Below are 70,984 nucleotides of genomic sequence, written 5' to 3' on the forward strand. Positions count from 1 at the left end.
TCTTCACGGGTCCCACCTCTTCACTTGGCCTCGATTTGCACTTTCAGGTTTCTTGGACTGTTCCCTGTGAAACGTTTGTTAATGTGTGTGAATGGCTCAAGCTTCACCTCACCCGAGAATGCACGTGAACAGGCTGTGTTCCGACATCCAGCCACATTTTGGAATTTACATCACCGTAGTATGGAGCTGGAATAAGACATCCACCTAAAAACACTAGAAAATTAAATGAACACTTCTGATAAGCATTCCTCCCTCTGCCCACCACCCACACCGGCTGCCTGTGGAAGGAGGAACACGCTGGGGAGGCTGCCCCGGCACTGGGGCGGCTCCCAACCACCACCCTGCAGGACAGACCGACCCTAACCTGTAACTTTATTACTGTTTCCTGAAACTTGGCAATAATTAAGGAAATGGAGATTAGCACTGAATCTACAGCAAGTTCATCTCAAGGACTCAGTTATCTTCCAAATAAAAAAATGGCACAAAACCATGTAAATGGCTTTAATCCTCACGGTGCTTATGGCGGAATAACATGGCATTGACAGCATTTTATGTGTGGTTCCAAATATTTTGGGTTTTACTCTTTGCTTTTTATTCTACAAAGTTGCTGATCTCTGGAAGCAAGGGAAATTGCCCAAGATCTTATAGTTTCTTATAATTTCTGATGTATCAAAATCTAGTGTCAGCATCCACTTATCCGCAAGATATGTACTGTGCTACAGCTGTGCCTAAATTGGGTAAGAATCATTACTGCAGGATCTCAAGAGCTGTTTTTGTGCAAACAATGAAGAAAAAGATCATCTCTCTGCACCTAGGATTTGCAGATTGACTTTCCCCCTGAAATACCAGTTTTCACTAAACCATTTCGACTAATTCAAGCTATTAAAGACTTTTGGAGGCTGGCGTGTGACAGCACTGCTGAGAGATGCAAGATCTGCCCAGGTTAACTAATAGCAGCTGACATGACACTGCTGCTGTAGGATGTCACAGGAAGGCCGAATACTTGGATACTTGGGAGCCTTACAAAAGCCCCACCAGCTGCTAGAGGATACAGGGGATTGATTTTTCCTACTTCATTTCTTAGTCTGACTTACACTCGTGATGTGACACACCAGGAAACTGATTTAGCATTTCTTTACCAACCACTACCTGAGCATCTGAAAGTATTTTATCCGGTATCTCTTTGCTGCATCACTGGAATAGCCACTAAACCCTAGGCAACAGCATTTCATTGTGCCTATGTCAGATTGTTACCGCTTGGGCTATTTTAGAAATGGGAAAACTAAAGCAATTGAACCTTAAGCCCAGGTTCTCAAGTGGCAGCTGTACATGGGTTATTCTCAAGCGATGCTTGTGAGAAAGAAGTGAATCCTTACCTGTCAGCTGACATCAACAGATTGTAGTCCAGTCTCCCAACTTCATTCCACAGTATTAATGGTGCAAATACCCACAGAACTCACACAAGAAACTCTTCTGCTTCTGGCCTCTTCCAACTTCCTGCATTGCTTGTGGGTTAATATGAATGCTATCCTAACTTCTTGGAGAGCAGGTTTCACACTGCATTGAAGGACAGTATGCTAATGAAAGGATTCCCAGTATGAAGATAGTATCAGTGCATTATGAGATTACCAGTACTAGAAAGTAGTATTTCTAATAGTAATTTCCGTTCTTAATGAATTTGGTCAACTATTATCTAGACCTAAGTTAAAGATCAGATGTTGCTACTAATTTGGACGCTTTTGTAATAGTTCAAGATTTCTTTACCAAACAGAAAAGATGGAGTAAACCACAATGTACTTTAAACAATTTTGGTACAGAAAGAGCTAGAAGACCACCTTCATATAGAGGTGCTAGGTGTAGAAAGGAACCTTTGACTAAAAATTGTTAAGCCAGTAGGTGAAAGAAGAAGTGGAAAGCTCCTGTTGCTCTCTGAGAAACTCCAGGAACTAATCAATTAAATTAACTGGGCTGAAGTTTCAAATGCAAGTATGTAAATAGAAGGTAATACAACATTCCCTTAGGTTAGAGATGAAAACTAACTAAATGAAAACTACTTGAAATTTGAATCTCAAGGAAGAAAAAAAGTGCTTTGAATAAGCTCAAAATGTCACTGCATAAATAATCATAGGAAAAGAGATGACAAGAAACTGATACACAAATAAACTACATCCTAAAGACTAGAACCACAGAATCATTAAGGTTGGAAAAGAACCGTTAGATCATCAAGTCAAACCTTTACCCAGCACTGCTGGGTTAACACACACTGCTGAGGGTGTGCTCACCACTAAACCAAATCCACACGCCTTTTGAACACTTCCAGGGATAGTGATTCCACAACTTCCATGGGTAGCCTATTCCAGTGCCTGACCACCCTTTCAGAGAAGAAATTTTTCCTATTATCTAGTCTAAACTTCTCCGGGCACAACTTGAGGCCATTTGGTCCTGTCACATGTTATCCAGGAGAAGAGATCGACCCCCACCTCACTACAACCTCCTTACTGGACCTGAAAGAATAAATAAAACCCCATGAAATTTTTGAGTTTTGACACATAACCAAAGCAGAGTAACTAGTTACAGTTTGCCAGCTCTTGCATTTCATTAACAATATCCATGGAGTTTGGTCTGCTTCTGTCAAAAGATACATTACTTCAAAGTACCTTACATGGAGCATCTAACAGAGAACAACTTGCTCCTTTGCATCAAACTTCTCTGTTCAACCCCTCTTCACATTCACCTCTACAGCCATTTAAAACATGGTGAACAAGGAAAGAAATGACACTTTTACATGTGAAAGCTGAATGCAAGGTTAGAGGCAATCAAGGACATGGCTCTAATGCTAAACAAACAGATATCCACTTTTAAAAAATAAGTATGATGCAAATGGCACAGTTGTACTGACAAGAGCAGAGCTTTGTAGCAATGCAATAAGGATTTTCAGTTTCAAAACCTACTGAAGCAAGAGTTGAGTGTGAATAAATAGCAACAGCTTAGCAAAAATGAGAAAATCAGGGGGATTAACTTCTTCAAGCCAAGGCTTGTAGCATATCCATACAGGCTTCACCTGTACCAGGCTGCAAGAGTAAACAGACAAATTATACATTCTTTGGCCCGGGGAATAGAAACTACAAATAGACAGCAGTGAACAATATAATCACATGATGAATATGATGTGTTCCAATTATGGACACAGCATAGAACATTTCAATGAATTGAGTAAGAAATTGGAACATGAAGTAGCACCATACAGTCAAACATTTAGGAACAGCTTAAGGAAGGCTGCTACTAACAATGTACCTGAGGAAGCGATCAGAGGAAGCCGAGAACACTATCCCATCGCAGAAAGGGCAATAACGCCCAGTAGCCCAAAGTAGTACAGGTGTGAAAAGACTAATAACAGCTATGAAAAACCATCTAAAAACTGTTTTCTAATTGACAAATTAACTACCTAGGAAGGTAAATAGTAGGGAAGGAGGACTAGTAAAAAACCAACCAAGCTAAACCCTCCAGTACTGGCAAGATGCAGTGAAAGGGTTGTGTACACTAATGGGAAACATCTCTACTTTTCTTTCCTGTCCCCTCCTTCTTTTCCCCTCCTCTGTTAAGACCTGTTCCTTAAGCTTCTCCACGCGAGACAACAGTTGTCAATAATTTCAGGACGTAACATCAGAAAGCTTTCAAATATCAGAAACATTTTTAATGGTCTCCAAGAAAAAAAGGTAGGCATAAGAAGGTGCTTCTTCTGAAATGCAACTTGATATTCTTCTGATTAATAAACAGTGGCAGAAAACAAGATACAATTATCTTGGTTGGGGTTTTTTTTTGCTACAGTTATTCTGAAAGTATTACTCTACCTGCCTACCAATAAACACATGAAGGACCACCTTCCTCTAAGCCCTCCAAAGGCCATTAGAGAGAGGTTTTATAGTTTTATTTTAAAAAATTTCCACCATTAGATATTACAGTTTATTTGAACAGATTCTATTTTTTGTGAGGGAATAAATAGGGACAGGAAATCATTGTTAGGATTTGGCAACTATATTGATAAAACTCAAGATTTAAAAGTTTACGTGATAAACAACAGGACAGAGCGTAACCAATGTTCTCTCAAAAAATTTAATATCAATCTGAAGGAAGACAATTTTCTTCAAAATAAAATGTGACATAATCTTACAGCATGTAAATTTAAAAGAAACTTATCTTCAACTGCTGCATTAATAAATCCATATGAATATAAATAATCTGATTTAATCACATTTGTAATTTCCAGTTACAGTTTAGCAATTACAAACAAATATAAGTTACTAAGCTAGAGTCATTTTTTGTCCTGGTCTGAATGTTGAGCCAACTTGTCCTTTCCTCTTCTTGGGATTCTGAAAATTATCATACCTGGAATGAGAAAAAGATATCAGAAAATTCTTCTGAAATGCATATGCCTCTTCAGATGCACATTAATGCAACACAAAACTACAGATGTTTAAGCATATTTTTATGGAAATGAAGAGTCTTGTCAGACCCAGGGACCTGGAGGACTTTTCACCCACAAATTTAACTCAGAGAGCCCTCTGCCTTGCTTCCTTTTTCCCCCAGCTTTTTCACTTCAGTCACTTTCAGGTCTAAGGAGACACATTCTCCTTTTCAGTATGTTTATAGTTCTACAAATTATTGCCTTTTTCCAGACATGGAAGCAATTTGAAAATATGAGGGGCTCCTACTAAGTGGGAGCAGGAAGGACCTAGCTCTAAGTCTTAGAGAATTGGTGCCTCTTTGTACTGGTATGGCTCTAATTATAAGGGTTTTCTCAGCTGTCCTACATTAATAAAAAACAATAAAAAACAATTCACTGATGAAATATTTTCCTTTTCTCAGTATGTCATTTAATATTTCTGAAAAAATTGCTGCAAGAAGTTATTCAACGCTGCTGTAATTCCCTATGTTTATTTAAAACTACTGTGTTCCTGATGTATAAGGAACATGAAAAAACCAAATCTTAACTAAATTCACAATTACAAAAGAATACTTACAGTTCAGTAAAATTCTTCCAGTCGTCTTGACTAATGGATGGTCTCATGCCCTGAAGCGCAGTCATTAGATGGGACTGGGTAATAATTAAAGTGGTCTTGGCGAACCCTGACTGATTATGGGTGCTGTCCTCCTTGAAAATAGAGCCATGAACAAACAAGGAAGAATTACCACAGAAACACAGTGCCATCAATATCAGTAACTCTGGAACTTCCTCGTTACATGTACAGACAAATGTACAATAAACACAGTCACAACCTCCCCCTCGCCCCCATATTAATAACACAGAAATAACTGCTTAGTTTCATGAACGCTAACTTCTGCCTTATTTTCCTCAAACTAAGCATCACTTTGCTATTTTTGTTACATTAGATTTAATATTATTGCAGGAATTATTTACTGAATTACCAAGAAGCATGGGAAAACAATAGGGAAGTGTTAAGACTAAGTAATTAAAAAAAAAAAAAAAAAGCCATACTCCGTTCTTGCTTCTGTTGTTGGCTTTGGTAGCACTGACTTCTGTCCTCAGGTGCTCTATTTGCTGCTCCTGGTTGTTCTCCAGGGAGCCTTCTTGAGAAGCTGCTCTGAGCATTGAAGGTTGTAAGGATGCCACATCTCTCTGAGTCAGGCTGCTAAAGTCGTAAGTGATGGAGTTTGGTCCGGACAAACACAAAGAGCTCTAAATTGACCACAAGGAGAAATACATTAACTCGTTATGGAACCAAAAGAGCTACTCCATCATTAAGGATTAGCCTACAATTCAGTATAAGCTTGCCTCAGTAACAAAGAGTACTTTCTCTTTGAAATATATATCAAATACATAATTTTTTAACAGGGAGATTTAGGTTAATTTGCTCAGGTGTTTGGGCAATGAAAATGAAGTGTTTCATGCTTGGAAAAAATGTAAATATTTTCACAATGGCCCATCTCAAAAAGAATAAAAGTCTGCTAAATCCATTGTTTTATTTACTTACAAAAATCGGTGGTTCTGAAATCTGGGCATATTTATAGAGTTATGCTTTAGAATTACTTTGGAATTTAAATATTCATCACTTCCATATTCTTTGTGTATTTGGTAAAACATGCACCTTTCAAATTCAACAATTTTAGGAGATCAAAGTACTTGTAGCCTTGCTGAAGAATTTTCACAGTCAAACTGAAGTCTCTAAAGATACACTCATCAAACACTGTCATCTACAATGTGAGACAGAACATACCAAAGCACCTTAGCAGTCGGTAGTTAGTTCTCCAATGTCAAGATAAGTTATTTTTGGGCTTAAAGAATCAATGCAAGGCAGTTTTGAAAACAAGAACCTAAGAACTTTGATAACTACCTGTAATAGCCCTACAACAGATTTTGAAAATTAATGTACCATGGATTACACACAAACTCTGAAATCATCTGTTCACCATAAGGAGCTCAGAGGCAGCATATCCTGTTGTGCTGACCTGTCAGCCAAGCGAGACCAGCTGGCAGTTGATCACTGTGCAGGTGCTGGGCAGTCAACCTGCACATTCCTGCCTGCAAGCTGCCAGGGAATGCTGCTTTCCGTGCAACATGACACTACCACATCAGGAATTCTGCTTTGTAATAACAGTGACAGAACCTAAGGTTTAGCTCTGCTCTTCACACAATTCCATGGTCAGATTATTCTGTTAACATGTTTCACTGGAAACTGAAAAAAGTTTGTTGATTCTTAAGATTATAACTTAATTCTTGAAAGCTGGACAGTCATTTTTTAACAAATAAGCTGAAGAAAAACAACCAAACCAACCACCAAAAAGTCAAAAACTGTTTTAGTAATAAACTCTGGAAGGGAACAAGCCATTTGACCAGCCAGTAAAATCCAGTATGAATGTAGTTTGCTTTGTTATGAAGTATTAAGCAGTATTTGGGTATTTTGATTTTAAAGTCCTGCAAAGTAGCAGAAAAGTCCCTATCATATTTTGTCAGATCACATGCTTCCATCGTATTCCCCACTGCTGACTGCAAGGTATAGACTGAAGACAGTTTGAAGGTCAAAGCAGACATAATGTATTTATAAAACCCTGCCATACTTAGTTCAGTTTTTCTGCTTCACAACTAATAATATTCAGAAAATTCAAAATATTAAGTGAGTAATTTACCAGCTCTGAAGGACTTCCATTTCCCATCTCTGATTCATAAGAGCTTCCAAAATAAATACGATACATGTTGGACCTTGGGTCTTCAGGAAGCAAGTCAGACATGTCTAAAGAAACAAGAGATTGCTCTAGCCCTGCTTCTCCATCTATTGCAGAATCATCTGAGCCACTGCTGTGGTTTAGAAAAACCATGGAAGAGAGACTGAAGTCACTATCAGAACTAGATCCAAAATCCTGTAACAAAGAACAGAACATCAGAAGAGTAAATTCCTAAGTGCAATGTGAAATACAGGAAAAATTTCATATACAATACATATGAAAGTATTTACATTTTATTCTAGTAATCTTTCTCTAGGAGAGTATTTCCAAATATTTTGCTACGAAAATCCAATGCTTTTATGCATTTCTGTCTTCATACTAGAAAAATAATTTGAGGAGATAAGGTTTTATTAGTTTCAACTATCTCACTCAGCGAGTAACAGCAGGTGTTGGGAAACTTCATGTGTCTTCTTTTGTAGATCTATATCACTTCTGTCTCAACCTTTCCCTCCAGCCAATTTAATATCCGGTGTTAAGTGCTCTAGGATATTGAAGTGAGCCTAACTGCTGCGCTCATTTTTATTCATATCCAACACATTTTAAGTGCTGACATGGAAATCACAGTTGTTGCTTTAGACTGGTGTCTGCAAAACCTTTTTGATTGTACACCTCTATCAGAGGTGTACAGAAAAAAAAATTCTGAGCACACTCCATCAAGTTTATGCATAACTTATATACATGTACTATTGAAGTTCTTTTCTTCCTGCACCTCGATGGACTCTCCTGTGCACACACCACTCCGGAGACCTCTGCTTCAGACAACAGACTACTCCTGTGATGGATAATCATGAGGTACCAACTACTTACTTACTGATGCTACAAGAGAAGGGAGGGTTAGGGAAGATCCTTCCCAATACTAAGAGTTGCAACCTCAGAGTCCCCATTCCTTGGTAACAGCTGGGGCAAAAAGAACTCAAGAGGTCTCCTTGATTTTGCACCCTGGACCCAACCCTTCCCTTTGGCCTCCAAGTAGCGGAAGCCATGCCTGTCCCTTTCCAGCTAGAACCAGAACATAGGCATTAAAAATGTGAAAAGAGGTGGCTGAAAAGAGGCTAAAAGAGGAAAGGACCTGTCAGTCAGATAAGGGGTGCACTTTGAAAGTGCAGGTACTAGCTTGTACTGAGTGAATGAAGGTGTTTAAGAGGTATTTAAACTAATTTGTTACATTATTCTTTATTTTTCTGTAAACGTATTAAAATTTTAATCTCCTATATAAAAGAAAACTAAATCATATTCAACATAATTTGCTAAAAACATGGATAATACAAACCATTTCAAACATATCAACATAAAGAGGTGAGGCTTCTTTTATATCAGTTTTATGTACCTGTGTTAAACCTAAATTTAAGTTGGTATGGATTGCCTCTAATTGGGCATTGTATAATAAAGCTTTTAGGTCAGCCCCTGTGAACTGTTCTGTTTTTGCTGCCAAATCCTGAAAGTCCACATCATTTGCCAAGGACAGGGAATGACTGAGAGCTTTTAAGATTTCATAGCGTGATTTCTGTAAAAAAAAAAAAAAAACAAACAAAAAACATGTCAGTAAAGCAACCTGTTATTTTTACTTGTCCTGATTGCAAGATGGTGCTTTGGCCCTGTTACAAGCAACTTCCTCTCTGAGGGAGAAAAGTGCTTTTTTAAAGAACATACTACCCTAATACTAGAAAGATACTACCCCTAACAAAATGCAGCATACAGGGAAATATATTTCTCTAAATATCCAGTTAATATCTGGGATTTTCATACATGAAATACTTAAAAATATGAAGGTGAAGTCTGCTACTCATATGTCCTTTTGTAAAGACAAGGATGACAGAAGTGAAAAATTTGTTTACCTGAATGATCTTATTCTAAACCAGAAGTTTGAAACAAACAAAAAAAAAAGGAAAAAAAAGGAGAGAATATCTATGTTCTTAAGTCACAGGATTAACTTCTTCATGTGTATGTCAGAATGGAATTATGTCGTACTTGTTAAGTATGTGAACTACTCTGAAAATGAACAGCATTAGTTTTTTCTCATAAAATGCGAATCAAATGCACATATTGTACAGACTCAAAGGAATGGCTACGGTTCAAGCAAATCGCATATTTACTGGACTCATAATTTAAAGAAAGATGCAGAATATTACAAACACTGCACTGCATCCAATTTCTTTCTGCAGATTAATTTCCTGTTTTAATTTTTTAAATTTGCCATATCCAGAGGATATGACTTGATCTTGAAGATTGTGGTAGACAGCCTTTTCTTTCCCCAGTTTTATGTGAACACACTGACACTGAAGTAAGAATTTAAACTGCTGTATAACTGGAGCTGGACAATCAATTCCACTTAGTCCAGATTTGAAATGCCACTAAATATAAAGAAAAGGAGAGCAAAGACCATTAGTTTGATTTTTTTTCTTCTCATTTATGTGAAATTATTTGTTTCCTCACCTGATCAGGAGGTGGACAGTACAGGCACTTATCCAGTCGACCTGGCCTTAGCAAAGCAGGGTCGATCAAATCCGGGCGACTCGTAGCAGCCAGCACATAAACCCCTTAGGAGAGTGCAGAAAAATGCCATTAGCATCAGTCAAACCTTTGCTTAAAAAGGAGCACACAGATGAATTGCTACCTTGCAAGCCTTCCACACCATCTAACTGAGTCAACAGCTGGTTAACCACTCGGTCAGTAACTCCTGTGTTGTCATGACCTCGGCGTGGAGCAATAGAATCAAACTCATCGAAGAAAACGATACAGGGCTTAGCTGCCTGAGCTCTAAAAGGGGAAAAAAAAAAAAAAGGGCAATACTTACAGTCTGTTTAAGTTTCAGTCACAGGTAAAATTGCTTAGAAATATTAACATTATTAGTTTTGCTTTAGAGAACAGTTTTCTTTAATGAGAGAACAGAAAATCTGTTTTCTGTAGAATTTAAGAGGTTCTGAAGAACTGCACTGCAATGGAATCATTGCTCATTTTTATGACATACCTTGCACTTGCTTTATCATTTCAGAAGTGCTCAACTGTCATTTTAATATACATGAAAGTTCTAAAATCCAGTCGCTGCCAATGAGATCTTGGCTTATGCACATTTAACAAAAAGACTGCCCACAAAATAAATTACATGAGAAGCAAAGGCTATGTAGGATATGTTTACATTACTGAGCACTGAGTGTCAGTAAGGGCATACTTGTAAAAAGAAAACCTACTGGCACTGAAGAACTCAAAACCAAGTCTAATATGATCCTATGTATTCAGTGTGCATTACTAGTTGGAGCACACTTGGCTGTCTTCTGGAATCATCTGAAAGGAATTCAGCATGTGTTTTCCAAGGCAGTTCTGTGATGTGAACCAGTGTGCTGTAAAATGGAGAGAACTGGGAGTTCAGCTTCAGGAGTGCACTCCTGATCGAAGCCAAACACGCAGTTCCTGAATAATGATGGTCAAGCTGAACCTGCCGAGACACACATCTGGTTCAGAACAACTGATTATTTTGGGTGATTTTGTGATCTGATGCCATGTCTCTCCTCAGACAACAAAATTACATCTTGGTGCTTCAACCAATAAAATTAATTGATAACATCACAAACATTGACAAAACGAACCTGTTAAAGACATCTCGAACTGCTTGTTCACTTGCTCCAATGTATTTGCTGAGCAGTTCTGGTCCCTAAAAAATTAATCAGAAAAGAACACTCATGACATGTTTCTTAGTTTTAATGTGTAATCAAACATCAGCATAAATTTTGTGTACTAGAGTGAATTTTCTTGTAACCAAGACAGTGGCATCTTTGAACAGAAGAGCCAAGGGGTCTAGAGAAGCCAAAACAATGTTTTAAGCACTCCAACTTATTTTAAAGTAGTAATTTCTGTCTTTCTACTGTAACAGAACATGTATTACAGTATCACAAGGCAAAGGTTTACACTGTATTTTAAAAATATGTTTTAAATATACTGCTCCACTTGACTGTCCAGTGGAAACAAAATCCAAGGTCTTTAAAAAATGAGAACCTAAGAACATCTAACTAAATTTTATAATTCTGCGTAATGAATAAGTATACAAAAAAAAAATCTCAGTAATAAAATTGTGAAGCTCCAGAAATCAGATAGTGGGATATCCAGAGACATGCAAAATTTTGAATATGAGTTTCTTACTTTGGTATTTTGCCCTCACAAGCACATTATATTAGGTATTATGTTAAGCTATTTCATTCAGTCAATAAAAGGAATCAATCTTAAACTCTTGCTACCTTGATGCTGATGAAATTCATTCCACTCTCTCTTGCAACTACTCCTGCTAACAGTGTTTTTCCTGTTCCAGGTGCTCCATACAGCAAGACTCCTGATCTCTGTCGTATGGGCAAGTTTGCAAATAATTCTGGATACTGGAAAAGAGTTTCAATGTGATATACTCTAAAATACATAATGTACTGTAACATCGCTGACTACTGTCGACTTTTGTCTAAACAGAATGAGTCTCATTTATTTTATGCACATTATTATCCCAACAGCTCATCTGGACTGTTGTTTGTTTACCTAGGCCTGTAGTAGGTTCCGAGGTTTAGTAGATACTTAAAATACAAGCGAGTAGGCTTTTCTACCAAGATGAAACAGGACAGAATAGGGATGGACTAAAGCTTTATAATGTCCACACTGCTACTTCTAAATTCCTATTTTAACACTGAATGTTATGATCAAATATACTGTTCGGTCATTTCTCTGAAGACTGAAATGGATGGCTCATCTCAATGCTCAAGTTTAATGCAAGGCAGAAAGGCCAAAGTAAAATCAAGGGGGATTGATGGATTGGCATTCATCCAAAAGAAAATACTCCTCTAGCAAAAGCTCTGCAGAACAGTTGGAAATGTTACCTTTACAGAGCTTAATCACAACCCCTGCAGCTATATTCCCATATTCTAGAGCAACACTTGATCTGTAGTAAAGATCAAGCCTTTTGTATTTGGAAGAGGGAAGGAGAAGAAGAAAGAGTTTTTCAGTAGCTGAAGAAAGTTAATAATGGAAAGCTACAAAAGTAGCTTAAAATCATGCCTCTTTTCTTTCTATCAAACAGTGTGTCACACCTTAAAAATAATTATTTCCTTACTAACATTATGCACAAAATTCAAAGAACTAATTTAAAAGAACTTGGTACCTTTGCAGGTAACATGATGGTATCCATGAGTATTTGCTTCACATCTTTTAAGCCTCCAATCCTGTCCCAGCCAAGGTCTTTAGGTTTATGAAGGTTGACATTTCTCAGAGCTACTGGAGTAAAATCTTTCAGAACTTTCTGAAAATCCACAGTTGACAGGTTCAATTCTCCTTAAAAATGAAAGAAAAAAAATCCTGAACAAAAAAAAAAAGAACACAACGACTACAAGTAACAAATTCCTCACAATATGTAGCAATTGGACTAATTTTAAACATAAAAACTGGCTTTTTAATTCTGTATTAATCCACCACTTCTGGATAACAGAAGTGATACCATGACAAAAGATATTTTGTTTTCAACATACCACCATTATCCAATGCATTCTGGTTAGAAACACAGGTATGAATGGCACGATCAACCAGCATAGTAAAGTCTCTGGCAACAAAACCTTCTGTTTCCTTTGCAATACACTGGAGGTCAAGATCAGAGAAGTTCTTTGGATCAGAATTCAGTTTCTTCTTTACTATGGAATACAGCATTTCACATCTTTGCTTCTGAAAAACAGAATTGTGCAGCAAGTGTATATTGGGTTAACTACATATATGGAGTTCAGGCATTCAAAGAGTAAATACATACAAGTTACTAAAATTTCCTTAAATATTTGCATGTCACCAAACCTTCAAATAACAAAACCTGGGCAAGTGTGAATATGAGTAAATGTTAGTTCTTAAGGTGCTTTTCATTAAATTCATCAGTTTTATAACTTTAAGTATTTACCTCACCATAGCTACCTTAAATCCAACAATAATAATGAAACAACCCTCCACCCCTATATTCTACTGTTTTAAACCCATTTTTTTCTGTTTCACAGGAAAAGGAACCTCTTTCATCTTGTCAGTATGAGTAGAAAATACATTTAAGATGAAATACATTGCATTAGATAAAAATACTTGGGATAATTTGCTATCTTTTGAGATCTTGACTTTTCCAGTGATGTCTCATCCTTATTTCTGTATTAGTATTAAAAATAATAAAAGCAGACTTGCAGGAGTTGGGAGAAACTACACTGCATCTAACATAGAATCCCCTCCTCAGTGGCTTTTAATAGCTGGCCTGTGATGGAAGACACACCAACAGGAACAACTCATATTAATTACATTCGCGATTCTGCTTTCTCCTGCTAGGAAGTTAATACTGTTTATTCTTCTCTCTATCCACTTTTGTTCTTAAAATGGACTACATTCAAAAATAGAGGGATATAGTTAATATAGAAAACCAAAAACCTTCCCTAAAATTAACATTTAGTTTTAATAACACTTAAAATACACTTTCTAGGGACATACTTATTTCTCTAAGCTGTGAAAAAACACACCTAGGTTTAATTTCATTTATCTACCTGTGGTGACTTAAATGTTTTTACAACTTTATCCTGACAGATGTAAGTTTTGAGGTATTTAAGCATCACGAAAGAATTTTTAAGATTTCCAGATTTTTTTTTCTCATCTTTGGGTGTAATCTACTATTCTTGCAGCTGCTCCAACATCATATTTGAGGCTGATGGAAAGGCAAATTACATTTTAACCATTCTACTTGAATTTACCTGATCTGGAGATCGGATACAATTGAAGCACTGGAATATGTGTGTTCCTTGTGCTGAAACCAGGGAAGGATGAAGGGAATGTTCAGACTCACTTGTGGCAATTAATGCAATCAAACTCCCCATGGAAATTACTTCTTTGATTAGATCTTTCAAAACTAAACACAGAAGACAACGCTCCATGAATTACAAAATAACAAAAGATTCTGCATTTCAGAACAGACATTTTTACAGTACTGGAGAGCACCATCAGGGTACACAAAACATAACAGCTTCTAACATATTATTTTTATTCCCATGTTTATAGTTGTTTTTTTTTTTTTAAATTAGAAAGAAAAAAAGATGTACAGTAATTTTCTCTAGGAGAGTACATTCCATTAATAAAATGAGATCAGAAGTTCTCTTGAAAATCTAATTTTGTAACATCACTGATGTTGTCTACCACAGGATATTAAACATGGATTTTTTGTGTGTGCTATTATTCCCTCCATGCAAACAAAAAGGGAAAAGTTATAAGAATAAAAATAGATGTTGAGTCTAGAAAATAAGTACTCTAGGAAAAAAAGTAATACATGAAAGTAAGAGAAATTAAGGGTAAAGGTAGACCTTCGAGGAATAATCTTTAAAACTCTAAAGCTCTGTTGTATGTATTATACCTTCAAATAAAGTAGTAATAAACCCAAACAATTCTGCATGTAACTTAAAAGTACATTTTAAAAAAACCAAATTATAGTAAGATTTTCTGAACTTCAAAAGTAATTCAGTAAAAATTACACTAACCCCCTCAAAGTGAGCTAAGAAATGGGAGATATTTTTGCCATGGTTTTATTAATCCTGATCATTTAAATTTAATTTACAACTTATCCCTGCCTAGATTTTTGGGAATAAAAAGGAACTGTATATATAGGATATCAAACTACAATTGACTGTCTTATTTTTAACATCTGTGGATTGTTACACTGTAAAACAAATTAGAAGTTCTACAAAGTGTATCAATTACAACCACAAAGAAGTTGGTACTCACCCACAAAAATTTGGTTCTAAACATTCGTAAGTACCAAATGTAAGTATCGCCGTAATTGTAAATAATTATGAGAAACACACAATCAATTATCAGTAGTTGTCACTTAAAGACTCATCTGCAGTTTGTAATCAATTGCAATGTATTTGAGTGCATGAACAATAAAAAAAGAAAGAAAGGAGATGCCTTTACCACTGGCAGTGGTACTGACAACAGGCATCACCATCAGCAGCAGTGGTGGAACCACCATTGGCAAGCACCACTCCAAGTTCCAGACTGAACTATTTTGATTCAGCTACTGGTCCACAAGTGGCCTACATACCAAAATTTGTGCATCTCTGCCTGAATATCACACGGTCCAGAGGCAATAATGATACAGACAGAATTGTTCAGGTAGGAGAGGACAATTCGAGTGCAAGAAATTCTAAGTTACATAGTATTTGTATGCAGACACAGGTAGCACAGTATTACCATAAGCAAGTCTATTGCTTTGCACGGTTTCAGGGCTGTTCTCATGCTCTGGTGTAGAAGGTACTCCAACAATGTGATCAAGATCATCCATCAAAAGAATGGATGGTTGTCTCCACGCTGCCTCTAAAAAAGTTTCTTCCACATTTTTCCTTATGTTCACTAATCTTTTTCCTAAAACAAAATACTATTATAATGACAGAACATATCGGGAAAAAAAAAAAAGACTGACTACATCTTGCTCACATAATACTACAATGTTCTGATTTATCTAGCTTAACTTTAAACCTATATATCCAGGTACCAAGATTAAACCAGAGTCAACAATAAGTAAAGAAAAGAGTCTGTATTTTCTATAAAAAAAGTACTAGAAGGATCCACATGTCCTAAAAAGAGATTAATCATCTTTCACTCACTGCTATAGAAGCCTACAGGTTTAATATCCAGACAGTTAAAACCAGAGCAATATCAGCAGCACTCTGAAATAGCTACTGAAGAGTCCTGCAAATGGAAGAATTTTCCAGAGCAAAGGACCAAGCTTTTCATCAGTCCTTCCCTTTTCCTCTGGAGCAAGAAGCTTAGTAGGGTCTTAAGCAAAAAGATTACATACATGCAACATAAGGGCTCTGTAAGAAAACAGTTCTGCCCTGTAACGGCAAGACTAATTAGAAAACCCAGCAAATGAAAGAGTGAAAAAAAATCATTTTTTGTCCCGTTCTATCTCTGCACAAAATACTTATTTTGAAGTCACAAAACGTAAGGATTCATCTCATAATCATGAGGGCTAGATGACTACTACCAAGTATACTAGGTTAGTAAACATGCCATCATAATCAGCATTCAGTTGGTCTTTTGATCCTTCTTTGGTGCCTGTGTCACCCTTTTACGGAGTAATACAGGTATCCTTTAATATTTATGGTTTGTTAACACTTGCTTCAGCTATCACAGCTGAAAAAACAGACAGTCCATCTTGCCGCTTCTTCCTATTTTGTAACAATTGGAAATATGCATGGCAAGTAAGGTTTGAATTTGGTGGTAGTATGTGGAACAGAAACTGATAAAAGTGTGACAAGCTTACAGGGGCTGTATTTTCATGAGACTGTTGAAGACAATAATTGTGAGGCATCAAATATCCTTGCAAAATCAGCAATAATACTAAATAATTATTAAGACTAAATATACTAACTTCATAACTGTGCCTCTTTATCATACAGCAAACATTTGAGATTTAAAAAAATATCATCATACCTCTTAAAGCTTTACAATCAATTACTTCTACATGAGCATCCAGTCTTTCGAAAGCTTCTCTGCAGATGGCCTTTGCCAGTGTTGACTTTCCACTTCCCTACAAAAGTAAATGTGAGCTGGTGTAAATTGACAGAATGAGATCCTTCTGTTTCTGTGGTTTTGTCACAGCGTACACCAATAAACAAGCTTGGAAAGCTATACACATGCAGGGTTTATTCCTCACTAAAAGTATATACGGCATTCTGGTTTTGTATCACTTGACAAACACCAAAGCCCAAGAGTGAAACAAGTATAAACAAATTTAGAGTGGATACATCTACTACAAATAGTGTTCTGATTCCACTGAGTTCAGTCCTAAGACATGTGACAGTTTCAGTGGAATATAATATTAAATGGATCACTGTAAGAGGCAACAGGAAAACAACAGTTTCAACTTCAATGCCATTTTATGTTGGAACACAGGAGAAAATATTTTATCTTATTTTCATTCAATATTTCAGAGACAAGAGGTGTTTATTATACTATAAACACAAAGTAGATTATTCCCTATGGGAACAAACTGAAATTGCATTGGTAGCAGTCTTTAAAACTTACATTTTTTTTATATATACACATGAAATATGAAGATATCCTGAAGAAGTGTGCATATAATCTGTATACCTATCTATAAGATGATGTTTTGCTGAATCACCCCTGTTCAGTTAACTGCTGCTTTTTCAGCTTGTTCTTTATCCTTTAGAATTTGTGTGGTAACAAAGAAAACTAATGAAAACCATTTTATAACTATGGAAAACAATCTGGAAGGGTTTGGAAAGTGGAAGCAGTGAAGTATGTACCTTTCCTCCTGTGAGAAGCACCCCTCCACTTCGAAGTCCCACAGCAACAGCAGCCAGCTTTTGAGATAGAGGACGCCCCAGAAGACTGTGGTTTATGTGTTCAAATAAAGACGTTCCTAATTTGTCCACTCCTCTGTAGGGTAAAGGAAACATTAAATGGCCTAGGGTAGCATCAGTACCCACAAAACAGCAATAGCCTGCACTATGGGGAAGTTACAAGGCTAAGAGATTGTGATGTACTTCACCCCTTCAAGAAAAAAATAAAGACAATTCAATCTGAAGAGACAGCACTTCTGTTCTGCAGTGGTAACACAGGGGACACAGACAGACACCACAGAATATGCCCACAAAGGAAGGCCTAGCTGTTATTGTACACCACACCACACTAGCATAAGGTAGGTCTCAGAAGGTAGGAGTTAACCATCTTTTGGGGGTTCATCTACTTGAGTATCTGAGTAACAACCTACTAAGGAATGCAATGAACTGGTAAAACATGGAGCATGGCTGGGTCAGAAAACTCAGCCTTTTCAAAAATGAAACAACCCACAGTTCATTTGAAGACATCTTTATCCTTCACTCATTCTCAGTCTTTGTGACTTTCAACAAATAGTGTTCCTGTCAGGTCCACAAACAACAAAGCTACTAGTTTAGTATTTCAACTTTAAACAGGAAGTGTTGTTCCATGAGAAACAGAATGAGCAAATGAATCCTAGTTTCTAACATCCCTGCCCTACCACATCCCATCACTACCAAACTGCCCTCGTATCAATTCTCCTTCCCTCTTCAATAGTGGTATGCTCAGCCGCTTTTCACAATGTCTCAGTAATGTCTTCACAATGTCTTCACAACACTGACAGCACGCTATCACAACACTCCAATCCTCCCAAGTCTCCTCTGTCCCATCCCTACTTCAAGTTTGCTACACAGTGTCACTTTTTTCCCTTGTACTAAGGACCACAGCACTCTGCATTCCTCTCCTCAGCTGACAATTCTGGTAAAATTTTTAGGAACCAAAATTATTTCATACTATTAAATGTAGTTAAACAAGTAAACAGGTTGAAATTATTGTGGGACAAGGACTGACGGATAGACTACAACTTGTCATCCATTTTGCTTTGTTTGGAAACCTCAGAAGACATAGAAGTCTGTTTATACTGCTTAGAACAACAGCAGGAGCTGCTGAACTATCAGTATTTCTTCTAAAACTCTGCAGTTCAGAGTTCCAGTTCTGATGTGGTTTCAGTTCTGAGACTTCCCATTCTACTGAAGCACAACCATTCAAGCACAAAATTAACCATCTACATGAATTACGATAAGGTCTGAACCTGATCTACCAAAAGATACAGTTTTGTTTAAATCTAGCTTAGTTTTCAAAAACTCTGAATTTCCACCAATAGTATTTTTTTCTAATTCTCATTCCCATTCCCTCCCATATTTTTTTCTATGAAAATATCTCACCCTAAATTGTTTAGTTTGTGGTATGGAAGGCTCTTGTCTGTATCACGCATAGGTGGCTGGCTGTCACCGTCAGCTTTTCTAGTTACAGGATGTAAAAGAACCTAAAAGGAAAGAGTTAGGACTTCAGATTAGATGTAACTATAGAAGAAGGATATAGAAGTGACTAGCCATTTTTGGAATTGTGTAAAGAAAATGTTGCATGTATGCTTTGCTGAAGCTTATTGTGCTTGAAAGATGCATGCAATGATGAAATGGAATAGATACAATCATTTCCAAAATACAATCCAGTGCTGACAGTGATGTAATAACCTAGGATTAGATGCTGGGCCAATTGCTGTTTGTAGCAGACTATGCAGCCCACCATCTCTTTTCCTACCTGTAACTTGTTCCTTCTCCTGTGCCCTCACCTGTTGTGCTCGCAGGAGTACTAATGAGGCAGAACAGTGAAACAGATCAGGAATCTGATCTGGGTGACAAGGAATTTTGTCAAAACACCTGGCGGGAATTTTTCAGTCTTGTTCACCAGGGAATTAGTATGGAAGGCTGATCGGGTAAACAGGGTTAACAGAGGTTCACAGGTAAGAACAGGCTGGGAGGAGATGCTGACACTGCTAGTAAGAAATGCGTTTTGACCTTTCATCTTAGTACCAGTCACTACAACAATTTGTAGAAGCCTTACTGTACGTTACTACTAGTAAAAATAAAGCTCTCATTTTACTTTTTTTTTAACAGGAATCCTACATTTTGGAGAAAAATTCTATTCTAAACAGCCAAAAAGACACCATAATTCTCCACTAAAATTTCCTGTATAAGTTTAGAGATGAAAATTGTTATCCTATAACCACAATCCTGGAGTAATGGGCACTGGTTCAACCAGAACTATTAATGGATTATTCTCTCAAGAAAGGAAACATGAAGGAAACAAAAGGCACAGAGACTATATCAGAGAGAAGGCAGGGTGAGCGTGGTAGGTTTGAATGGGGAATATGTCTCATCTTGGGCAGAACAAGTTACTGTTCCTGCCAGTTACACTGTGAAGTGGTTTAGTTAGCAGGGGAAAAAACAACTAAGATGTTCAAACTTAGACAGTACTGACTTTCCTCTGTTCTAACTGATTTTTCTGACAGTTTGATATAGACTATGAAACTCAGTGATAAGCACTGCATGCCTGGAATCTCAAGCTACAAAATAACAAGAATGCAGATACAATATAATGAATAGACTAACAGTATTTATTTTAAAAGGGAAACCAAAATACACAATATACAAAATGCAATATTTTTGAAACAAGTATAACAATTTAAATTACTTGATACCTGACTATGTGATATTTACTTGTATATTAGTCTTTTGCAGCAAACTGGGACTCAATATAAAAATATTCTCAGACTTATTTTCTTCAGTGTGCACAGGATGCACTACACTAAGGACAAACTCCTCCATTCCTGTAAAAACCCAAGGAACAATTATTAAAATTCCAAATAAATTCAGTTTTCATTCTTCATAAGGTAAACCAGATTAGAGTATTATTATGATATAATCCAAAATGAAAGAATAAAATCAATAATCATTATTAAAGCATACTTCAAGCTTACACTTTCCATGTAAAGAGGTATCAGTTATGTTAAATGGTGTATACAGAAATTAAATGGTATACTGGCTAACTAAATTCCGTAGTGGACAGTTAAGACAGCTACAGCACAGGGCAGTATTATACTTACCTTCTTTTAAAGACAGATGTATACAGTCTCTGCTTGTCATCATCCGTGGGTGATCATCAGTACTTGACTCCTGCAGCCAAGAACTGAAAGCACATTTAACATCATCTTCATGTATATCTTTATGCTAAATAGGAAAAAGGAGAGATGTAAATAAAACAAAACCAGGTGTAAGTAAAAATGTCTTCCTCCTCTGCATGAGGCATTTGTTTCTTTTATGGTAGCAGAGAGACTGAAGAAGATATAGAAGTTTCATTAATTTAGAAAAGAGCATTTTGCCAACAAGCACCATTTCTACCACCTGCTCTATGGAAAGCACCTGTCTCGCCCTTGCTATGGCCACAGTTGAATCTCTAAAGATTCAACTTTAGAGTTGAACTAGAGGGCAACAAAAAGCTTTTATTTTTGCTTTATTTATCTGTCTTGCCAGTCCCAAGGGCACTGTTCAGCTCCTGGGTTTGAAGGTATGCACCAATATTGACCTGAGACTTATTTCAGGTGCTTGATACAACCCTCCCTTCCCTGCATATTTCCTATATAAAGAACCCTGGGCTCATCCAATTCAGGGGCACCACCAACAAACTTCAACACGTAGGCAAAGTGACCAAGTGACTTATCCCAGATCACCTAGATAAATGGAATAGGAGAAGAAATTGAGTCTAGATCGCTCCTAATGAGAGAAGCAAAACTCCTACCTAGAAAAGGGGGAATCAATGAAGATCTTAGAAGTAGTGTTCAGAAAGAAAAACTAAAGTCACTGCCATAATTGTTTCTGCATTTGTCTGGTTTTTTCCAAGAACTAAGAAAACTTCAACTGAATTAAAAACACAGAAATCTGTATTCAAAACATACAAAAGCACGCATAACTACTTTTTTTTTTAACAATTTTAGCAGATTACTGCCAGAATATCACAGAATCTTCTGACTTGAAAGGGACTCACAAGGATAATCAAGTCCAACTAATACTTCTTTTATCTCCAACAAGAAAAAAAAATGCAGTTCAACCATTCTTCTGTAGGTAAGAAACCAAATTAGAATATTGGGGATAAAGAACAAACCTGCATAAGCCTTGTTATGATGGCAAGTGCCGTACTTAAAGCTTTGAGGGGCAGCTAACACGGGAAATAATCGGGCCAGTGTTACATAGTAACAAGAACACAGTACTTTATAGAGAAATACATCATTCCAGAGCTACATCTATGGACCGTGAGAACTGGTACTAACTGATACTGGTTCTTTCTGTCACAGATGCTCACTCAGATTGTTTCCCACTAACAGGAAAACAGAGGGATTCAATGATATAACTCTAGAAAATTAAATCTTTAGCACAAGGAAAAGAAAGTAAATAAATAAACAGCACATAAAAATTATGATAATTTCACTGCAACTGTTTTTCTTAGAAAATCCACTGGGCATTGCAATGTTTGCAGAATATAAGGATGTCTTCTCCCAGAAGACTTCAAGTGGATATTTACTCTTTAACTGTATGATTCTTTTTTGTGTTTGTTTTATAGGTTCAAATGTATATACTTCAAATTTGCTAGGTTTGAACCCGTATTAATGTACTTCAAATAAGGGTCTGATGCAAAATTATTATCGGTTATTATTGCTATTTTGACAGTGAGTGTTTATGTTTGAGACCTAATTTAACAGAAAATTTATCTTTTCCCTACCAATGCCATTTCTCCTTCATGTCAACATCCTTTTTAATATGAAATACATCAGAAATCCTCAAAATTTGAGAAAAATGGAACACCATACGATTTAAAAGGTGCTATACGGCATTCCTCTAACAGCTTCAGGAAACAAGAAGTCAAAATTTAAAAGTCCTGTGTCCTCCACCCTCTGTGACCTCAACCAGTTCCTTTAAATAGAAAATTTTTACAATTAGCATGCTAAATTAAACTATTTGAAATGTCTACCAAGTCCAAACCAAAATTATACAAAATACTAGATAAACTCTGTTTAAGTAGATCATAGCAACCTATTAATTTTAACATACACAGTCAAAAGAAAAAGCTGGGAATTATACAAAAGAAGAAACTCCTCTGGAATTGGAATTATGTCATACACAATAGGCAACTTCCAAACCATCATCTAAAAAATTAAAACAAATAAACATACCCCCCTCCCAACTTGACCAGAGCAACATTACCAGTTTTCCAATACATGAACAAATACGAGACCAAGAATATCAACTCACTAAGTTCTGTCTGGGTTGCAGCATAAGAGATACAGGAATTTTAGGAACAGATTCAACTGACTGAATTCGGACTGCTGAGTGTATTTCAATACTTAGCTTTTTTCTCAGACCATCTGGAATCTGCAATATTTTAAATAAAAGCAAGTATTAGAAAGTAATATAGTTAAAAACATTGCATATATCATACAAAGAATTTCTTCATCACTAATAAAACCTCTACATTTGATCACTGATCTGTTTGTAATCTCCAAGAGAATTAAGAAGGAAACCATAAACTGATGGTGGTATCAGGCTCTTATGCTTTCATGCATGCTTCTAATTACCTTTTATCCTATTTGTTGAAGTGCTCATTACAACTGATCTGATCTTCTACTAACTTCTTTATATAAAACCCAAAAGCTTGAAAAAAAAAATTAGGAGAAATTCTTAGAATGTTGTAAGAATGCTTTTAGTATTGGAGAAAAACGGCAATGCTATTTTCATCTGCTGATTAAAATTAATTTTACATGGGCAGGTAAATATACATAGGCCATTAGAGAGACCAGAACTAAGCACGGCTACAGCACAGAAAGAGAAAATCCAGTCCCCCTAAATCCTACTAGTCAGTTTACCCTTTAAAAAATAAAACTCCTTTTCAATAATTCTGTGTTATTTCAAACTTATATTCAAATTGAAAACATTTCATAATTATTTATTAAGTCTGAGAGACTTTATGATTGGTGGCATTTGGAAAATTGTTATGTCTCTCAAAAGATTTCATGGCAAATACCACTGCAGGCTCTTGCTTGCATTCTTAACAGAGCAGTAAGTGAATGGTGAGAAGTGTATTATGTCAAAATAGTCAAATGGTGATTTGGAGCACATCTTATTTGTTTTTGTTGATCCCACATGTGCTTCTAGGAAAGAAGGAACATAATCAGGCAGTAATTCTATCAGAACAACCTGAAATATCACTATCTCCACACCAGGACTTGTGCAACCTTGCCAAATGGCATATAAAAACTAAAACAGTTTAAATTACATAAAAACTAGTTATTTTATATTAATTTTAAGATGTATTTTGAAGAGTATATACAAGGACTTACAAACATCATGTAGCACTAGGATACGTGATCCCATTACTTTACAGTTTAATGACCCCTAGAGCGCAAGGCACATTTCAAAGTGTTAAGTAATGGTAAGAGCCTCATTATGCAGTACTGAACATGTGTAAGTAGATACTTTCACTTTCTCATGAATAGCTACCTACAGATTTTGAAACAAGTGTGCATTCCCTCCAGACACGCTGAAGCACTTTCCTCATTTGGTGAGAAAAGGCTAAGGATGCAGAAACCCAGAGCACACTGTACATCTTGGAATATAATGGTAAGTAATGTAATCCAGAATGACTGCAAAGCACAGCTCTAGTAAACAGTACTTGATTCTAGTAGGCTCTACTTTACAGCTTAACACAAAGTCTATAACCCAAAACTGCACATTAAGTAGCCAGTTCCACAATTATCCAATAGAAAATACTATCAAATAAAAGGCCCCAAAAGATATCGTGCTCAAACTGACCCAAACTCTTCCAACATGTAGGGCTTCCCCATTGCGGCCATACTCTATGACACTCTTTAGGTCTTCAAATCCATTCCAAACGATTTGAACAACAGACCCCTCACTGGATGCTTGACTGCTATTAGAATCAGAATGACTTTTGTCTTGTGTACTAGTCAAAGGTTTTTGCTTTTCAAGTGGCAGATTTTGCTTTGCTTCTTGATGACGCTGTCTTGGGGAAAGCAGCTCATTAATCTTCCCATAAGATACTACAGGATTTGGATCCAAATCAATAAATTCCAAATTCCAAGGAAAAACATGAACAGCATTGCATTTCAGAAATGCATGAGTGGCAGATGCATTCTGTACGCTGGGAGGCTGGGACTGACATACTCTAAAAATGGAATCCATGTGAATTAAGTTCAGCAGCTTGTCTTTGAAGGTGCTCATTTCATCTTTATCACACAAAGTCTTTTGTTTCTGCAAAGATGCATGAGAGAAAATGTTCCCTATAAAATTCCATATATTTGGGAGAATGTTTGAGCCAAATGTCATGTTTGCATCAGCCTTACTCTGTTCAAGGATTCCAGGCTTTAAGTAAGGTTGTTTGGCAAAAGGATCCTTTATTGTTTCTTCTTGCTCCATGTTATTTTTCACAAAATTTCTGAGTAAGATGTCACTTTCTGTGGAAGGTGTGCTGGTGACATTCTCCTCTGGTCCATGTGTTTTGGGACATACCAGAAGCTCCGTGCACGGTTCTAACCTCCCATAAGGGGCTGCCGGTGTAAGTGTACCTAAGTAGGAACAAAACATGCCAATGAATGTATCCACTCCAGCAAAACACCTTCCTGGAGGTGCCATGAGAGCCTTCAGCTCTGCTTACCGATTCTGATGTAAACATGAGTGTGCTGTTCAATCCATATAGGAAAGATGGCTCTGGGAAACACTACTCGAATCTGGTCCAGAAGATGTTTTTCAAGAGAGGAAGCATGCAGCTCCTGGGGAAATGTGATATCATTATAAATTAAATACTGCATACATTTTTAACATTTGTTTGAAGATAAAAACTGTACACTTCTTTTAAATCAACCATTTGAAATATAAAATAGAACTAAACCCCACATTTAGTATTTCCTTAGGGGCTGAAAAAAATGGGGCATTGTGCAAAAACCTGCTTGTGTCAGAATCTCTGTCATCTGTAACACAAAGACGTGAAAACTGGAAAGGGTTTTATTACCAGAATTTCCCAATCATCTGCTGTGAGTGGTTCCACTTCTACTTGCTGACAGGAGGAGATATGGGAACAGGGTTCAAGAAATACCTGACAAAAGTAACACCAAAATATTTAACTTCTTATTTTTAAGCACGTAAAAGCTCCATCTTTTATTTCAAGTAGAAAATTGATCTCTCCTTCATTATGTGTTTTCAGTACTTGGAACATACATCATCTTAATAACACCAGGTAATTCATAAGCAGATTAATGATCAATGGATTGGAAATGGATTGCATTGGGCACACTTGGGGACTTCAACAAACCATGAATGTGAAAAGCATCAAGAGCTTGATCAGCTGATAAAAAACAATCAATTTTTAATATACCTTGATCACATAATCATCTTTCCATTGTTTATTCTTTACTTTTAAATGTACAGGACTTTAGAAAACTGAAAAATTCATTGAGTTGTGCACAAGTTTAGACAAGGCAACACCAGCTGAAAACTGAGGAAAAAGTACAAGCCCAGCTCCTTTATGAATGTTTTCATAGGATGCAGCCCCACCTCCACAGAACAGTTTTAATGTCCTGTGTATCAGGAACAATGATAAAAGCTATTGTGGCTTAGGTTTTTCAAAATGCATTAAACACGTATTTCAAAAGTAATTTTTTACAAAAGGTTTCATTTGACAAAATATAATAACTTTCTAACAACATCATGTCACTAATTTTTAAACAAACTTCATTATTTTTTTCTTGAGGTAAAACTAGTCACCCGTACTGTCAGAGACAGTTATATCAGGTCACCTTTTATAAAAGTAGCAATCAATTCTAAATTCCTTTAGGTCCTCAGTTTGAAGTAAAAATTGAGAGGAATCTTTTCTCCAACATGGCAAATATTAGATCTTATTGTTATGAAACAGTAAACACGCAATTCCTGAATCCAAAATAATGGCAGAACTACCTAATTATTCATGTATTCATTTGATTGTACAGATGATTATTTCCAGGCAACAGCAAAATATTCCCATTACCAAATGGTTCAATTGCCTATGTATTTTCCCAAAATTAATGGCACTGAATACAGCTGCTCCATCCCTGCCAAGACCTACCTACAAGCATATCCTAACATTATTTAGGCAATAGTTAATGATTTAATGAGAAAAGTTTTTCATGTTTGAGACATTTCAAGACAGTTAACATTTCTCACGAGCAGATTTAAGTGCAGTAACTGCCTAAATACATCAAACAAGAAGGTCATAGCTAACTCATAAAGTACTACTTTTCAGGTATATTCTTTATTTAAATAAGAACAAAAAAAATTGTATTTCAAACCTGTTCTCCATCTGTGATGCCGAGTTTCTCTGCTAAATGTCTGTTAATCTCTACAACATTTTCACCTCGGTGACCTCGATGCCTGATCTCCATCCAGCTCAAAAATATTGGCTGATGACCACAGGATACTTTCACAGCTTGGCCCTATGAGTTCCAAAAAAATAAAATAAATTAACATAAAACTAGTTAAATAGATCTATAAGACAACCTAAACTGTATTTAATTCAAGAGATCAAAAGAATTAAAAATATTTTCTGGACTTTACATTTTTTTTGCACAACTCTTAACATAGAAGTCATGTTGGTTTAAACTCGTCAAAGAGCATTTTATTTTTATGGACTATTTTAAAGTAAGAAAAGTAAGTCTTCCTTCTGTGTATTAAAAAATATCTTACAGAAAAATATAACTACACAATTGCATTTCCAAAATGAGGGAAAAAAAAAAAAGCCTAAATTTCATAGGAATTATAACATTTGCATGGTCTCCAAGAGTGCTTTCATGACACATTTAAAATAAGTCACAAATCATATTAAGTCAGACCAAAATGATCTTATCAATCTGTTTCATAACCGTTCAGGTATTTTGCTTCCAAACTGAATAATCTCTATATGTTCAGTCAGTTTCCAAATAGAGAGACTGCATCTTACATTGTATCATTCCACTGGGATTGTCGGTAATTTTTTCAAAAGTTATTATTTTTATTATTATTACTTATTATTATTTTTGTGAAAATTTAGTGACCAAGAGACAATGTACACTGTGAACATACCACAGATTTACTTGTTAACATAGCGATGTATTGTGTTCTGTTCTCAACCGTATTCTGATAATTTCCAATATTATTTGACTTTTTTTGTAAACTCTGAAAACATTTTCAGAGAAGATATACAATCGTTCCAAGATCTTTTTACCTAAACTTGATATTTAATTCCCTGTAATTCACACAGATAAAACTTATCCCTAATCTTTACACAGCATTGAGATTTTTTATGCCATTTTGTCACTCACTTATCTGATCCCTTCTGCAATGAAATTTAGCTTTTGATTCCAGTTGAGTCTATTGTTTACTCTGTGCAATCTATTAACGTAACTATCCCCTTTTTAACAGTTTTATTAACAAGATGTTTTTAATATGCAATCTCTAACAACTTTTCAGAGATCATACCTTTTTATTTTACGGCTCAGGTTAAGTAAAAGCAGGAGCCCACCATAACTACCAGTGGACAGAATGACCCTACAAGACCTCAAAGCAACTGCACTTCCTTCTCCTCTATCCTGCCAGCAAATCCATAAAACATTCAGAAACTGCAGCTGAAATTAAGCTAACATTTATACTGCATTTCTCGCAACTCTACCAACCTCCTTCTACCACCCCAAAGACTAAAGAGCAGGTTTTTACACGTCTGGACTGTTCTGCTGTTGCGAAATGCCCTTTTCGGCCTTGGGAAATCCGGAGGTTATCCAGCCGGGGGAGGGAGCCTGGGGCTGTGCCAGAGCTCCTGAGCTCTGCTCCCGTTTCCTCCCCCTCACCCGGCTCATTCCTGCCATTTTCCACCCTGTTCTGCTGGCAGACCCGTAGTTCTGTGCTCATGGCCCAAGGGACAAGAGCAGGCTCAGCTCCCGTTTTCACGCGTGAAATGTTATTTCCGAGCTGAGGTGCGCTCCCCGCAGCGGACCCGCGTCCTCAGCTCTGCGAGACGGGAGACCCTTCTATAGCGAAACTCTTAATTTATGTACACTAACAACGAGGATTCTCCGTGGACTGACCACCTCACCTCGATGATAAATTCACACCTTATTAATGCACAGTTAATGCTGGCGAGTTACCGTGAAAACTAGTATGAAACAGAGTACTGAGAGACACGCAGATGCTCACGGTACCCTCCACGTTGGAGGACATAAATTCCAATCTTTCCCGCGTTTTATCAGGAATGGATGACAAGGCTGGGCTGCGCAAGGGGCGAGGGAAAGGGGGGTCTCCAGTGCCTCCCGGCGAGGGGTCCCGGCCGCGGGGAGGGCAAGAGGGCGCAACGTCGCCATGGTAGCGGGATGCGGGGAGGGCGGGGGGGATGCTGCGCTCCCGCAATCCTAGTCTCCTGCCGGGCGCGCCCCTTCGCCCGGGCCCCGAGCGGCGCCGCCGCGGTACCTGCTGCAGGCGGAGCAGCGCGGCGAGCGCAGGCGGCAGGTGCAGGAAGCAGTCGCGGGTCCTGCTCAGCACGACGGTGGCGGCGGCGGCTCCGCCGGGGTCGCCACAGCCCCACATGGCCACGGCCCCGGCCCTGCTGCCCGCTGCGCCCGGCACGGACCCGCCCACCGGGGGGCATCCCCCGCCGCTCCCGGGCGGTGGTACAGCCCACCGCCGGCCAATGAGAGCGCGGCACACTCCGCTGCCCGCCTGTGATTGGCTCTTCCCCTCAGCCCTGAGGACGCCGGCGATGCCGGTGCCGGCGGCAGCCAATGAAGGCCGTGAGTGCGCGGGGCGCGGGGGTTGATGGGAAGATGGCGGCAGGTGGCGACGGCCCGGGCGCTCCGTGCCGGCACCACGCGCAGCTGGGCGCGTGCGAGTCGCGCGCCAAGTACCGCGAGGGGCGGCGGCCGCGCGCCGTGAAGGTGCCGGGGGAGGGGCGGGGGAGGCACGGTCGGGACGGGACGGAACGGGACGGGAGGAGAGGGGAAGGGAAGGGAGGCGAGGCTGTGGGCCTCGCCTGCTGCACCGCAGGAGCTCCTCGTTACCGCGGCAGAACTGCCGGGTTTGCGGCTCACGCGTGCAGTCGGCGCACAGCGAGATGTGGCGGCACCTCCTGGGGCTGCCGTGAGGAAGGACGATAGATAGCATCGCTAAGGTTAGAAAAGACCTGTCAGATCGTCAGGTCTGGTGCCCACCTGGCTAACATCCTCCTGTCAGGGAGTTGTAAAGAGCACTAAAGTCAATCCTGAGCCTCCTTTTCTGCAGGCTAAACACCCCCAGTGTCAATATCCTTCTTGGAGTGAGGGGCCCTGAATGAGAAAACAAGGTTTGAGATGCGGCCTCATCAGTGCCAAAACAATGGTTACTGCCTGCGCACGCATATAAGGCACGTCTTTTTCTCAAACACGGCCCTCCTGGAAGCTTTCAAACCCTCCATGTTTCAGGAAATCTCAGAGCCATTCCTTTACTCTTCCAAGAATATGCCATTGGCCGAGGACACAAACCCTTGGGTATCCACACAAGGACAAAGGCCACCATAGGCATCCAGCGATCTCTGGGCACTGGAGGATACACATTGGAGAAACAGTATGGACGTCCTAGGTGTGAAAAAAACCTTACTCAAATCTCCTCTCCCTAGACATGAGATCAATCATATTTCAATCTATTTGTTCTCAGAATGCAGGTAGGGAGTATGCTGCTGTCACAAGAACAACTTAGGCAGCTTGTCTGTGGAGACTGGTTTTTATGGTGGCAATTTGAGAGCTGATTTCCCAAGCGACAAAAACGCCTGTCTTTTGCAACACAGCAAGAATGTGAATGTTTTTGAATGCTCTTTGATTCTGTTTTTTTTTTTCAGGTTTACACTATCAACTTGGAATCTCGCTATTTACTGATACAAGGAGTTCCTGCATTAGGTGTTATGAAGGAATTAGTTGAACAATTTGCATTATATGGTGCCATTGAGGAGTATCATGCTCTAGACGAATATCCAGCAGAGCAATTTACTGAAGTGTATCTTTTAAAATTCCAAAAACTGCACTGTGCAAGGTATTGGATGGGGCAATATCTGCCTCTTGCTGCCTTACTCTTTTATACCTTCTGTAGTTACAATGTGTTAAAATTCTACAGAGTTGAAGTAAAATCCTCAGTTTTGCCAATACAATTTAATTCCTTTCAGGGTGGCCAAGAAAAAAATGGATGAACGAAGTTTCTTTGGTAGTTTACTGCACGTGTGCTACGCTCCAGAATTTGAAACGGTCCAAGAAACGAGAGAGAAGTTGCAGGATAGAAGGAAGTATATAGCAAAAGCAACAAATCAAAGAGGTTTGTGATTACATTTCTTATAGAATCTTAACATCTTTCTTCAGGGGTGGGTGGGGTTTTGGTTAAAGAGCCTGTTAAAGAAAACACTTTTTATCTAGCTCTTAAAGATGTATTTTAAGCATGTTTGCAGTATAATGGAGACATCTCTCAGTATTTAGAGAACTGTTTCAGTTAAGACTAAAATACAGAAATGCTTAAGCTTTAACATCAAAACAACTTTTTTTCCAACTTGCTAGACAGCCTGTTCTTGAAATCGTAACTGGAGATAAAAATCACCAATTTGCTATGTTAGGAATATTTTCCTTCTCAAAACTGTGGAAATACTTCTGCTCAGGCATTCCTCGTAAACTAGCAGAGGAACTAGGCTGGAAAACTAGTTAGAAAGGTAACACTTAAAAATCACAGAAAAGTGCCTGGGAATGGAATATCACTGTATTACTTCTGCAGTTGTATGAAATGTTTCTTAGTTTTAGCACTAATAATAAAATGAAATAGTGAAGCTTGTTTGTTTGTTTGTTTTAAAGATTGCTGTGTGTTAAAGAAAGTTGAGGGCCCTAAGAAGACAGTCTCAAAGAACTCTGAGCGTGACTGCCCATGGAGTACATCAGGATCACATGCAGCCAGTAACTGGGATCCATCCTCCTTTACAAGTTTTCATGGGGTATCCCACAACACAGGGCATCCATCTGGGAATCATAATCAGAGCCTGTTAACATCTCCACACTGCGATAATAATTGTGCTGAAACTTCCGGGTACTTTGGCCAAAACACATCCCTAACTCCCAGTGTTCATCCAGGAGGATGTACTCCACCAGCTTCCTTAATGCAGCAAAGAATGGTTCCAACATATAGTGGAATTGACAGGTTTATGCCTCGTACAACTCACTTGCAAGAACGTAAGAGGAAGAGAGAAGAAGGTAACAGGTTCCTCCTTGGAACAAGTGCGGACAATACTGAAGTCATTATTGGTCCACAACTGCCAGAGATACCTAAAGTGGATATGGATGATGAGTCATTGAATACATCAGCTACATTAATTCGAAATAAACTGAAAGAGGTATGGGTTCTTAAAGTTCTGATAGTTTCAAACATATGTGCTTGTTAGCCATAAAAACAGCAACGCTCAGGTAACTTAATTCCACATTCACTCAGTATTACCAGTTTCTTTGCCAGTTAAAGCTAGCGTTCTTGCTATTTAGCATTTCCATAATCTAGAGTACTGCAGGCAATTCTACTCCATACCTCTTACACTACCCTTAAGAAAGTATAAATGTCTGTGCACAGTCCTAAATGATTTTCAGTTAACCACTTTTTTTTTGCCAACATGTGCATGATAACTGTGCAGGTAGTTCTGCTGAATCCAGCATGGTACTCATATCTGGTTTCTGATTGAAAGGGAGTGAAAAATAACGGGAGAAGCAGTTCAATGTAATTTTGCCTCAGCGCTTCCTATGCCATTAAAAGCTGTACAGAAACATTAATCTATGCTGAGAAGCATGAATTAATCTATATAACCATTTATGGAGGGTATTAATCAATTAGCAGGTCAGACATTCCTGATAAAACTTCCCATTTACATTAAGATATGAAAAAGCTCCCTTGAGTATAATTGGCTAGACTGATTTGAAAGGGCTTATATCTCCAGTCACATTTATAAATAAGCACCACTAGTATTAAATACATTTCTAAAGTATGTGTCAAAATGCACATTTTTGCTTTCCCTTCCTTTCCTGAAATGCCTGAGTTTAAAAGCACACTCAGCCTTACTTTGAAAACATCTCTGGTAGGAAGAAGGGAGATGAGATACTCAACGCTCTATCACTGAGTATCTGAAATCAGTTTCTGTGGTTAAATACAAAAATGGTACTGCTGACTCTTCTAAGTTTAACCTCTGTTGTGTTTAATGCTGCCTTTGGTGTTATTTTTTTTTCTCTACTCAGCAGGAAAATTCAATTCAAGTGTGATTATAGTAATACATCCTTCCCAACACTCAAATGTTGGAGAAGTGGCCTTACTCTGAAATGAGGATAAAAAGGTAGTGGTTACAGGTTACTAATTTTTTTTTTCCTATTTAGGTAGCAGATTCTGTTTCAACAACATCTGTGGAAAAGCCAGAGAATAGATCAGCCAAACCACTTGTAAAGCAGAGAAGAAGAATATAGACACTGCTGGCAGCATCTTCCAAACAGTCCTTTTATAAAGGATATAATTTAAAATATTTATTTTTCATGTAAAAAGTGAAAATTTTTTTTAGACTGTATTTCCAAGGGATTCTGTTAAAAATTGTATCAATTTGTTTCTTGGAATGAACAAACCACTGTAATATATTATTGTTGCAATGTTGTCTTGTGTACCTTATGGTTTAATGTATTTTCTAACATTGAAGACATTTATTTAGGTAGAGTCACGGAAGTAAATTCTATTTATGCTGTAAATTTTACAGTAAAGGAATACTGGAACAGTAGTTTCAAGTTGCTCCCATTTTTACTATATCATGAAGAATGGTGAAGAAAAACACCCTTTACAACAGTATTCAACAATGGAGTTCCAGTTAACCTGTGTCCGGGAAAACTTTCTCTTCAAATGCAATCCTGCTCTGTTTAAAAAGAAAAAAAAAAAAAGAGAGAGAAAAGTTAATTTTCAGTTAAAAAGAATTATATTTATTGACAAAATGTACTGGACTGAAATGTGTATGCAAGGAATAGAATACCTCTTGCTTTTTAGCCTAGAAAAGGTAAATCCATAGCCCTAATGGTGTCATCGCTGGGAGACCAGTCAGAACATTTGAAGTTATAGTGGAAGGGGAAATTCGAATTGTAGGTGCTCAGCAGTAGGAATGTGTGACCAAGGAATGACCTAGCATGGAGGGCAAGAAGACCCAGTTGCAGAATGAGGTAAATGGGCTGGAAGCAGGAATGCCGGAGGCTGGGATGTCAAGGTAAAGGAGTGAAATTTCCCTTAGTGATGAGAATAATATCTGAGAGTAATATCTGCAGCATTGTGTTGCAACAACCCTGGAGTGGGAGTGCTCAGGGGTCACCTTTGGGCACCAGAACTGGCACTGGGGAGATGAATCCAACACCAGGCTATGATGTCCCATGCTGACATTCACAGGATTGGTGCAAGTGTAGGTAAGGAATTGGCTTGTGCCACATCTTTGCGGGCTCCTTACGGAACCTGTCAAATTGTATTTGTCAAATACACTGTTCGTTACATTTTAAAAAAATATATTTAAGTACAAATGAGTGTTTCATTTGGGGTAGAATTAAAATTAAAATAGCCCCAGTGGGAAATCTAGTAAATTATGGGTTTTCTTCATGTAAAGCTCATAGCTGAAATTTATTTATTACTTTTAGGGCTTGAAAGGACATGTAAATATTGTTCTCTTTTAAAAGTGAAACTAAAGACCTAGGGGAAAGGCAGCAGTTGGGTAGGATAAAGAACAGAAGGCGCAAATACTATAAGCAAGAAACAAGCCAAGTTTTCCACTTCTTGCCAAGATTAGCCTGAACTGTGAACCTGCTTTATACCAACACTGACAGAAGTAATTTTTCCATGCTGATTAATGAAAGTGATTTTGTTCAGAAACTTTTTAAAACCTTTTCACTGGTGTTAAAAACCAGAGTACTTACTTTGGTTTTCCCAAACCCTTTAAAGTCTTTTGACAACCTGCCAGGAGAAATCTGGCATTTTGGGAACAGCTGCTGTGCAGCTGACATGATGTAACGTAGCTTGCCATTGTGGCAATAAGACTCTTTCTTCCTGTCCTCCAGCCTACAAGTGGGTGAGCTGACAGGAAGTGTAGGATTCCAGCAAAGGAAAACTTGCCATGTTCTCAGCAGTCTTAGACAATTCTTCTGTTTCTAGGAATCACTGTGCATATTTCAAATTTTATTTTGCCATCTCTATGAAGCTACAACTTTCAGTATTTAAGTCACATACAGTTCAAATAGAATGACAATTACTGGATTACAATTTAACACTAAGGAAATGAGCATGGTGTAAATTACCATCCCCCCCGCCCCCCCCCCAAAAAAATTGAATTAGACATATTGCTGATAAACAAAGCCTCGTTAGATGAAATTACAAGGCAGCAGTGCCACACTCTGAGAGGAAGACCTGTCAAGGCGGGTGGGTTTTTTTCCAGAAAGTTACCAGACTCTCCCAAATGAAGCTGTGAGATGACAGTTAATGCCATAACACATCTTCTTACCAACAGAACAGAAAATATTGCACCTTCTCTTTTTAAACACAAAGTTGAGGTACCTTTATGTCTGGCAAACATGGTCCAAAGGCTTCTAAGAGAAGGTTTTCATCTTTGACTGCTTGTTCAAAGTCCGCAAAAGAAAGCTTGCCATCGTGATCATAGTCCTATAAAAGGAAGGGAACACTTAAGCCAAGGGTTATTACTGATAGTAATTGTATTTTTGTTTACAGATGTTTTATTGACATGGATTCTGTTTTTAGTTTGGTTGCACGCAAAATCATTTTTTGTGGTCATGAGTCTCTGCTCAGACAAGCTCTGTGTCACTTGCCTCTACCTAAAGCAAAAGGAGTGGGTTTGAAAAATAAAAAAGACAGAGTTAAAAGGACTTGGGATTCAAGACCTGGTTTTAAGTGAAATTTTTTGACCACCAACCACCATAGAAGCGGAGATTTATATCTTGATTTGATTAAAACATTGAAAGACAGTCCCTAGCTAATCTGAATATCCTTGATTAAGCATGGTAAGACAAGCTTTACATTAATAACCTTGAGTGTACTGTTCTAATAGAATATATAAATTGGATAAAGACGTTTCATGAGCAATTGATAAAACACAAATGTACTTAATAATAAAGCTAATGCAGATGCCTAACACTGGAGTAAATGCAGCTTACACTTTTGAGTTTTCCACTTCTGACTGGGCTTTTGTTTTGATTGGGCATGCACAGCTGTGTATGCACATATTCACATGCTAGTTTATACATAAAGTTTATAGTACCTTCACATAGTAAATTAAGTTTCATGTGAGGATACTGGACTGGAGTTCACCAGATGTGGATTATATTTCTGGCTTTCCTTAAGAGAATTTCAAAATCCCACTGTAAATCACACACTATACTTTGTTACCTCATAGGAAGGTTCTAAGCTTCAGTTAATGAATGTTTGAAAGATATTCAGATACCACAATGAGTAAGTACTTGCCATTTTCTTCAGTACTATCTCTACCAAGTCCTTAATTGCCTCATCAGGGTCTTCATCTGCTGGTTGTTTGATAACAGTGTCCTTCAGCATTTGAAACATTTCCTCTCTCGAAATGTATCCATCACCATTCAGGTCATAAACCGCAAAACAGTCTTTTGAATACAAATAAATTTCAAGTAAATTAAAAACAATAATCACATATCATTAAAGCTATCTGTTACCTATAGAGAGAAAATGTGAATTGTACCTTGTACAGCATATCTATTGAGCTACATTTATTATATATTTATATATGTATCACATTTTAATATATGTATTAGTCAATTAGTACCTATTTTCCCTTTATAGTTAAAAATTATTTATTTCTGCTCAAATATTATTCAGTTCATAGAAAGCATACTTACAGATCTTAACTTCTCTTAAATTGTCTATTTAAAATATAAATAAGGTTCTGGCTTAGAAGCCAAATTTCCCATAGTGGGGACATGATATCTCTACCAAAAGGACTTTGCACCTACAAAAGACCATCCTCATTTTTTCAGTGCTGGGTTAGAAAAGTAAAGGAAGAAGGAGCTGTACTGACCATGCAAAGAGAAAATCCCTTAAACAAAAGTATTTTGGGTATCTGCATAATTCCTCTTCTAATTGTTTCTACCTTCCTGGAATCAGAAATCTATGGTCATAATAAACATAGCTATTCTTCACAAAACTTATTAACCAAACAAACAAAAGTCTTCAGTTAGGAACGTAGGAGGTTTTTTTTTTCTCCTGTCAAAGACAGGCTATGTCTACAATGAAAACCACTCCTGGCATACACTTGTGACAGACAACATTGTGTATCACTACACACTACTGCTTGTAGTGGTACTGACACATATTCATTGTCCTGGGCACACATTCCAGTGCTACGGCATCCCAGGCCACTTTCCAGATGAATTTATATAGTTCATTAGGGATGGCTGATGCTGCAGCCTGGGAACTATGGTTGCATACATAGTTCATGTTGTCATGAAAACAACATCCTTTTTCTTATTACCTTTTTTTTCCCCATGTGCCCTATTTCTTTTTCTCTGCTTCTTAAAAATTTAGAATTCTTGCAACTTTTTCTCCTCCATCCTTCTCTGTCATGGAGGTTCTCACGACCATAGTCTTACAGACTCAGTTTTTCCTTCTATGCTTCCAAGCTGAAGAACTGACAGAGTTAATGCATCTGCTGCTGTGTCCCCACTGTGCCAGTAAATGAATGTTGGCACTGGTCTTGGTTAGCTTGACACTGTGCTATTTAGCCAAAATCACCCTAGAGATATATCTGCTTCTTTCTATTTCTGTGTGTGAATACAAAAACATATATTTTGTCAAAACTGTATACTGTAGAATAAGCTTCGATTCCAATGCAAGTTTTTGTAAGCAACAAAATAAGATGGCAGCTAAAACAGTAGTTTACACAGAAAAAAACTCTGTGTCAGAGAAGCAATTTCAGGACTCAGTTTCATTGCATTAAACTATACAGAAGAAAACTTTTCAATTATCAAATACTTTATGAGAGTAACTACTGAATTACAACAAAAGCAATGTGTTATTTGTCATGAATTCAGTGACTACCAGTAAATATTAGCACAAAGATCAATCTTACATTTAATCTTCTCTTCCAGTGTCCCCCGAAGTAATATTGCTAAGCCTTCCACCCACTCCACCACAGTGATGCAGCCATTGTTGTCTCTATCAAAAGTGCTGAACACTGGGAAGTGTATTAGATACATTGTAAATATAAATAATTATAATAGAGAAACAAAAAAAAGGATTATTTTCTTGAATTCGTTGAAATTATAAACCTGTATTTCTTTGTGAAAATGTTTGCCTGTTTTCATCAAGATGTGATTACCCTTCTTGAATCTAAGATGTACAATGAAAGGGATTTTGCCCCTCAGTTTATTAATTTTCCACTCTAGAATCCTGCTGGGTAAGACAATTTGTTTGATCTGTTGCCTGACTTAGACAACTGCAGGAAGTATGCTTCCATGCAGATGTGAACCAAATAAACCAATATCCCTTACAATAACGCATGTTTCCATACAGAAGATTTTAATTACTAGGTTTTGTCTCAGAAAATCCTGGAGAGAGCAATCCTAGAAACAACATATAAATATGTTAAATATACAAAGAAAAATAACCTCCTGTCATGTACCAAAATGTTTTTTTTTCTCCCTTCCCTGAGCAACTTTCAATTTTCACAGAATCACAGAATATGCCAAGTTGGAAGGGACCCACAAGGATCATCAAGTCCAATTCCCGGCCTTGCACAGGACCATCCCCAAGAGTCACACCATGTCCCTGAGAGCATCATCCAAACGCTTCTTGAACGCTGTCAGGCTTGGTGCTGTGAGCACTTCCCTGGGGAGCCTATTCCAGTGCCCAACAACACTCTGGGTGAAGAACCTCTTTCTAATATCCAACTTAAACCTCCCCTGACACAACTTCAGGCCATTCCCTTGGGTCCTCTCACTGGTCACCACAGAGAAGAGATCAGTGCCTGTCCCTTCTCTTCCCCTCACAAGGAAGTTGTAACTGCAGTGAAGTCTCCCCTCAGTCCCCTCCAGGCTGCAGCTTTACTATTCATACAGCCTGTAATACAGTACTAAAGTACTTCAAATCTAAGATACAATTCAAAGCATCGACTAACATCTGTAATAATTCATATTTTAGAATGTTAATTAGTAGGTTGACTGAAGGAATACCTCTAATTGCAGAGCCAAGCATTTGGAATTGGAAAACAACAGGTTTGCTTCTGCAAACTGAAATCAGCGCCTTTGTATGTAAGCACTACTTTTTAAGAATGTACACATGTAAGGTATCTTCTAAGATACACCCGACTTACTGCATAAAATGGCAAGTTTTTATTTTATGTCATGTAAGTACTTCTGCTAGAAGAAAAGTTGAACCAAGGGGTGGCTCTTGGCAGCCCAAGAATGAAAGAATGGCAGATTGATGCCTGCTCTGCATCTTCCTGTAGACATCTCTACATCAGAGATCATTCGTGCAACTTTCACAGTAACTGCAGATTTGGCCCTCATGTTATGAATCTGTGAAAACACGGTATTTTCAAGGGGTTACTTGGCTCATTACTCTTACCTCCCTGTACTCTCTGCCCAATGCCTTCAGTGCTGTTCACAGTGCCTCTAACACAGAAGTCATCCACTCTTAACAGAATGCCTTTCTGGGACCTCCAGGCCCGAGCTAGAGCTGTCCACCAGCAGCAGCGACTGCAGCTCCGTGTGGAACCACGGGAGAACAGGCATGTGACACGATGCTGCCCTCTTCGATGGCTGCGATAGAAACAGCTCCAAGGCAGCACTACAACTGCCTCTGCCTGGTCTCCCTGGAACTAGAACGTGAGCTACTCTGAACTCCGGAAAAACTATTCTGCATAAAGAAAGAGAAGATGCGATTTTCCCAAGAGCTCCTGAGCATAACTCCTCTTTCCTGTCCTCGTGGGGAATGAGATGGCATTATTTTGTCTAGGCACACTCATCAGGGCAGCATCGTGAAACCAACGCCATCTCGTTTTCAGAGGTCTCCGCCTCACCTCGGTCCAGGACCACGTCGTCCGTCATGCCAAAGGCGGCGAACAGGGTGTCTCTGAACACGGTGCGGTTGAAGCCGGACACAGCGTACTGGCTGCAGGACCTCTCCACCAGCACGTCGAAGAGCTTGATCAGGCATTCCGCTTCGCCTTCGCTAACTGCCCGGCCCAAACACAACCAAACACAGGTTATAAGTTACGCTGGTAGAACACAGGGCAGGCACCGCGGAGGGCTTGGGCACCTGCGGCGCTGACCATGACACCGGTGACCCGGCCCCCCGCCCCGCAACCCCCGTTCCTGAGGCGGCGGCGGGAAATGCGATGCCCCCTCCTCTCCCCACAGGGCGAGCACAGGGGCAAGAGGAGGCGGCGGGGCGGCTCTAGCGGGGCTCCTGCAGCCCGGCAGACACTCACAGTGCTTGGTGGATCGGCTCAGCGACTCCGCCAGCAGCTGCAGCCTCTTCCTGCTCATGGCGGGGGAGCCGCTCCTGCCGCCGCCGCTGCCCTGGCAACGCGGGCGGGCAGCGCGGCCTGATGGGGCCGCAGGGGCCGGGAGTACACAAACACGCAGGCGAAACAAAGATCAAGTCTTACCGCGCATTTAAAAAACAGCAGCCGTAGAAAGTAAATAACTGCGTTTCAAACCTGTAAAAAAATGTTTCTGGAAAGAAGAGCTAAATATTAAATACTGTATACAATACTGCTCGTTCATCGGCTGGCAGAAGGCAGAAAACTATTAAAACACTTTTATTCCCGCATTGCCCGTTTTCTGCTTTGTCTCTCTGCTGAAACTTGGAACGTGGCTGTAGGTGCCACCCGAGACCCACAGCACCGTCTCACATACTCACGTGTGCATATCGGCAAAGCTAAAGGGCTGAGACCAGACTTAAACTTCCCTTCAGGAAAAAGAGGATGCAGAATGAGATGTAACTTATTTCTTAACATATTGCAAACTGAAGCATTTTCCTGTCAGTACCAAAGCAGCTTTGCTGGGAGCGGACAAAGCCCGTAAGCCCCTTATGCAGCTACATAAGCATGACAGCAGCACTTGAAGCCCACAACTAGACAGAACACATAGTTATACTGAGACAATTAAAATGACAGCCAGCTTAGGTATTTGGAAGACTGGGTCTCATTTCCATTTTTATTTCTTTCTGTGGCAGGTGGTTGTGTAAAAGTCAAATAAGGTATCACAGAGGACAGAGTTTTTTTATACTATTTATACTATGGTTCATTACAAGTTCTTCTACGAAAACCGCACCACCACAATTTAAAAAGAAACCAACCCCAACAAAGCTAAACACAGACCCTCAAATCAAACCCCTACTGTTCACTGCATCTTGCCTTTATTTTAACCTCACTGACAAAACAGTGTCTAGAATTGGTAACATCAAGCCAACCACTATAAAATATTTGATAAAAATATTACTATCATTTAGAGGGACATTGCTGCAATTCAATGGTTGTATTTTCCCAAGAACTTCAAGTCAATTTCTCGGTACAAAGGCAATACGAAATCATCTTGCTCTCATAGTTTTTAGTTATGGTTTGCAGACTAATAATCAATGTCTTAAAGCTCTTGAAATTCTTGGCAATACAATATTTGAAACATCTGTATGCAATAGAGGTAAGTTCTAAGTTAGCACCTGTGCAATGAAAAAAGGGGTGGATCAAGAATACAATTTATAGTTGACTGACTGGGATGGAGGGGCAGTTGTTAAAGGCTAACAGAAGGCCCAGTAATCAGTATTTCAATGGAAGATATAGTGAGAATTTCATGTAAACTTAAATTGAATAGTTGCTTGTGTGTTCTTGTGTGCACATTTAATTTAAAAAAGCTTTTTTTCCAATATGTAAAGCAACTAAATTGAAGTAAATCAGCTTTATGACTTACATTAACATTCTGTAGCCCTCAAGTACAAAAATATAAATACAAACTGTTTAAACAGTATCTTTAATGAGATTCTGGCAGTAGTTTTTTTATCTAACAAGACACGTCACGTAACAGATCTGCCACTGAACTTGCTTAGAGTAAAATCAGCTTCAATATGAAGCTGTTAAGGTATCAAAACCCTGCTTTTTACATGCTAAATATCTTCAGCAAGTGTGCACTTAAACACAGCAATGAACTTTAACTAAATACATACATGAAACTCTGCATGTGGAACATAATTCATAAAACTGGTCACAACAAATAATTACCTGCATTTTGTTAATTTAAAAATGGTACAAATCATGCAAAACAATTCTAAAGGTAATGCAAAGAAAGCTACAAGTGTTTGCAAGAAGTTTTCAATTAAACCAAAATGACATTAAATGAAATATGCATATTTACTAGCAAAGGTCTATCGCTATTTCAAAGAAGCAGAGGTAAAATACTCAGTTTTGACTGTCAGTTATACTGCAAAATGTCATTGCTCTTGCTTAATGCAGAAGCACATGCTTGGAAGCTCAGAACTGCTTATTCAGAAAAAGTCTGCTGTCTCTGACAATAGCTCTAGCTTCCCAGGAATCAGAAATGCTGCATGGATTAAAGTAGCGGAGATTTGCAAGAATCAAAGGCAAAGGCACCCTATTCAGTCAGCCAAAATGGTAGCATTCCCTTTCTCATAAGCATGAAGACGGTTAGGGGCCAGATGATGCACATTTCTACACAGGCAGCCTTTTAAATGTTATTAATTTTCCATTAGCAGACACCAGCTTGCAATAGTTTATGTATAGGATTAACCTGCAGGATGAACTTGGGATTTAATTTGTCCTGATTTACAAATAAAGACTATTACTAATGCTTTAAAAGACTACTTTTACTATCTAAAAAGTTTAACTCTTATTTTCCAATATTTTACACTCCAGCTGGCCTACCATCTCACATTGTTTCAAACATCCATCACTGCTTACTGGAATTTTCTAAAAGTTGCACCTCATGTATTAAGCAGCAGGCAATAACAATGGTCTGTCCCAGCCTAGCACAGCTGTATCTGGCTGGCTATTGAAAGATTAGGAATATTTCTAAAACACAGGAAAACTCATGCAGTTTGGTAAAGTTTGCTGTCATTTCACAGTTTTTCTTTAGTCATTACACTTCTGTTGATAGTCTTGGGTTTTTTCAAATATTATTCTGAATCCGAATTCGAACCAGCAATCTTCTTTTTCTTCTTTTTACCATGTTTCTTGTGCTTCTTTCTCTTTTTTGTTTTATCCTACAAAAAATTAAATAAAAGTTATTGTATAATACGATTTCCATCTATTACATTCTGCTAAGGCAAAATGAGAGCACAGAAAGGATAACTTTGCAAAGACATTTCAAAAGAGATTTCTACAGAAGCCCATTGAGAAATAACAAAAAAACCCCAAGCCGTACTTCACCCAGCAATTTGCACTATTATAAGCAGTCTTCAATTTATCTCCACCATGATATGGCTATTTCACACTTCTCATCAGTCTCACCATTACATTTCCTAATCTTTTAAATGATTTTCAGTGCTTTACAGATTACTGAGAAAGTAATATGGAAGTGCTTTGACTACCCATGACATCTTATATATGTGGGAATAACTAGGATGTTTACAGATTTCAAAAGTAAAGCACTTAAATTCACTGTGCAAAATGAACTAGTTCAACTGCACTTGGCTAGCATCTCTAGTACTTGTACTTTGTTTAAAAAAAAAAAAAATTATGATCTCAATTGTAAATATAAATACACTCAAATTAACCCTACTGAATTCAGTACTGAAGCTAATATGCTGATCCACTGTAATTCAGAAGCTGAGAGGTACAATCTTGTCTTTTTGCAAGCAGAATTTCAACAGGAATTCTCACACAGGTGTGATATTACATAAATTAAAGAACCAGTATAAAATACACACAATTTTATACATATTCCTTACACATACCCATCTTCTACAAAAAAAACCTCACAATCAATCACTGGAAATCTTACGGCAAACAGTTTATACGATTCTGAAAAAACAAATATATTTTTTCATAAAAAAATGTGTACTGAGTATCACTGATACTCCTATGCTTGTATTTTTAGGTGACTGATGCAAACCTTCCCTTCGCTCTAACCTATCTAGACAACTGAGATGCCTAATTAGGAACACTGCTGCTGACAGGGGAGAGATTATACAGACAACTCAACTAGGCATTTAGGATTTTAAAACCACTATGCTCCTAAATGAGGAGCCTCAGGTACACGTGATAAATTTGGGTTCTATATAAATCACTGCTGAACTCTCCTTTCACTTTTATCATCAAAAACAAATGAACAAAACTGATTAAAGTAACAGGTTGCTGGCAGCTTTTTGGATGCGGGTAAAATTATAATGGTGCAGACGTAGCAGCAATTATGTCCTAAGGCCCTTTTCATTGTGGAAGAGAGGAATTATACACAGTGCTAACAAAGGAACAGCAGTGATGTCTGCCTGTGTGGCAAACTGCTACCCTACCCGGTACTCCACAGGTACTAGTAGTTTGAGTAGGTTGATACAGAGTACAATTCTATCGTTAAGTGTTAAATATATAAATCTCAAATCATATTGAGGTAAAATAGTGACAAATTCTTCTTTAATTCAACAGCTGAAAAAAAGTGACTTCAACAGGTAAACGGAGAAACTTTTAATTTAGATTCATGTGACAGCAGACTATTGCTATAAAACATCTGTAATAGCGAAAAATGTGACACTGGAAATTAACCAAGAACAGAGTGTTTATATCCTGAAACTACAGTATGACTAAGAGGGATACTTGCTGTTTTCTCCTTTTCCTCACTGTTTTTCTTCTTTTTTGCTTGCACCTAAAGAAAAATTACACCAAATGTAATATCCATAAAAGTTGTATATTTTCAAGAAAATTAATTCAAAATAACTTGTTGGTGATAGAGGCTGGACTAAACAATTCTTACTAAAATTTTTTATTAAAGATAGTAATACCAAAAACCTTGAATGTGATGCAGTCTTAAATTCCCCCATAGAGAGCAGAATAGTTTCAACAATATATTCAATCTAAGCTAGTTCATTCATTTACTCAGGTGAATCAGTAAGTTACTATAATATCTGAAATTGAGGTTTCACTGACCTCCTCAGTCTGATCTGATTCAGATACAGATTCTGATGATAAAGGTCCATCACCACGATCTGCTTTCTTCCTTTTCCTGTGATTTTTACCTTCCTACACAAAAGTAATATATTTGTGAGTAAAGTCAGGCCTTTCAAATTTCATAAAAATTATGCTTAAAATTTAATATTGAAATAACACTTCTAATTTGTGAAGTATTTTAAAATATTGTTGACATTAAACTAACTACTCATCATCAACAAATTACCCCACCAAACTGTTAAAATGCTTTTAGTGAAAATAATAATGTTATGTATATTCCTTTTTCTTGTTACCAAGATATAGCAACTTTCTATAAGTGAGACAAATAATAGTCTCTTATTTTAAATAATAATACATGGAGTAAGTATTTGAAAATAAGACATTTCCCCACTTTTAAAGAATGTATAACTGAAGATGTCTCAATATATGCACACAAACACTGCAGCTTCAGACTCTTGCTCTGTTGTTGCAATAGAAAGAAAAAGCTCCCTCTGTATTTGTGTTGAACCAGGACAAGCTGTCCCTGCCAGGTGCACTTCCAAAACTTCATATTTAATTTCAGTGCATTTAAAGGACAGTTGTTGTGTCAGATTGTTTGATGAGCTACTTTTCTGCCTCTCTGCACTTCTTTGCTCTGCACCAGGCAAGGTGTTTCAAAGACTGAAGGTACTTCCTTCACTCAATTTCTAAGGCCATAAACTGAAAAAATTCATGTCAATAATTTTTTTTTTGCAAGGCAGGATCACACATCTCAGCTGTGCTATTGAGTCTATTACAGACACCTTAATCATTTCCCAAAAGAGCTCATGAAAAGTACCATGGCACAGCCTATCTAAGAGATGGGGGATCTACAGGTAGGGGAACACCTCTAGTCCCCAAGTGCCTTTCAGAAGATGTGTGAAAGCAGCATTACAATAAGGAGCTATGGTTCTAGGAACTATTCAAAGCTTCAAAGAGAACCTAACTCAAAAGGAGTTGATGGGAACGGGACACTATAAAATAGAAGCAGGAGCAACAGGAAAAAAAAATCAGTGCATTTGCCTCACGTAATGGAGAATTTGTACATCAGAATCAATACTAGTGACTGAAGTAGCAGAGTGCAATGTGATAAGAAAGGTAACTGGAGAGAAAGACTTGGGTGGACTCTGAAAGCATTGTTAGTTTACCCATATGGTAGCAATAACTAAAACTGAAGTCAATTAGATTATTCACAATCAACATAATGGAAGGAACATAACAGATGCATACAAAATGGTACGGTGGTGGGAAGGAGAGAGGATTTTCATGCTCAGAGAAAAGACAAAATAAGGTAGTTTTTCTTAAGCTAATACAATTACCCCTGCAATTCTTCAAAGCTGTCATAAGTACAGCATCTACACTTATGACTACATTTAGATGAAGAAATCTTCTGCTTGATGTTCCTTAATTTACAGCAACAAGCCAATATCCTACCAGGTATGCCACTGAAATGTCATTGCACAGATTTTCAGCTCAGTGTGACAGCTAAAGGTAAACCCCAAAATACTAGAATGCAGCTGATCTACTACAGCAAATTAGGTAAGTTTTTTATTTACCTTCATAACAAGAACAGATCTATCAGTTTCCACAAATAACAATTACTAACACAGGAGCTGAATCCAACTAAAAGTCTGCTTTAAATCTGGGGCTGAATACCTTCTGACTGTGTAGTTTTGGACAGAAAATTTCCATAAGTGAGAATTGAGGCATTCAATATTAAAAAAAGAAAGCTCCATTATGTATGCAAAATGCAGTTCTGATGTAAATATTTAAAGAATAAAAATACCTTCTCTTTTTCACAGTCTTCCTTTGACCTCTTCTTTTTTGTGCTGTCCTAAACAGAAAGGAAAACATAAACCATGACAAAATTATTTCATGAAAAAGGCAGAAATCCCAAAAGCAGTCCGACCCGTAGTCTTTTTCTGTCTCTCGTCTCGAAGGTAATTCTTCAAAGTTATCCTTTCTACCTTGCCGTGAACAGGAAAGACATGAAAAAGACATAATTTTGATGCAGCTGCTTACTTCCTGAATGATCAGCATGAAAAGTCTTTATGGCACCAAGTAACAGTGTACTTGCAGTACAAGTAGAGAGGCTCTGGAAAGGATACCAGCTATCACTGCTGTAACCGCATATAACATGGAGCAGCTGGGAGCCTTTATTCTTTATCCATATCCATCTTCACTGATCAGGCTGGGGTTAAGCAGGTATTTCCCTAGAATTTTCTGCCTTCCAAGTACGTCTGTGTCCTTTTATATAGCAAATTTTTTAAACCTCCCATAAGCAAAAATTCATAGGTGTGTGCAAACAGGATTCATCAAACTTATACCTGACTGAATTAGGTATTCCAGTGAAAGCCTGTGATAAAGTCTACACCCAGAAGCTTAACGACTCACTGTAATATAATTATTTTGTCAAGAAGTGCAGTTACTATACACTGTGACACAGAGAAATGCCAACATAACGGAACAAATTGCCAAACTTCTTCACGTTTTTGTTCATTCAATAAGCCTTTGTATCTAATTGCTCTACTTTCAGAAAAGGAAAAAGACAACCTCAGTTTAAGATGCACTTGGGAAAGGTTTAGTTCTCCAACAAGAAACTATTCAGTTCACAGATATATATTTAGAAAGGCAATATTCTGGCCACTGATATCCTGCAATACCTGTACTTTCACAGATAGTGTTCAATTAAATAGCATATTCAAAAGAATTTCACAGAAAATAGTAATAATGTAGTATTAAAACAAAACATTTGAGCAGCAAAAAAGCTGCATGTGTCTGAATCCAGAAAAATAACTACAAATGGCTGGAATAAAGAATGTTCATTTTCTAAAGATCAAATTATTTCTTCCAGACTTTGGGGCCAGTAGAGGCAGATTCCAGATTGCATGCAGAAGATACGAGTGCAGCTCAGGTATGTTGAGAATGAAAAGATTTAAATTTGGAAGACAACAAACCATATTGATATGTGAAACTCTCTCTTTATAACACATCTGCATATTCACCTTGCTGTCTGACTCAGATTCTGAAGTTGAGCTTGCTGAAGATTTCCGTGAGGAGCGATACTTCTTTTTCCTTCTTTTCTTCCCTTGCTTTTTATCCTATCCACAAATATGGTAGAAAAAGAAGAAAAAAACATAAATTTGAATTTATCTTCATTAGGACTGAAGATATACATTAAATGTAAAGAAGAGGGAACACCAAATTCCTACATGTTATCATGTTCTCGAGGAATAAAGTACACTACAATTGATTCTTTTAGTGGAGGACCTTCATAACTCTTCTGCATTGAAACAATGTAAACTGGTGAAAAATCCAGGTTCTCTAGGTACTGTTTATTATTTAGATGTGTGCTGTAGAATCTGATTATCTGTAACAAAGATTTTTGCCAAAAAGTGAAAATGGTATGTTTGCATTTTTATGATTAGATGGGAGACTCTATTAAAAAAGCATACAATTCAATGTTAAAACAGAAACAGATCCAGTTTACAAGCCTGGAACCCAAAATCTATAGAGTTCCTACAGAAACTCTTGAATAGATATCTATGTCTAAAATTAACAACTTTATTATATGTACCAAATGTATAAAAATTAAAGTTTTATGCAAACCAAGCCCTCAAACAATATTCTAAAACATATCACCAAAATCTGTGTTAAATAAGCCTCATGAACAAAACTTGATAGGTTCCAATAAGTTAGCTCTTACCTCATCTTCTGAATCAGAAGAACTGCTGGAAGAATCAGAGCTTGATGAAGAAGAGGAAGATGAAGACAACTTGACCAAACACAACAAAAAGTGAAGCTTGTGAGATGCAGCATTTTGTCTAGCAAACAGTCAAAAGCCCATCCAAACACTCCCTTTAAAATTTCTTCATTTTCAAGTATCATCAATAAAATTTTACCTTTAAGAAGCTCATACTACTTAGATTTTCCTAAACAGAACTTCTAAGTAACTTCTAACATTTTTCATTTAATAATATCTATTTACTGATCTTTTCCTCCCTTTATGCAGAAATAAAACTCTCCATGTACAGAATGTATGCAAACCCTCTCTAATAAAAGCAAGTTAATTTAACACCTGAAATCAAAATTACTGCTATACTTTTTCTTTCCAAGAGAACTTAAATGACAAATAGGAACAACCCCAAAGCAAAAAAGCTCAGAAAAGTGAAAATTTTGCTCACCCTATTAGATTTCTTCTTTTCCTTTTTCTTTTTCTTAAAAGTAAAATAAAACAAATGTTACTTTGGCATAATTTTTTTGTGTCATGCACTTAGATTTATATACTTTGATGATGGCTTTTAAAATGTATTTATGAAATTCCGTGTTGGCAGCACTGATGTTCCGAACTATGACTGTATGAAATTAATAATAACTTACCTCTTTCTTTTTGGAGGAACTCTCATTTCCACCCAGTAATTTTTCCCTGTGTTTTTCCAGTTCTTTCCTCCAATTCTAAAACCAAACAGAAGCAGTGACAGAAACGTTATTTCCAAACAGCTTTTTTTAAACTCTCCTCTACATGACATTATAGTTTCAACAGAACCCACAAAAAAACCCCCAACATATAATGTTGACCAAGGTTGTAATACACTTGATTTTACATAATATTAATATTCATTAAAATACAGTGCTAGTTCATGTGTTCAAGTTATTTGACTTTAAGAGACCGTTATTTATCTTGAAGGTCATTAATTATGGCATTTTTGCTTTTGTATCACAGTGTTCCACCTAGAGCACTTTAGAAAATGAGGGTACCCTACCAGAAAAACTGCAATTTTTTCTTAGTTCTAAAAATCACCTGAAACAAAACTTCAAGACAAATTCTCCTCAGCCTTCTTCAGTGTATGTGTCTGTAGTGTCTGTTCTGGGTCTTGCTGATGTCAGCAATAATTAGATCAAATTATTATACACACCTTCATAGAAATGCTCTTATTTTTGTTAGGTCAAGCACACTGGATGGATGAATGAAAGTCTCCTCTCATTCCTCCTTTTCAATTTCTGACACAGTCTCTATGTCTACCTAAAATCTGCCCTTCAAGAATGTTGAGCATCCAACCTGGCCCCATCAAACTGAAAGGCTGCTACGCTCAGTCTGCACTGCCAGATACATCATGTGCTCCCTTATTCATTATTCTGATCCTCACAATGAAGCTGTATTGGTAATGTATTGGCAAAACAATGATAATCTACATATTGTGCTGAAGGGACAGAAATATCAGGAATTAAGTATAATACACAGATCCCCATGTCAGCATCCTGTCAATTAGCTCAACAGTGCTGATGAGAGACATGGCAGATTAGCCAGGATACAGTCATGTGCATAATGTGTTTCCACAGTCCAAGGTAGCATCTATAAGGAATATTGCAGTGGGTTTGTACTTTGATATACTAGGTACCCAGAGCTACCTGAGGGGTCTCTAACAACAGCCTGTGCTTTGTTAGGCCACTGTTCTCCTTAAATTAAAGACTGTGCTAGTGTTGTGTTTTAAACAAAAAATCCCAACAATTGTCAGTAAAAAAAGGGAAGATGGCACCTCATTCAGAGACTTGTAATCTTTTCAATCATTCAGATATTTGTTCTTAGGAACTTTGGGAATAACTCATGGCTATTTCACAATTCCTTGCAACACTTCCAGCCATTCTGCCATACTGAAAGGTTCTATCCATGCCAGTTTCAATTATTTCACATTCAAGCACAGATAAAATCGGGAAAGGAATGGGACAGAATACTAAACCAAACTCACCAAGCTAAAAGCCAGAGAGTACGGAAAAACTGATCCTTTCAGAATAGCACCCCATGGCCCTCCAAATCCTGATACAACTTCTAAGGCAAAAAGGTGCAGCAAGAGTACTAAGGGGTACTATGCCCTTCCAGTAACAGACGAGGAGCATAATCTACTTCAACCAGAAACTCACACACGATAATGAAGATTACTGCCTGCAGCTTATCTCAGGATACCAGGACCCAAGAAGGAACAGAAGCAGTTAAATTCATTGCAGACTAATTTCTCCCTTCTATACAACGGGAGTAACACGTGAAACGTTCTTATACTGGGGTGATCTCCAGTAGGTGTGGAATGCAAGGATCAGAACACCTGCATTTATAGCAGAGAACCAGCACACACTGTAATCAGCTTAGGATGAACAAAAAAGAAAGGGCTTTGTGATCCTATCTGTACACTGAAGGCCATTTTTGTACCCTATCTCATGTTAGTATTACATGTAAGTTCCTTGCCAAAGACATCTGCTTCCAGTAATACACTTTTTCCCAATATATTTGGAGTCTGCGATATTACACAAGTGACGATAAGCACAAGAGGCTTATGTTTATTGTATCTGAAAAGGTACTAGTTTAATTCATTAATATAAGCACATGTATTTGCATAACTATATTTACATTTATGACAAGGTCAAGTTTGATTTACCAGCAAGTTTAAAAACTTTTTATATAGTGTTCCTCTGAACTGAGAGTAACTCGTTACTGGTTAAATGGTAATCTTACCTCTCGATATAAATGAAACAAAATATTTCCTCATTAAAAGCTCGAGTGAAGTGAAATACTATGGTTACTTGGTACTGTTAATGATAACAAAAGAAAAGTAGCTTGTTGGATAAGAAGAATCATGTATTAACAGCTAATAACATTACCAACCTCATTCATCTTTTCTTCAAACTCGGCCAAAGCCCTGGATCCTTTCTTTTTCTTTTCTAGTTGCTCTTTCACTTCTTCCCTACATGAAAAGGATGACAGATCACAATTTTCACCATTAAAAATACCTTCTTCGTGCCCTCTTCAATGTCTAACTTTTTGAAGAGTTTTTTTTGTAGTTTAGCCTTGGTTGAACTTACAACAGAAGAAGCAGAAAAGCATCTTAGATGTTACACATATGGTAACCTAACCCTAATAACTTAAGTATGGTAGTTAAATCCCTCGGGAAGATCTAAAGTTAACTTTGCAATTAAGTAAATTGTTCTCTAATGTCTCATGAAAGTGGGCAAAAGGGACTGAACATAAAGTAAGTTGCTGATAATATCTCAAAGCAAGGACTTTGTTGGGTAAGTAAACTGTTTTAAGAACATACCAGCAAAATGTTTTTCTAGCTATTAATTTGTTTACAAATTAAATATATCTGCAAGGTTTAGGTATTATTTATGAAAAGAGGTAAAATGACAAACATTTTCCTCTACTGAGAAATTGTGCCAAAAAATATAGACAAATAAGAAATATACATTTCAAAATGAAATACTACTGATTTTAAAAGAGAAGATCGAAAACATATTTAGAAAAAAACCCCACTTTGGTCAGAGACAAGAAATCTTTTAAAGGATATTCTGGGGAGGTAGGTACCAATGTCATTTCAGTGACAGGGAACAACTCTTTTACTTAAAAGGCCAGAATAGTAGAGAGGTATTGCCACTTACCATGTTGGTCTTGGCCTGTTCAAGTAGTCTTGTATTGTTGGTCCTGAATTTGGTGCAGGACCTCGTGCTCTGGCCATAGCTATGGGATTCATATAAGCCTTTAATATGAAACAAAAAAAAGAAATATAAAACTCATCAGTTGCACTATGATACCAAAATATCTTTTTTTTTTCTTCACGAAAACATCTTCTCACTCACTGAAAAATTATTCTGACTTGCTTCTAAGAATATAAAATATTTAACTAAAACAAGTTGATTTGGTCTGGTGGAAAAGACTCAGGTAAATGCTTTCAATTTGAGTAATACTGTGGCAGAAAGAACTGATCCACAAAGAAATTATATTCCTTACAATAAATCCCCTCCCTGAGCAATGATTTTGCAAACTGAGAGTAGTAGCATGATTGCTGAAATATTCTTTCTTGGGGTATGGAAAATGTAATTATATTTTAGCTCGTGCTCTCTGGGACAACTGATGCTATGCCTTTAGCGTTCTCTTCAAAATTGATGACAGTAGATTCAATAAATTCTGCATGAAATTTCTTGCTGTAACACCAAAACAAGAAAGCAGTGGTACTCTGCTACAATTATGCATATATGAAAATTCAATGACTTAGGGCCATTTGAGGAGAAAAAACCCTCCAAAACCAAACATACATAATGCCAATTTATGAGGTATTCCATCTTTCAAACCCATGCATCCTGTTTGGGCTACAGAAGATTAATTTAAAGCTTAGAATCCATAATACACCTCAGCAATTAATGAAAAAGCTCTAGGAAACAATTCTTCCATATTTTTTTATGTCAACAATACTTTGTTCATGTGAAAGGGAGGTACATACACCCCCTTATCTCACAGGTTTTTATCACAGCATCCCAACACTTTACAATTTACTTCTGCAGAACATAACACACACTGTTCTTACTGTTCAGTTTGGAGACAAGGAAAAAGATCAAACAGCCCAAACAATGCTTCTCTTTGGTTGCCCAATCTGAGACATTTTTTTAAAGAGCACACCATTTCGTAGATTCAAAGCAAAGATTTGACCATCTGTGTAGCTCCTACATGTCCAACACTGCTTTTTTATCAGGCACTCAGAAACCACCATGCACAGGAGGTGACCATTTGTGAAAGCTGTCAGAAGCAGCTGTCAGAAGCTGTATCCCCCAGCAGAAGCAGTGACCACGGCAGTGCTGAGTTCCTGCTCTGCAAGCAGGCTGGTGGCCTTCAGCCTTCAGCTCTTGGGGATACCTTTAGTCCTGCAAGAGGGACTCTGAGCTCTGCCTTGGATGGGGCACCTGGCTAAACTCCCCACACAAGTTTAGGTCACAATCTGGTCCTGGACCACAGTGAAGCAATCCAAGGACTCTTTCAAGTCGAGCATTTTTTGACTCAAATTGACTTTGAAACTCCAAAGGTGACATTTGCTGCTGTTTCTCGGGGCTTTGCTCTGTGGCTTTAATTCACACAAAAACGCTAAATAATACAGGCAAACACAGGTGTGCCAACTGAAACAAGCGGCAGATGGGTGTATGTACTCAAGTAGTTACAACACTTTGAAAGAGTCACTCAGGTTACAAATCTAAAAATTAGTACAATTTTCATAATTGAATTCAGCTTTGAGCAGAAAAGGAGTTCCTTTAGGAATGCAGTAAACAGTATTTGAACATTGTTTTGACTAAACAAAGGTAATTTTAATGTACTAGGTCTACTAGAAATTTGGCTTTCTACAGTGAGCATGCCAAGTCAACTCTTTTTGGTGACCAATCAAGAATTTGTACCTTAAAGTCTTCTTAAAATAATTACTTTCTAAAAAACAAGGTCTCTTGCTGCTCTTAAATAAAATTTAACCATTTTTGTACCTGAGCTAACATATAATGAACACCCCCCCATCTCCCAACAAAACTCTCTGCCTGCAGAAGAGACAACTGTCAAATGTCATTTTTCTACTTCCTCAAACTACCCCTGGACAACTGGCTAGGAAGCTTCCTCCCTTTCTTTAACGTTCCCACAGCAAGTACCTAATCACTGAGTACTGCTCTATATTCCATGATTAGGAAATTTATGTCTTAAAACATGTTCTTATAATTTCAAACAGGTTTATTTATGAAGAATTACTTCACCAATAAACATTTGTGAAAAGTATTCACACTACTTTGCCAAACTGCATGTCACTAGCCAGAGAGAGCATGGAAAAGCACCCTCAATAAAGTGCTTGTCTGCACATTCATTTTCTTTTTTTGGCAGTTTGCTCAAGCAGATATTAAGAAGGTATTTGCTTTATAGCTTTCACGCTCGCGAAAAGCATAAAGCACCTTCAGTCAGGCATGGTTCTCTGGGCAAGCAATACTAACTACTACTGCCTTGCAAGTATCCTGATGTGAAAAAGCTTGTTTATTTTCCATCTCCAAATAGTCAAAATGATGGTGCATTTAAGAAGGGATGTCTTAGAGAAGTCAGGTAGAAAGCTCTACAAAAACACATGAGGAGCAAAGGGTCCTGTATTCTAACTTGTCTTGTACTAGAAAGCCATAATGGCACAATGAACATTATATACGAAGATAAAGATTTGCTGGCATTGGTAGGTATATCCCAACTGCTCTACTAAAAGCTAATTAAGAATAAATAAATACACACCCAAAAACATGACAAGAGGGCAATACATTTCAAGCATAGAGTCTGGTCTTGGGAGTCTAACACTGTCAACTCTTTCTTAGGAGATTACATTATTTTGATACCTCAATAAAGCAATCAAAGGCACTTTGCTATCCAGCTGTATAATATATATGCCCTTCATGTCTACTGCTGTATTATTCCACCAAGGTATACAAAGATGTGAATGGATCTGAGTATGAACACACAGCATATACTAGAAAGAAACAAAGAAAGGGGAAAAAATAAAAGTATTATGATTCGTGTTTAATCATAAAACTCAGCTGTAAATTTACAATGCCTAAATGATTACGAGTTTAAGGTGAAAGGCTAACTGATACAAAAACATTTAAAGATAAACAGGAAAAAGGATGGACAGGTAACTGTGTGAAATCAGGCTCTGCACTCAGGTGTGTAGAAGCACATTTTTTGGCTGCTGAGCGCTGGCTCCCGAAGCAGCAATGCTATGTAAAGCTAAATTTCAGATCGCTCAGGTACAGCTGAACGGCAACTTTAAGGAAATACGGCTGAGCACGGCAAAGAGCTACTTCAGGGAGTGCTGCAACTCCCAGTGGGAACGTTTTATTTTTGTATGGACCAGGCCAGCATCTTAATCACCTTCCCCCGCCAGATCACAAAGCAGGCGTCAGTCACGATGCTGCCAGATTTGACAAGGCAACGAAAGACTCTGCCAGGGAGCCGCGGGCACGTGCCGAGGGAGGGACGCCCCGCACGGGGCTCCGGCAGCTCCCGGGGGTACACGGGGCACGGCCCGCCTTTGTCGCCCGCAGGCGGGCCCCGAGCCCGGCCGGACCCAGTCCCGCCGCCGCGTACCCAGCCGGCCCCAGGGAGCCTTCGGCCCGCCGCGGTAAGCCTCGCCGGCCCCGGGCCCCTCCCGTCCCCCGCGGCGGCCCTTTCTGCCCTGCCCGGCGGCCGCAGCGCCGCGGCGGCCGGACAGGCCCGCCGGGGCCGAGGGAGTGCCCAGCTCTCCACGGCCTCCGCGCCGGACGGGCGGCGGCTGTGGCGGATCCCAGCCGCGCTGCCCGCATTACTCACCACCCGGTTGTCTCGCTTCCCCATGGCGCCGCCGCCTCGGCCTGGCCCGGCCCGGCCCGACCCAGGGTCCTTCCCCGCGCCCGGGAAGCCGCAGCCCCGCTCGGCCCCGAGCGGCCGCGGAGCTGCGGCAGCGGCGATGGCGGCGGCCGCACAGCGCCCCCTGCCGGGCCCGCGGCACCGCCGCGGCCGCTCGGCGGCAGCGCCCGCCCCGCCCGGCCCGGCCCCGCAGCGCTGAGGGACGGCCCCGGCAGCGGCGGGGGCGGAGCGGGCGGCAGAGGGGAGGGGTGATACTACGGGGCGTGCGGTGGGATGGTGGCAGTGGCCGGGAAACAGACTCACACACAGTGGCGGGGAAACAGACTCACACACAGTGGCGGGATGGGTCAGGTTCGAAGGGATCACAGTGAATCATCTGGTCCAACCTCCCTGCTCAAGCGGGGGCGTCCCAGAGCACATTGCACAGAATTGTGTTCAGAAGGTTCTTGAATATTTCCAGCGAGGGAGAGACTCCATAGCCTCTCTGGGCAATCTGTTCCGCTGCTCGGTCACCTGCTCAGTAAAGAAGCGCTCACTCATATTCAGGTGGAGCTTTCAGTGCATCAGTTTCTGCCTGTTGGCTCCTGTCCTATTTCTCAGCACCACCGAGAAGAGCCTGGCTCCATCCTCCTGGACATCCTCTATAAATGAGGTCCCGACTCAGCCGTCTCTTCTGAGGCCGAACAGGCCCAGCTCCCTCAGCCTTTTCTCGAAAGAGAGATGTCCAGCCCCGCAGTCATCCTCGTTGCCCTACGCTGGACCCGTTCCAGGAGCTCCATGTCTGTCTTGTCCTGAGGAGCCGCCGGCGGGGCGAGCGCCGGGACAACCTTTATGAGGGGGAGCTGGGGGTGGCTCTGAGCGGCGCCCGGGTGAAATGTAAACGTGCACTGGCATCCTGGGGCGCCCGTCTGCAATCTGCATCCCAGGAGAGGGCAGAATTTCATGGTGAGGGCTTTGTCTCTTGATCCATCTAGTGGCCAGCTACAGGTGGAAACGCGGTGTTGCTTTTTCCTTGGGTAGGTGCATAGACTAAGGTATTATGAAATAGCAGCCTGTTCTGGCATAGAATTCAATGAAATGGGGCTCTATTAGGGAAAAAAAAATTAAAAAAAGAAGTGTGTGCTCATCCCTCGTTAGCCATCTGCACTGCAAGATAAAGCACATGGTAATATTGGCAGGTTTAATATTACATTAAGGTATTAGAAGTGCTAAGAGAAGCCCATGAATCACCAGGATCTACTAACACGAATTTTAAATGTTCTTTTCTTAAAGCACTACCAATTAAAAATTACTGCATGTTAGTCACCGCTTTGTAAAAATGACAAAAAGTAATCAAATGTTAATACATTAATCATACAAAGCAAAAATGAGTTTTGTTTCTGAAATAATTTTACTGTCTTCATCATATTTGGGAATAGCTGGAAAAACTGGTGAGCCAATGGGAATTTGTGACACCAAATTGCTTAGTAAAACCAAGAGCAGGCTGTGAGGAACTAAAAGGAAACTAAGAAAGTGACTACACCAGATTTGCAAGTAAAATTTGTTCAGTTGCAAACTAAATTTAGTGTTCAAAATTGCAAGATAGTGCATAAGGGAAGGGATAATGTTTATTCCTCAGAAAATAGCTGATATGTTTTAAAACAAGGATGGCTACTTTGGAAACACATCGGGCAGTTCTCCCTGAGCTGCCTGCAATGCTCGAGAAGTACAGTGAAGATGAAAGAAACTCCATTAAAATACATACAAAATGACGTTGGAAATATCACTAAATATATTATGATACCCCTTTGGTGAAGCACAGTGATGTCCTCGCCCTGAACGCATCTTCAGATTTGGGCCATTTTGGAGTCCCCCTGTGCAATCTGGTTTTAGGTGGCATGCACCGAGGCACTGCACCCCTGCAGGCTGTGCCCAGCACCACTGCAGCCCTGGGTGGCACTAGGGTGGCCCCAGGTGTGAGAGCATGGCTGTCTGTCCGTCCCTGTGCTGGCACAGTGGCCAGGCTGCAGGTCTTCCTGAGCCTCAGCTCAGCTGAGCTGTAGCAGAGTAGGTAACACCTAAGCTGCATCAAGTCTGCCAGGGTAGAATTACTCTTCAGAAATGTTTTGGCCAAATTTGAAATGAGAGTTTATTCCTCCCATGGCTTGCACCATGAGACTTTGAGCCTGGTGCCTGGAAATAGGAAGACTTGCCATTGCAGGAAGGCAGGGTATGGGGTACCTCCTTTTGCAGGCAGTGGGCAGGAGGGAGTCCTCTGCTAGGCACTCCACAGTATTTTAATTAGACTCCAATTAACTTTTCTTCCCTGGCTGCGAAGAAGGCTTGGAGTCGAGCCAGGCAAATCAGATTTCTAAAAATGGATGAAAATACTTGGGGAAAGGACTTCTCTGTGAAAGGAGACCGAAAGATGACCTTGTTTATCAAAGGAGTGGGTGGGGGGAGTAACACAACGGATGGGTACAAAATGAGTGATAGATACTGTGCTATCTTGCTTTCCATTTATCAGTAAATGGCAGGTGAATGATAGACAAAGACAATGCATTTAAAGTTCTTTTTAATGGAACATTTGTTTCTATGGTGCTAACTGACATGTGACACCTAGTGCCATTAGACAATTTTGAGGCAAAGAGGATGAGAACATTTATGTGAATAATGGGAAAAGTAACATTTGTGGTTTTTTCCTACAAGATCCTTAGTATTTTGCTTAATGGATTATTTTCTTAAACCACTTTCTTTTTCATAATTAAGTTTTATGAACTCATCTTCTCTCAGATGACGGCTAGGAAGAAAATTCCCATATGAAGAATTTGTTTCATAATTGTCAACAGACAGTTGGATTTTATGTGGTGTCTTGCTCTGAGCACTAACAGAGATAAAACACCAGACAGTACACAGATCTCTGTAGTAGTTCTCATGTAATGTTAAATACTTACGTGATTTTTCCCTCTTTCACAATCCATTAACTATGGCTTAACATGGGTATTTGTGACTATGACTGGCCTCAATGCAGTTCATTTGTGTCTGTCCCTGGCTGGACTGCTGCTCATAATCTTATAATGTGCTTAAAGAATAATTTGGAATGTCACATAATGTAAAGGTAGCTGCTGTTTTTATTTAAGGCTGTGTTGCATCTGCAGGTTATAAGCTTAGCTTATAACTAAGCAAAAGACTTCCGTGGTTCCTTCTAGTTTCTAAGGGCAGCATAAAGTTTTGCTTCTAAGCTATAAAATCCTTTGAGGCTTTAGGGTCTGTTTAGCTTTCCAGTAATTTCTGTCTTTCTGTCAGCTTTCATCCAGGAGCTGACACCTCTTTGGATGCTTGAGCTAATACATTTTCGATTCCTACATCTGTGGCTCACTGGAGGCCTTGCTAGTAGAAGCTACTTGTATCCTGCTCTAAAGAGCACTAAATGATCTTTACAACAAGCTGAAGCTTTATTTGGGTTGTTTTGATGAGCATTTTTTGGCTGAAGACAGAAATCATGCAGCTGATTTTAGAGTCTGATGTGTCATTTTGTGTTTGACTCAAAACATACACTTCTACCATTTCTATATACCCAGAAATGTTACTGGTTGAATTTACAGCCAATCAAGAAAAAACAGTCAATCAATAAAGTGTGCTTGGCTCCTTAAAAGCTGAAAACAGCAGAATCCTTTAATACACAAATACCACACATGTTAGTGCAACAGTTAGATCAAGTAACCTTTGGGGAAAATATTGCATTTCATGGACAACTGAGAGCCATTATGGCTGTATTACAGCACAATTTGCCTAGACTAAAACAAAGAAGATTTCAGTAAAGACAGATTAGTGCTGAATCATAGATTCCCATCAATTGCAGCAATGTTTTTGCCTTTGAAAGAAAAAGTGATATCAGATTTTTTTTTTTAAATGGAATTCACCCTAGGTAAGCAATGAAGTAGCTCAGAAATAAGAAATCGGGACAAATGAAGTGAGATTTTTATAAAACTAAATTTATATGGTAGGATGCTAGAAAAAGGTGTGCATGTGCTTATGTTTTTGTGTCTGGTTGTGCGTGTTTGTCGATTTTCTAGAATACACAGGGTGTTGAGAAAAACACTTGCAAACATACAAACTACAAAACCAATGTTGCTAATTTTCTGTATTTAATATACAATACTTACTGCATTTGTATTCATTTTACATTTTTAGATAAAAGAAAAATATAGCTAGAAGGGTGAAGCAGTTTTAAATACAAAACTAATTTTTTGCATTTTTACTTTTCAATAATTTGGGAACAACTAAAGAGAACTCGACACTGTGAAAAATTTTATTATATTGATTTTCATACTGAAGCCTCAGCACCCAACAATAAATACACAACTTTGCTTTTCTTGCACTGCCAGCAGCAAAACGTTCAGTTTCAAAGGACTGTAATTCTGATATAATACATTATTGATAGCTTTCTGTGTGCCTTAATTTAATTCTGCTGTATTGACACATGATTAGTTTTGCAGTCAACCATCTTTACAAACTTGTAAAAGCTAAAGAATATGTTATATGGTAAGGTGCATGCTCCGATGAACTTCAATGCAGTCAACGTAAAGTAACCCCAGCTGAGGGTGTTCTTAAAGCAGAAAGCCCCATAGGGTGAAATTTGGGACACAGAGCAGGCATGCAGTTAGATCAAAGGGCTTTGTTCGAAAGCTTGCAAAGGGAGCTTGAGAGTTTCCCAAGGGTCTGTGTTACTTCCCAGCCATTCTGTACAGCAGAAACATACATTTTCCTAATGTGTATATGGTGATCAGCAGCTGTGCAAGAAGAGGAGAGAAGCTGCAGGATCTCCTGTACAGCAATGGTGCAAGACTTCTATACCACAGTTCACAAGTTGTAGCCCCTTGATGTCATATTGATGACTAAAAGGTAAACCAGTATATATTTGAGTAACAATTCAAGAAATCGCTGCTACACATTCTGTACCTCTGCAGGTGATTTTGTATTTCGCGCATAGGCGATTCTAATGCTGAATGCAAAGAATGTAAAGAACACCGACTAGTAACCAGTAAGCACAGAATAAACCCCTAAATATGCACCTTTAAAAGAAACAGTAACACACGCACCTTTTCATGTTTGTACCCTGATTAAAAGAACAATATGAATTTCAAGTATGAAGTGATACAGTGAAATCATGTCCTGTGAATAGGTATCAATGGTAGTTTAGGTAGTACAGTTTGCACCGTAGGTAACTTTCCGTCTTGCAAAAGAGAATCCTACTGCACATGTACGTAAAGTGACTTGAAATGCTAAAACCCAACATGCCAACTGTCACACTGGTATAAACTGATACAATGCTGTAGAAGTCAACAGGACTATGCTGATTTTCACCAGCTGAGTATATGCCCTAAGGTGAATGAAGAAGAGTATTCCAAACTGCTTTGCATATTTTGCTTGAATTATCAAATCCTAGACACCTCCAGAGCAAATGATATTTTATGACAATAAAGGTGGAAAAAAGAGAAAAAAGAAAGAAGTCAAACAGCATTAGAGGCTGTTTTAATTTTAATTTTTTGAATGTATTTCATGTTCATGTTTGGTCTTTTTTTTTTTTTTTTTTTTTTTTTTTTTTTTTTTTTTTTTTTTTTTTTTTTTTTTTTTTTTGTTAAAATTATACTGAGAAATGAAGGTACTGAGAGAGATTTTGATTTGCTAACAGATATTGGTCTGGTGTAATACTGATTAATAAAGTTACTCTGGATGTGTCTCAGAAGCTGTCACTGTTCACAGTATTCTGTAAACCTGAAACCACAAGTTTTAATAATGCCTTTTGAGAACGTAACTTATCTTGCAGATTCTGAAACCAGTATCCTGTGAGAGTTACAAACAGGCTTAACTTTATACAAGTCTTCTGTTAACTTCAGTGGGATTTGTAATCTGTAAGGTAGGCACACATGGAGCAGTAAGAACTGAATCTTATTTCTGATACATTTCTGTACCAGCATCCTGCTTTTCTTCACACACCCAAAATGCCCCTAAGAAGTGCACTTCTGAACTTTTGTATAAAAAAAGCAATGAAAAGAAATTTTGAGAGAAATAATGTTACTAAAGACTTTTATCACATATTACCTTTATATAGTATTCTTGATGATTTACTAAAGTTAAGTATCCTTATATAGACCTGAGCTGCCTGACACTGAAATTTGTAGACTTACAAGGCCAAATTCTTGGTTTAACTGTATTCAGTGGAGTTACAGGAAGATTAAATCACGCTAAATGATTTAAAATACTTTAAACTCCCAATCCTATTTCATGCAATTGTCCATGCACACCCCCCCCCCCTTTCCTGCCCTGCCCCTAAATTTGCCGCCTTTATGCTTTTGTTTAGGCTGCAATCTTGCTTCAAGCCCAGGTGGGCAACTTAATCACCGCAAAAAACTTTATTCAGTTACAAGATGCTGCACAAACACAGCCCCTGGCTTAAAGCATCTGGAATCAACAGATACCTGCTGGACCTGCTACAAACAAACTAAAGCCAAAGGCAGTCTATATAATGTTTTCTAATTTTAATTTTTCAGACAACATTCTCCTGCTATCCGTAAAATTAGCTCTACAATAGCATTTCAGAATAATCTGCTTATTCCTTTACATATTAAACCAGAGTTGCTCTAAAGCATAAAAAATACTAAATCTGAACACACATATAACTTTAGTTGCAAAACTCAATGTACAGTATGAAGCTTATTTATGATTTTTTCTGACTGATCTATCTGTCTCTCTAAGAAGCTAGCTTCACTTCAACAACCAAAACTGTATACTAATTGCAAATAAAGCAGCAAGACTCAACACTTTTTTTGTAACTACCCTTTCGCAGGACTAACGTGTTTTCATAACAAATAATATACTGAATTATAATAGCAATAATTTAGATTAATGTCAAATAACTTGAAGATAAATGTGTCCACTTCTTCAATAAAAACTGACCCCATTTACTGGTGTCTTGGTGCTGTTATTAACCATGTGTCCTCACAACTACAGTCAGTTACTAAAGTAAAGCCTTTTTCTGCAAATACTTTTTGTGAGCAACTATACTCACATGAGTAAATCCCTCTCTGCTCTGTGGGACTGCTCAGGTGAGGTACAGCATTTATGTGTTTGCAGACTTAGGCCTTCAGACAGAAGAGTATCAAGCTAGTGAAGAAGTATAAATACACACTGTTACACAGAAAGTTAAAGACAGACCCATGAAAGCATCCTGTGATGCCTTTGGGAGTCATAATATAAACACTGTTTCTAAAGTATACAGTTCCAACTTCTAAGACATTATTTTGAGGGTATAATTTTTCTTTAACTAGAGCATTTGAAGACATTATACTTTTAAAGCTGTTTAAAGTAATGCAGCAAAATATTACTTTAACAATAAAACCTATATGAACTTCAAAGGCAGATATAGACCACTTAAATGAACTGGAATGAAATGGACCATAAATACATTAATCTGAATGCTTGTTAAGAATTTACATGGAAATTAAAGACTACAAGGAGAGCATGAATGTTCATCTGTGGGCTTGGTTTCAGTGCCAAAATTGTACAGCTTTGTGGAGAAAACAGGCCCTATTGGAAAAATAAACGGCACCTCTATATTTTTCCTGTCTTAAGTATTTTAAAATGTGTTTCTTGCCTTAACAGAAGTGACTGCCTTTCTTGCAAAAGGTGCCTGGCTTAAGAGTCCTCAAGACTCTTCCAGTCCCTGTTTCAATTGTAACTGGCTCTCATTCCTTACCAAAAGGCACCATCATAACGTAAACTTCTTTTGCTCACATTGCTGTGACTCCAAGTGGGTTGTAGCAGGGAATTTCAATTTCCAGGCAGAGAAATTTTGAACACTGTGGAGATTGACAGATTGTTTAACGGTGCTGAATGCAAGGCAGGTGTCATGGATATTGAATTCTTTTTGTTAGAATCTAAACAAGACAACTTCACTCTCATGACCAGTGACAGGACTTGAGGAAATGGCATGAAGCTGAGTCAGGGAAGGTTTAGGCAGATACCAGGAAAATGTTTTTCACACAGAGCGTGGTTAAGAACTGGAACAGGCTTCTCAGGGAAGTGGTCAAAGCACCAAGCCTGACGGTTCAAAAAGTGTCTGGACAATGCTCTCAGGCACACGGTGTGATTCTTGGGGTATCCTGCGCAGGGTCAGGAGTTGGACTTGATGATCATGATGGGTCCCTTCAAACTCAGCATATTCTGTGATTATATGATTCCCTTAACATTGACCACTATAAAAATGACAAAATTTTTTAGACAGTGCTGTCCCACTCTCTCCTGATAAACTATAGGGTAATGATCTTCTATTTAACTTCTGCACAATAGAAAGGACAATGGCAGTGGTGGAGGCAAAATAAAACAAATCAAATCAAAACAAAGCAAAGCTGGGAAACCACTGGGTTGCTAGACATCTAGGGAGAAAAAGCCTCTAATGTCATGATGCTGCAGTCCTTCTATCATGTTATGATAGGTAACTTCAGTTCAAAATGTGCATGGCAACCAAAACTTTCACACAAGCATATCCCCACTGAGCTTACACAAGCTACCTTGTACAGCCTCACATCCACAAACTTCTAGCCAGCAACCAATTTCTCATGTACATTTTGTTTTAACTGCAACCATGGCTGCACCCACCTTTCTTAAAAGGGACTCCAAGATAAAGTCCCTGCAAGAAATCATGATGGGGTTTGGGTCTTCCTGAAAAAAGATCTGAGAAGCACTTTTTATTTAACTAGCACTCTGCAAACTCAGGCTACATTTTGAACCCGGTTTGGTGGGTTTTATTTCTATTACAGATGAAGGATGATTGTTTGAGATGTATCATCTATCTGGAATACAACATTCCCTTTTCCCACAGAATGTCCAGAAATCAGTATCACTTTCTTTTGTGTAGCGGAAGTTTTCTTAGGGAAGTTCTTACAACACTGCTGTTTAAAAAGCAAAAAAAAAGTGAACTGTCAGAGAAATAGTAAGTATATCATCCTCCCTAGATCCTGGAGAGACTTTTCCTCAGGAGAAAGGTTTAGGGGTTAAGGTCTGTTTGTCCCTAGTACTTATGGCAGGGCTCTGTAAACTAAACTGCAAGGAATGAGCTTGACTGCCTACCTGAACGCAAGTTATCTTGAGAGTTGGGGACTGTTTCATAGTTGCTTTGCCTCGTGCTGGGAGGAAACCTCTCCCTGGGAATAGTGATCTTGGGGACAGGAAGAGGGGTAAGCAGTAGGAGGCTGACATTGCATCTTTTTTGCATCCATTAAAAACTTCTGTATAACAGAAGCATCCCTGGGTGTTCTTGTAACTGTGTGCATCAAAGACAGTTTTCCCGGGATCTTCTGTAAATGATCTTCTGAATCAAAAATTGTTTTGACTGACCAAATACTTTATGGTCAATCTAACCTATTCTAGCCCATTGCTTTGCTTGAACCAAAAAGTATAAAAGTAGCACACACTTTGCCATACTTGACTGTACTATTTCCCACTTTCTAATGAGGAACAAGTTAAAATCAGAGTAAAAATCGCTGGCTGCCTGCAAACTGGGGGACTGCAGAATCACAGAGCAGTAATTTAGCTCACAGCTTCTTCAGTGGCAGTGGAAGTATGAGCAGGGTCAGACAGAAGTGACAGGCAACTGCTGCTGCAGTGAGAGGAAGCAGCGTGCTGGAAGACTGTTGAGGAACAAACTCCCCGTGGTTTCTTTCACAAAGAAGGATGATCAGGGATAAGGAAAGGACAGATTGAGTGGCTGGGTGATCTATCACTATATGTATTTAACAAATGCCAGAGAACTACTGTGTAGAATTAGAGGTTTCCCATCCCTGTAACTGTTTGTGCCAAACCTAGTTGCTCACGCTTAATGGAAGGACCAAAATTAGCCACTCTGTGCCAACACCTACCCTGCCACCCACACACACACACTGAATAGAACAAAATGCTACACGCCTCACATTCTGCATTTTTGGAGGTTGCATAACAATAGTTAACATTAGCTCTCAGATTGGCACAGCAGCTCAGAAAGCTCCATTCCTGTTGTACTACCTACAGAAACTTTTCCCATGGCAGAGGATTTTGCATTATTACTTGCACTGGGTGTTGGACAGACCTGCTACGCTCTCAGACCTGCTCCTGTAAGATGGTGAACCATCTGGACTGATCCAGCAAAACTCACATGCAGATAATCTTATCAAAATCCAAGTGTGCAAAAATATGCTATTTTGGATTGCCAAAATTGGGCTGCAGTTTGCAGGAGTCAGCTTGCAGTGCACACCATCGCTCTCCTGCAGTAGAACTGTATGTTCTTCATTTCTGCAGCTGAACTACAGGCACTGTCTCTGTGGCCAGTTTAATCTGCTCTCGAGCTGTCTCATAAGGTTTTTTTTGTATCTACCCAAAAAAAGCTCTTGCTTCTACAAAATCTGATTTAAAAAATAGAGCCGTTGCTGTGTTAAAAAAGTGCACTGGAACTCATAACCTGAATTGGCATAATAAGTATCTGACATTAAAATCCCATGCAAGAGTCTTGCTTTATCATCTTATGTTTTGAAAGTAAATGACAGGAGAAAACAAAACATGTGGGGAAAAAAGTCTTCCCCCTACTTTTATATGCAACTTCTCCACATAGTCAAATTCACTTGCCAACGATCCTACTCTCTTGCCCGTTTTTCCTACCTTTGCATCACATAATTTCCCCCCTCATCTAGCCACTCAAATTAATCCTAACATTCAAGAACTGAGTTTTCTTCTCTTTTAAAAAAGGCTGAGAATTCGCATAATATGATGTATGTGTGAAACATGAAATAAGAGTAAGGGCTCCATATTGCTCAATGTTCATTACAGATTTTTTAGGAGTTATTGTACAAAGGAAGCTGTCAGTCTGTGAAAATTCATTTTCCATTCAGTGGCAGACACTGGTCTTTGGCTGGATTTAACAGGAGCATGTTGCTGGGATCGAATACCCATGTAAACACTAGAAAATGTGTTCTTTTCTGGCATATGGATGGGCTTAAGGTGCAGAAAGCTAACAGTGTGAATGCAAATTTGACTTGCTCAAAAATGGACAGTGAGCTTGAGAGCTTTACAACATATCCATGGAAACATCACCAAAATAAATTACAATTTTAACATGACGTATCTCCTTTCAGTAAAACACTATAGGTTGCTTTAGTGCAAATGCAGATTTAAGTGGTAGTCAGAGTAAGTCCGTACTTGGATGCTTTTCTTCCATAAAACCCTATCAACTTTGCAAGGTCAGTGAAAAAGTATCAGTTTCAATGCATATTTAATACACATTGTTTGCATTTACATTTTTCCCATTAAAAATACGCTCCTTTTCACTTATCCTCACAGTATTTTCCCAATAGTTCCTTAAAATCTCCTTTTAATCTTTACTGAGTGTCAACGATTTGTGGTTTTGTTTTTGGTTTTGTTTGTTAGAGTTTTTTTAAAAGGCAGTATCCTTTGTCTGATCTTTTTTGGAAACAAAAAAATCTGCTCTACCACAATCATCCAGAATCAAACTTTTTATCTTTATTTTCCATATTAAAGTTGGTCTAATACCTAACAGCAGAGAGAATAACATGTATAATAAAACACACTTCTCAAAGACAGTGAGTGAACCTGTGAAAAGTAGCATGGCACAATATTTTCTTCTTATTCATCAGAACAACCAACAATTACTTTGCAAACATGACATCCTCATTTTTTTTTTTGTGTTTTAGGACAAACAACAGGAAAACACACTCAAACATCTACCATTATAGACTAATTGGCTGGAAAAAACCTGGAGTGTGGGCACAGCCTACACAGAAATATGCACAAACCCTACTTTTAGAATTTTACTAGGCACACAGAGGGCAACACGAGTGTATGCAAACCTCAGGCTAAGCAAGGAGGTGCAAAAAGAGATTCTTTTCTAATCACTGGTTCTAGGCTGTGGGACTAAAAGAAGAAACACTTGATTATAGGGACGACAGAGGGGACATTGACATTGTGCAGCTATCGAAAATTCGGAAGAACCTTGTTGGAAATAGCACTGGCGAGCATAACTGAAACCTGTTTCCATAAGGTAGTTGAAGGAAAAGAACTGGAAGGCTGTGTGGACAGGGTGAAGAGAGAAAAGGGCTGCTCCATATGGATTTCTATGGTGCAGCAATAAGCACTTAACTAGCTGGCCTTGATGATTTTTTTCCCTTGGCTATTGAGTTTTTTTCTGTGCAATTATGTAGTAGTGATTAGAAAAAAAAAGAAGGTTGGTGGGAGATAGAAATTGCTCCTTCCATTACTTAGAACACCCTGTTCTCTGCTCAGAAGAGCACAGAGTCTGGTTGTGGGTGCTCTAGGAGCTATATTTAATATATCTTTTGTTATTCAGTATTTTTTAGCTGCTGTTGAACCACTCCTGTAGAACACATACAGGCTTAGTTATCACTAAGAAGAACTGCACACTGAAATCTTATTTAAAGGGTGTACAAAGAGTTTTCATCACAGCACTTTCTTTCTCACATACACAATTCCTACATCCTACACATATAGCAGTAATGAGTAAAGGTACTAAAATACTAGAGATATACCAGTGTAAAATAAGAAGAGCAAGGGCATGGGTTTGAGCACAGTCCCACAGTTGTCTGTGCTGTCTAATTATAAACACGACTCCTGGCATGATTTTAGCCAATGACAGTGCTTTTCCCAGCCAGAGAACAGGCTTTCTCATTTTACTAGTGTAAGTGAAGCCCCACAGTTTGGCAGGGAAGACTGGAATAAGAGTAAGCCTATGGCATGTCAAATGGAATTTCTTCCTAGAGATTTGGAAAAGGAGGTAATTTGAAAAACTATTGGTCCTTTGAATCTAGGCCCTCGCTACCAGAAGGACCCCATTAGAGAAATATTTTCCCTAACCCTGCCAAGACAGAACTTAGATTTCTTGTTTATGTTCCTTCCATTCCCACTGGAAGGATGTTCCAGAACGCGATCATTAATGCAGCCCTTTGCAAGCTGTTCTCCTGAATACCTCATTTATAACCTGATCCTACTACATTAGACAACATACAGCACCACGTTGCAGAAGCTCTGCTCTTGATTTCATAAACCAACCTCAGTTTTATTCTGCTGCTCTCTGAGCTCTTTGTCTGATACTACTGTGCTTGGGAAACACTCCTCCAGTAGTTAACTTCCTAGTGATTTCCACATTTTCATTAGTTTTTGAGCCAACACTAACCTTTGGCTTAAAGAGTTCTCTCCCCTCCTTTTTGTTTTACCCTAATAATGTACCTACATTCAGCAATCATATTCTCTTCTAGCCTTTGCTTTGCTAAGCTTAATACAAGAGGTTCTTACGTGGAACAAATGCACATTTCTATCTGAGAGTTTTAAGCCTAATTTGAAAATATCATCTCCTCCCCTACATTTTCACTCAGTCCGTGGAGAGCTCTGGGGAGAGTTCCCTGAACAGTTGCTGGGAAGCCACACCAGCTGAATGCCCTGATAAGGTATATGTATGATTGATAGCTCAGCACAAGGTAAAACATGGAATGTTTCTGAAAGTGCTAAACTCTGTAGAAAACTTTTCTATTTGCTACTGTTGCAAGAGCCTCCTGATTTTTGTCTCTGTTTGTTGTTCTAATTAGTGTTCAAAAATTTTTAGCAAAAATTTCATTCTGGCACATCCTTTTCTTTGAATGTTAAAAATTAGTCACACTGGGGTCCATTGACCCATGGAGGAATGGCACTGGGAGAACACCAGTACAGTGGGTTCACAGTTCCCCTGGGACGCAGGAACAGAGAGAATCACAAAGGGAAGGTCAGCTTTAGAGGGTTAGCTGCTGTGACCACTCCCTGGCTTTCAACTGCCTGCTCACAGAGCTTCCAAAATTCTTGTGTTATGCATCTGTGCTATCTCTGTGTGCAGATGCCTTATGCATGCTCTTGCCAGGCCTAATTTGCAACTTGCCTGTTCATGCTGGTAGGTTTTGCATAGGCTCATTCTGGGCATGAAGAAAAGCACAGGCCACTGCACGCAAGTATGCAAGTGGTCCTTTTAAAATCTGTCTTCTCTAAAGCAGACCTAATTTAACCCCATATCACATACTTATGCGTCTAACAGTAACAAAAAGCTTTATCCAAGAGATAGGTAAAATCCACTCACTATCCTGGTAGTGGACCATGTCCCAGACAGTGCAGATACCCGAAACAGAGTTAACAGCGAAGTCTGCCACATCATTCAGTCTATCACAAGAAAGAGAGAGACTTGCCAGGGAGACAGCTACAAGTTCCTCTGTTGCAACAGCAAAAATTATATTGCTCAACTGGTAAGGACCTGCTCCTGCCAAGCGTGCTGTTGACGAGGATATAATGCTGGTTCACTACCTAGACAAGATCAAATAGAAATGAGGACGAGAGAAGCCTAAGGGACTGTCACAGGAGTAAGCAAAGCTGGCTGCCTCACTTAGCATCAGTTATACTTGCTGGACCAATATTTTCCCCCAAGTCATATCCAGGTAAATGCACTAAATTCCTGCTAGGGAACAGCTTTAATGGATTTAAAATATTTCTTTTTCCCCAGTACAGTATTAAAAAAATAAAAGTTTCTTTTCAAAATACTGAAAATATATTTTAGTTAAGGTAAAAATACTAAATATAAACTTTTCATGTAATATTTAAAATAACTGTGCTATAAAGACATGTGATTTGCTTAGTTATTTTGACATTCAATAATAGCACATTAACCCTAGTGGAGAGGCATGTGCCAGTATACCCACATGTTGGTTTAGGAGAGAAGGTCATACATTTCTGCATAGAAAACAAATCTGCTTCGTAAGTGAGGGATTTTGAGACAGTAATGCTATGCACTTGTGATGCAAGGGGGGTGTTGCAGGTAAGGCAGCGCAGTATACAACATAGAGCAGCACAGATACTTCT

At 38.5% G+C, this 70,984-nt stretch overlaps 5 protein-coding genes across 11 annotated transcripts in view; 1 reads left to right on the forward strand and 4 right to left on the reverse strand.

Moving 5' to 3' along the window:
• Positions 1-4,099: 4,099 nt before the first annotated feature.
• PEX1 (peroxisomal biogenesis factor 1) lies at positions 4,100-29,281 on the reverse strand. 2 transcript variants are annotated; one of them, XM_027893181.1, is made up of 24 exons: positions 29,154-29,281; positions 27,008-27,151; positions 25,696-25,779; positions 25,342-25,456; positions 24,480-25,252; positions 22,923-23,042; positions 20,723-20,846; positions 20,337-20,446; positions 19,002-19,102; positions 17,544-17,676; positions 16,708-16,804; positions 15,463-15,633; positions 13,974-14,026; positions 12,738-12,927; positions 12,374-12,540; positions 11,472-11,606; positions 10,827-10,891; positions 9,857-9,999; positions 9,676-9,779; positions 8,570-8,746; positions 7,147-7,377; positions 5,498-5,698; positions 5,022-5,152; positions 4,100-4,386 (listed from the first exon to the last, which is right to left on the reverse strand). In XM_027893181.1, the coding sequence occupies exons 1-24, from the start codon at positions 29,268-29,270 to the stop codon at positions 4,302-4,304; spliced, it is 3,771 nt and encodes a 1,256-aa protein (XP_027748982.1). In that variant the 5' UTR covers positions 29,271-29,281; the 3' UTR covers positions 4,100-4,301. The 2 variants fall into 2 exon arrangements, with proteins under 2 accessions (XP_027748982.1, XP_027748981.1); XM_027893180.1 differs by having other exon boundaries at positions 13,974-14,128.
• Positions 29,282-29,506: 225 nt separating this feature from the next.
• Positions 29,507-33,640, forward strand: RBM48 (RNA binding motif protein 48). 2 transcript variants are annotated; one of them, XM_027893182.1, is made up of 5 exons: positions 29,507-29,617; positions 30,553-30,743; positions 30,874-31,019; positions 31,544-32,076; positions 33,095-33,640. In XM_027893182.1, exons 1-5 carry the CDS (start codon positions 29,507-29,509, stop codon positions 33,179-33,181), a joined length of 1,068 nt encoding a protein of 355 aa, XP_027748983.1. In that variant the 3' UTR covers positions 33,182-33,640. The 2 variants fall into 2 exon arrangements, with proteins under 2 accessions (XP_027748983.1, XP_027748984.1); XM_027893183.1 differs by lacking the exon at positions 29,507-29,617 and adding an exon at positions 29,984-30,296 and having other exon boundaries at positions 33,095-33,483.
• On the reverse strand, positions 33,485-40,309 carry EFCAB1 (EF-hand calcium binding domain 1). 2 transcript variants are annotated; one of them, XM_027893188.1, is made up of 6 exons: positions 40,201-40,309; positions 39,790-39,945; positions 37,840-37,944; positions 36,207-36,358; positions 35,286-35,390; positions 33,485-33,615 (listed from the first exon to the last, which is right to left on the reverse strand). In XM_027893188.1, exons 1-6 carry the CDS (start codon positions 40,256-40,258, stop codon positions 33,571-33,573), a joined length of 621 nt encoding a protein of 206 aa, XP_027748989.1. In that variant the 5' UTR covers positions 40,259-40,309; the 3' UTR covers positions 33,485-33,570. The 2 variants fall into 2 exon arrangements, with proteins under 2 accessions (XP_027748989.1, XP_027748990.1); XM_027893189.1 differs by lacking the exon at positions 37,840-37,944.
• Positions 40,310-40,895: 586 nt separating this feature from the next.
• On the reverse strand, positions 40,896-56,145 carry FAM133B (family with sequence similarity 133 member B). The gene is made up of 11 exons (XM_027893190.1): positions 56,033-56,145; positions 52,327-52,424; positions 51,557-51,635; positions 49,282-49,356; positions 49,086-49,118; positions 48,608-48,676; positions 47,907-48,002; positions 46,688-46,735; positions 44,863-44,955; positions 44,537-44,581; positions 40,896-42,986 (listed from the first exon to the last, which is right to left on the reverse strand). The coding sequence occupies exons 1-11, from the start codon at positions 56,054-56,056 to the stop codon at positions 42,900-42,902; spliced, it is 747 nt and encodes a 248-aa protein (XP_027748991.1). The 5' UTR covers positions 56,057-56,145; the 3' UTR covers positions 40,896-42,899.
• An 11,430-nt stretch (positions 56,146-67,575) lies between these two features.
• CDK6 (cyclin dependent kinase 6) overlaps positions 67,576-70,984 on the reverse strand; it is a 128,321-nt gene continuing 124,912 nt past the window's right edge. For all 4 annotated transcript variants that reach the window (XM_027893184.1, XM_027893185.1, XM_027893186.1 and 1 more), the window contains exon 8: positions 67,576-70,984. This exon is cut by the window's right edge and continues 1,148 nt beyond it. The gene's annotated coding sequence lies outside the window, so the exon portion shown is untranslated.

Source organism: Empidonax traillii, unplaced genomic scaffold (genome assembly GCF_003031625.1).
Source record: "Empidonax traillii isolate 1590-97213 ecotype Southwest subspecies unplaced genomic scaffold, ASM303162v1 scaffold384:size1533304, whole genome shotgun sequence".
In the NCBI taxonomy this organism is placed as follows: Eukaryota; Metazoa; Chordata; class Aves; order Passeriformes; family Tyrannidae; genus Empidonax; species Empidonax traillii.

Excerpts from the sequence above, each read along its gene's own strand:
- PEX1 (XM_027893180.1), bottom strand. The coding sequence starts at position 29,270 with ATGTGGGGCTGTGGCGACCCCGGCGGAGCCGCCGCCGCCACCGTCGTG. Across the intron at positions 16,805-17,543 it reads TGCTTCTCACAGGAGGAAAG|GGAAGTGGAAAGTCAACACT; the intron begins GTACATACTTCA and ends TTACTTTTGTAG. Across the intron at positions 14,129-15,462 it reads AAGCAATAGACTTGCTTATG|TTTTGAAAGATCTAATCAAA; the intron begins GTAATACTGTGC and ends TTCTGTGTTTAG.
- EFCAB1 (XM_027893188.1), bottom strand. The coding sequence starts at position 40,258 with ATGAGCAGGAAGAGGCTGCAGCTGCTGGCGGAGTCGCTGAGCCGATCC. Across the intron at positions 39,946-40,200 it reads GAGCCGATCCACCAAGCACT|TTAGCGAAGGCGAAGCGGAA; the intron begins GTGAGTGTCTGC and ends TGGGCCGGGCAG. Across the intron at positions 36,359-37,839 it reads ACTGGAAGAGAAGATTAAAT|ACTGTTTTGCGGTTTATGAC; the intron begins GTAAGATTGATC and ends TGTATTCAAAAG.
- FAM133B (XM_027893190.1), bottom strand. The coding sequence starts at position 56,056 with ATGGGGAAGCGAGACAACCGGGTG. Across the intron at positions 49,119-49,281 it reads GTTCCTCCAAAAAGAAAGAG|AAAAAGAAAAAGGAAAAGAA; the intron begins GTAAGTTATTAT and ends TTTACTTTTAAG. Across the intron at positions 42,987-44,536 it reads GTGAGGAAAAGGAGAAAACA|GATAAAACAAAAAAGAGAAA; the intron begins GCAAGTATCCCT and ends AATTTTTTGTAG.
- RBM48 (XM_027893182.1), top strand. The coding sequence starts at position 29,507 with ATGGCGGCAGGTGGCGACGGCCCGGGCGCTCCGTGCCGGCACCACGCG. Across the intron at positions 29,618-30,552 it reads GGCGGCCGCGCGCCGTGAAG|GTTTACACTATCAACTTGGA; the intron begins GTGCCGGGGGAG and ends TTTTTTTTTCAG. Across the intron at positions 32,077-33,094 it reads TTCGAAATAAACTGAAAGAG|GTAGCAGATTCTGTTTCAAC; the intron begins GTATGGGTTCTT and ends TTTCCTATTTAG.